Source organism: Coregonus lavaretus, assembly GCF_964263955.1.
Source record: "Coregonus lavaretus genome assembly, chromosome: 27".
In the NCBI taxonomy this organism is placed as follows: domain Eukaryota; kingdom Metazoa; phylum Chordata; class Actinopteri; order Salmoniformes; family Salmonidae; genus Coregonus; species Coregonus lavaretus.
In genome coordinates this window covers 10,826,517-10,898,605 of record NC_140014.1, presented here as the reverse complement: position 1 = coordinate 10,898,605, position 72,089 = coordinate 10,826,517, and positions in this window count along the sequence as shown.

Here is a 72,089-nt window from a genome sequence, read left to right as displayed (position 1 = left end):
GATCAATACCGCTCGTTAGGGAAGAGAGAAACTAAATGGAAGGCATATGGATTTGATTCTTCTGTTTTGCAAATTAAAGATGGATGGGCAGATAGGAATCTTTGGTTCAAGCAGTTACCTCATTCTGTAAGATCAATGAGGAATCTTGAGGGTAAATATCTGTTGAGAATTCCAGCACCAGGAACATGGGGTTGAATCTTAGAGAAGGTAGCTCAACCTCTATCAAGTACGTGTCAATCTTATGCTTTATCATGGCTGTTGTATCAGCAACAATCATTAACAGATACAATAGTGTCATTGTCGAAGCATTTGTTTAGGCCTAGGTTTAAGTGTTCTTGGTTAAGTGAATTACCCTATGTGAATTTGTTAGATGGGAAGGAAAATCAGTTAACAGCGATTCCTGAAGCATTGGAGGTGAAACCAGTGAGGGCTAAAAGCTGTTTTTGTTCTAATAAAACATATGATGGAAAGAGGATGTTTATGGGAATATCAGATTGTGATGATTATATGATGACTTTGGGTAAGCATGAACATAAGGTTAGTAATGAGAAATATAATGTAACTTTTTATGTTCCAGTTAGTAAGAAGAGCAGGACTTTGATGGTGAAAGATCAGCTTTTGCATGGTAATGTGACTATTGGGAATTTTAGAGATATTTAGGGGGTTTGTGGTGAGAAAGAATATATTCTTACCCTATGGATGGAAAGGATGTTGTTACATGTTGAAGTTGAAGCTTCCATATGAGGTTTTTACAATTAAAAGAGGGGAAGCACGGGACAAAGATAAATCTGATTCTGAAAGAGAGAAATGTCATAGTCTGGAAGCCTACCATTGGAGGATAAGTCTAGGAGAGAAGTGGGACTGGATGGAGTATTGATGGATAGATATCAATTTTGAAAATCCGATCATTTTTCACATGTTTTTACATATTTGTGTGATTTTAGTATTTTGTGATGAATCAAAGGGGGGAAATGGAATGTGATTCATTTCATATATAATTTTATATATAATTTTTAGTTGATATTGATGTTTTAATTTGAATGTGTTGTTTTGCAAAAGATACTGTTTGTCTTTTATTTTCTTCCAGAAGCATATCGGGGAATGTGTAGAGGGGATTCAAATACTCAAACATGGACAATATGAAGGGACAATATGAATGGACTGGAGGAAGTGGAACAAGGAAGGTGTGGAAATGTTCAGATTCCATCATCGACGTTGCATTGGAAGTCGACACTGCTGAGGAGATGAAGTGTAGTGGACTACATTCCAGTGTCTGCAATGATATATAGACATATTTGCATGTGTAATACATAATTTGTGTCATATTCTTTCTGTATAAATTTTTGAAGAATTATATTTGCTGTTATTGGGTACATGTGGGGATCTCAGGTGTTTTTGTTTATTTCGTGGATGCTTAGGGATATTGGGTCTAGGCAGGGATAGAGAGAATCCATAGGAGGGTCCGATGGGTCGACCAGCCTGAATGTGGACATTTTTGATTGTATTTTGTTTGCTGAGGCTTTCATGTGTATTCAAATTGCATCATATTTTAAAATGCATTGATAAAGATGTATGAATTGATCTGGAGTACTTAGGTGGTTGCCTGGGGCAGAGGGGCCGTGAGAGAATTTTACTGTCTTGATTGACTGATGGATATTTGGAAAGAAAGCTGCCAGACAGGTTTTTCGCTCTCACATTCCATAAAGATTTGTTCGTATTTCATAGAAATTTATTTACACTCCATAGAAAAATGTGTTTTTTGGTTTATTGTTAAAGATACACAATAAGAGAAATTGTTATTTGTCATAATCCTATTCTTTATGTTTTCGAGACTTAATTAGTCTCGAAGGGGGGAAATATGTAGTGTTTAAACAGTTTATGACTTTGTTGATGTTTGCAAATGGTGTGTTAGAGGAAGTCTCTTAGGTGGCCTCCTGGGATTGGTTTATGGGAAAACACCCATATTATGTTACATAGGGCATAGGATATAAATACCACGGTTAAAACAAAGGAGGACAGAACAACATATTATTTTGAGTCCGTTGTTCTCCAGATGCCTGCAGATGTCTGTAAACTTACGCTGAAATCCTTTGAAATAATAAACCTTTATAATCAAAGTACAGTGTAAGCGGACTCCTTGTTCTCACAGCATAATTAGCATCATTATTTAGATACCACAAATGTAAACAGAGTTACGTCACTCAGCCTGCCACATGTTCTAAGCAACTGCCAATAGGCCAGATAAATTCATATTAACAGGTCAATGGGGAGCCTTCATGCATGTTCATAGTACCACAGCCACACTAAAGAAAAATGAGCAGGCTCTGTCATACATGTCATGACAACATACTGTAGATGTTTTTTCCTTTGAGAGAGGTGTGCTGTACTTTATGGTCTCTATTTTAACAAACCTAACGCAATGGTAAATCTAAGCGCTGGCGGTAGCGCTATAGGTCCAGGGGTGTGTCCAAAATACTTTTGCTATTTTCACAGCCGGAATTATGAGCGTAATAGCTGGTGGTGGAGCAAAAGGGCTGGGTTGTGATGAATAAACAAGTTCTAGGTGTGACTAGGGCTTGGCCACTCACTGGCCAATCAACGAGTTCCATGGCTTAATACTGCATGCGTTTGTCTCAAGTTCTGTAGGTTATTGACGGTCTTTGCTTTGTCATCCACTCCAATTGGTCTGGGGCACAGAATATTCTCCTCCTGGTCCATTGTGGATTGATACTACAGTTTATTAAATAGTTTAGGCTACAATAATGAGTAACAGCAACAGTAAAAACAAATAATCAAATGTTTGCTCAATAGCCTATTTTTGGAGTGTTGTGTTTGGCTTCAATGAACCTAGCCTAGCCTACATGTCTTTACACATCGCACTTCTCCCACAATAAAAAATACTAGGCTCCTGTAAATTGTATTTGTCCTGCCCTGACCTTAGAGATCCCTTTTATTCTCTATTTTGGTTAGGTCAGGGTGTGATTTGGGTGGGCATTCTAGTTTGTCTATTTCTTTGTTGGCCGGGCCTACCGTTGATACTGCATTTTAGGACTGAATTATTTAAATACGTTTGGTGGAGCGAGTCATTGGTAACCGGATGAGAGGCGCTCTTTAAAGATGGGGATGGATACTGGAACAAGTGAAATGAAGTACGCAGGTAGGCATATGTGTGTATGTTTTAGGATGTGCAGTATATTTTCAATTCAAGGCACTCTGAGGCTACTTTGCCAGGATAAAAAGACAGGACGCATTGCTGTTGAACCAGCCTTCATTATAGTAGCCTAGGGTAAGGGTAGCCTATGGAGGGCTTGATTTTTAAACATATGAAATGGAAAACAAGCCATCTGTTTTTAAAAACAAGAACAATATACAGTATTTCTAAATAGGATGGGGTCGGAAGTAGGGCTGTGGCAGTCACTACATTTATTCAGCCCGTTATTGTCATGCAAAAGACTGCCGGTGTCACGGTAATTTACCTTTAATTAACATAAACAAGTTTAGCATCTCCAAGCCTCCACGGATACAAGCTGCATTCAAGCCCTGAAGTGAGCCTTTGGAAGATCTACATTTAAAAAGCCTAATAAATCAATTTAATATACACCATCACAATAAATCCATTATTTATTTTAGTCAGGTCTAAAAAAAAACATTATGATATGAATAAAATGTATTACAGAAGAACAGAATATGAGTTGGCCTACTGTATGTTATCTGGCTATGCTCCATGCCATAAGCGGTAGGCTTGTTCATTTAGCTGACAAGATTATATGATTTTATAGTAAGAATAATATAATTGAACTTAACTGAATAAAATAGAAAGGATATTTTTCCCATTCTGGAACAAGTGCGCATATGAAGTGGCTATGTTGAGCATAAAAGGGATAATTGGAAACAGGTCATACACACTAGATTTAGAGTTACTTGGCTCTCAAACGTTTAGTGAATATGTTTAGTTGCGAAAACATGTTACTATCGATGTTCCCGAAACAGATTTCACATGGTTTCCCAAATTAAGCACTGGGTAGCTGCAGGAACAGGGTTGGAGAGCCCGTGGCATATAGAGCTTGGGCAGAATATCTCCTGTTGCGCAGCAAGAGCATGCTCCTCAAACAGTACAGTGGTTGATGCGTGGAGTGAAATAATTGTTCTTACATTTATTTCTCAGCTGCTCATATTAAGCACAGCTCTGCTATAAAACCAAAGTAGCCTATCCAGCATCATTGAAAAACGGACTGGCAGGAAAGCACGGCCTCCATTCCCTATTCGAGTGCATATGGATGACGTATTTTTTCCCCTGCTCCTGTTCCTGCCCATTTGATAATGGGCCATTCTAAATCGAAACTAATTTGACATATTAGTAAAGACAAGATTAAATTGAGAATAGTCTGATGGGTGAAAATATGATCACTTAATGAGAGAACATCCACAAAGACCATGTTTTACACTCAGATTCAACCTGCTTTTGAACTTCTTTCTTCAAATTGATCATCACAGTGAGGTGACTTTTAAAAGCATGATACTGTTTTGATGATAAGTGTTTGATGTGATTTTTGATTGCATTTGCATTGATGTCAAAGTGGTTAGAGGGACAATAGAGCCCTGAGTACCATGCCATTAGCGACCTAATGGTCATTAGAGTACTACCAACGCATGTCCTGAGTGCATAAAAGGAGATTACCGTTACTCAACGGTCACTTCAAATGTTACTGCGGTCATGACTCATGACTGCCGGTGGCGGTAATATGGTCACCGCAACAGCCCTAGTCAGAAGAATTATATCATAATCCGCTTCTCTCGTTCCATGGCACTGTGTGCACACGTAGGCCTGAATGTCTCTACGTATTACATTCCCACGTCTATACAAAATACTAGGCCCCTGTCAATTGTATCGTTGCCTATGTGTAAGGCTGAATAGTTTGGTGGAGAGTGTATTTGGTAATCGGACGAGGGGTGCTCTTTGAAATGGGGATGGATAGCCTATTTGAACATTCAAAATGAAGTATGCAGGTATTTTAATTGTGTATAATGAAAACTCATGAGAGGAAAAAACTCAAAATATTTCTAAGCACTCTCAGTAGACCATTTAAAACCCTTTTATTCATAGGCTATGTGGCTGATGGCCAGGAGAAAAAGATGCACCTATGCGATGCTGCTAAACCAGCTTTCATTAAGGGGAAGGTAGGCTATGCATGGTTTTTAATCACATTAAACAAAATGGGGAGAAACCAATCGTTTTTTTACATTTCTAAATACAAGATTCACTGGCGCAAAAGGCACATCTCACCTTCCATGGACACTGTGCATCATGGCTGGATAGGCTGCGCTTCGCTCTCAAAATCCATGCCACTCTCAAAATCCATGCCACTATCAACTGCGTTACCCTTAAGACCTCCTTTTTGTGTGTCTTAAAACTTCCCATTAGCGCTGCATGAAATTGTCACTTTTGAGCTTGTTTTTAAAGGACACAACACTGATGTTAGACAGGTAAATTGCCGAACCTGTCGTTAAGGCTGTAAAATGCCAATGCGCCAGTTTTTAAATAAAAAAATGGTTAACTAATGTGAGTTTAACACTTGCGCCAGCCGAAATAGAACCAATTATGGTGTTAGATATCAGTGATAAGTGTCACGGATGAAGAAAAAAAATCAGCGTTTGACCTTTGATATTATACAATAATGACCTATGATTAAATAGCGAAATATTGATCTAGAGAAGTCGTAGTTCGCTGTCAGTGTACTGTCCAACAACAAACATCCACACAGACATACACTGATGTGTTGCCCTAAGTGTTGGTCCAATAACTGTCAGGGAATGACTTTAAAAGTGGAGCAAAGTTTTTTTGGTGGTGCAGAGCACACAAAATGTTTTATTTATATTCCATACATAAATAGTAGGCTGTTTGGTCCCGTTCCAGCAGTCTTCATATTTCTCGGTGACATTATCAGCCTTCACCATCATTTGCAGAGCTGGAAATAAATTGCATTTTTGCCAGTGGTTCTGTGGATGGAGACTGCAGAATGAGCATTATAATATAAAATATAAATAAACAAAATGGTTCATGAGCAAATGTGCAAGAGCATAGGGTAATCTTCTTTAGGCCTGGTCCTTGAAATTAACTCAAATAATCTGCACATAAAATGTGTTAAGAAGATTAATCAAATATTTCCCTCTGCCTCCAACGTTAAAAAAATGTTTGACAATATGGTAATTACTTATTATTGTGTTTAGGCCTCCAGGTGAGTCCAACGAAGGGGGGGAAATAATGCTGAATGTGAAATTGTCATATCATCTGTTTTCTTATATGATTTAGGCGAGCTTGAGTGTGCCAAATGTATGACATTTTATGTGCACACTGGAGTAGGTACTACACTGAACAAAAATATTAACACAACATGTAAAGTGTTGGTCCCATGTTTTATGAACTGAAATAAAAGACCCCGGAAATGTTCCTTACGCACAAAAATCTTGTGCACAAATTTGTTTACATCCCTGTCAATGAGCATTTCTCCTTTGCCAAGATAATCCATCCACCTGACAGGTGTGGCATATCAAGAAGCTGATTTAATAGCATGATCATTACACTTGTGTTGGGGACAATAAAAGGCCACTCTAAAATGTGCAGTTTTGTCACACAACACAATGCAACAGATGTCTCAAATTTTGAGGGAACGTGCAATTGGCATGCTGACTGCTGGAATGTCCACCAGAGCTGTTACCAGGTAATTGAATTTTCATGTCTTTACCATAAGCCACCTCCAACGTCCAACCGGCCTCACAACTGCAGACCATGTGTATCGCGTCGTGTGGGCGAGCGGTGTGCTGATGTCAACGTTGTGCAGAATGCCCCATGGTGGCGGTGAAGTTATGGTATGGGCAGGCATAAGCTACAGACAATAAACACAATTGCATTTTATTGATGGCAATTTGAATGCACAGAGATACCTTGACAAGGTCGGCAGGTAGCTTAGTGGTTAAGGGTGTTGTGCCAGTAACCAAAAGGTTGCTGGTTCTAATCCCAGAGCCGACTAGGTGAAAAAATCTGTCAATGTGCCCTTGATTAAGGCACTTAACCCTAATTGCTCCTGTACGTCGCTCTGGATAAGAGCGTCTGCTAAATGACAAAAAAATAAAATAATAAAATAAAAAAAAGATACTGAGGTCCATTGTCTTGCCATTCATCTGCCACCATCACCTCATGTTTCAGCATGATAATGCACAGCCCATGTCGCAAAGATCTGTACACAATTCCTGGAAGCTGAAAATGTCCCAGTTCTTTCATGGCCTGCATACTCACCAGACATGTCACCCATTGAGCATGTTTGGGATGTTCTGGATCGACATGTACTGCCAATATCCAGCAACTTCGCACAGCCATTGAAGGGGAGTGGGACAACATTCCACAGGCCACAATCAACAGCCTGATCAACTCTATGTGAAGGAGATGTGTCGCTCTGCATGAGGCAAATGGTGGTCACACCAGATACTGACTGGTTTCCTGATCCACACCCCTACCTTTTTTTAAAAAGGTATCTGTGACCAACAGATGCATATCTCTATCTCCAGTCAAGTGAAATCCATAGATTAGGGCCTAATTCATTTATTTCAATTGAATGACTTCCTCATTTGAAATGTAACTCAGTAAGTTCTTTGAAATTGTTGCATGTTGCGTTTCTATTTTTGTTCAGTAAATACACTGTATGGGGGTGTGTACGGGGGCGGTCGGCTTGAATAAGTCACACAACACATGAGCTTGGCTGATAATACTTTTCTACTTGCGGAAACTATAATTGGAAAATTTGAGAAATATACACAAGAGAGGGTAAGGAGTGGGTCAGAGAATATTGGGAGGGGGTCTTAAAATGGTCTACCCTTGTGGGTTTAGGTTAGGGTGCCAGAATCTTTTAAAATAAAACATTTGGTCAACAATTGATAGAAGTAAATTGCTTGGAAGTAAAAAGATAGGTGTGCCAGCGCTGCCGCATGCTTCCTCTCACATTTAAACATCATTTATTCGACATCACTTGAGTTTCCTTCAGGTGCTCTGTGAATACGGAATCAGATGCCACTCACATGTCCCTCATGCAAAACGACTGTCAGACAACACCTCAGGTAAATCACTCACATTTCCATATAATCATGCAAATTTACTTTATCCCTCATTCCCTCCACATTTTGTGTCATTTATTCATGTGTTTTCTTCTCACCTCATTGGGTACATTACATGTCAGTGCTATGGAACGAGTCAAATCTGCAATTGGTTATTTGTCTTTGGGAAAATAAAATACCATACTTAAAATTGCAGTGTGGGGCAATTCAATGTTTCATATGCAAATTATGTTTAAAGGCCCAAAGCAGCTGTTTTTAACTCAATATCAAATCATTTCTAGGTAACAATTAAGTACCTTACTGTGATTGCTTCTTTATTAAAATGGTCAAAAATAAATAAAAATAGCTTCTTAGCAAGAGCAATTTCTCAAGCAAGAAGTTTGCTAGGACTGTCTGGGAGTGGTTCGAGTTGGGAGGGGAAAACTAGCTGTTATTGGCAGAGTGGTTTGGAATTCTCTTTCTTATTGTTCTATAACTAATTTACCGCCTGGTTATGTAACCAGGCAGGCCAAAACTCAATCCCACCAAAACAGGCTGAAATTACAGTCAGTTTTTTCAAACAGCTCTTACACTAAAAGGGCATTATTATAATTTTCACAATTTCACAGGATTATTGCAACCTCATAATGTGGAAATATATATACGTTTGTTGACTGCACTGGGCCTTTAAACATCTGAGAGCATATAGATTTATAGCACAAAGTGGTTTTAGGTTGAAATGGTATTGTAATTCCTAATATTTTGTAGCTCATACTGGATATTAAGAATGGATATATACACTACATGACCAAAAGTATGTGGACACATGCTCATCGAACATCTCATTCCAAAATTATGGGCATTAATATGGAATTGGTCGCCCCTTTGCTGCTATAACAGCCTCCACTCTTCTGGGAAGGCTTTCCACTAGATGTTGGAACATTGCTGCAGGAACTTGCTTCCATTCAGCCACAAGAGCATTAGTGAGGTCGGGCACTGATGTTGGGCGATTAGGCCTGGCTCACAGTCGGCGTTCCAATTCATCCCAAAGGTGTTCGATGGGGTTGAGGTCAGGGCTCTGTGCAGGCCAGTCAAGTTCTTCCACCCCGATCTCGACAAACCATTTCTGTATGGACCTCGCTTTGTGCGCAGGGGCATTGTCATTCTGAAACAGGAAAGGGCCTTCCCCAAACTGTTGCCACAAATCTGGAAGCACAGAATCGTCTAGAATGTTATTTATGTTGCAGCTTTAAGATTTCCCTTCACTGGAACTAAGGGGCCTGAAGCATGAAAAACAGCCACAGACCATTATTACTCCTCCACCAAACTTTACAGTTGCCACTACGAATTGGGGCAGGTAGCGTTCTCCTGGCACCTGCCAAACCCAGATTCGTCCATCGGACTGCCAGATGGTGAAGCGTGATTCATCACTCCAGAGAACGCGTTTCCACTGCTCCAGAGTCCAATGGAGGCGAGCTTTACACAACTCCAGCCGACACTTGGCGTTGCACATGGTGATGTTAGGCTTGTGTGCGGCTGCTTGGCCATGGAAACCCATTTCATGAAGCTCACGACGAACAGTTTTTGTGCTGATGTTGCTTCTAGAGGCAGTTTTGAACTCGGTAGTGAGTGTTGCAACAGACGATTTTTACGCACTACACACTCGGCGGTCCCGTTCTGTGAGCTTGTGTGTCCTGCCACTTCGCGGCTGAGCTGTTGTTGCGCCTTGACGTTTCCACTTCACAATAACAGCACTTACAGTTGACCGGGGCAGCTCTAGCAGGGCCAAAATTTGACAAACTGACTTGTTGGAAAGGTGGCATCCTATGACGATGCCACGTTGAAAGTCACTGAGCTCTTCAGTAAGGCCCTTCTACTGCCAATGTTTGTCTATGGAGATTGCATAGCTGTCTGCTCGATTTTATACACCTGTCAGCAATGGGTGTGGCTGAAATAGCCGAATCCACTCCACTAATTTGAAGGGGTGTTCGAATACTTTTGTATATATAGTGTATACCTTCTACTCAGCATGTAACATTTTACACCATACCTACAGTTGAAGTCGGAAGTTTACATACACCTTAGACAAATACATTTAAACTCAGTTTTTCACAATTCCTGACATTTAATCCTAGTAAAAATTCCCTGTTTTAGGTCAGTTAGGATCACCACTTTATTTTAAGAATGTGAAATGTCAGAATAATAGTAGAGAGAATGATTTATTTCAGCTTTTATTTATTTCATCACATTCCCAGTGGGTCAGAAGTTTACAAACACTCAATTAGTATTTGGTAGCACTGCCTTTAAATTGTTTAACTTGGGTCAAACATTTCGGGTAGCCTTCCACAAGCTTCCCACAATAAGTTGGGTGAATTTTGGCCCATTCCTCCTGACAGAGCAGGTGTAACTGAATCAGGTTTGTAGGCCTCCTTGCTCACACATGCTTTTTCAGTTCTGCCCACACATTTTCTATAGGATTGAGGTCAGGGCTTTGTGATGGCCACTCCAATACCTTGACTTTGTTGTCCTTAAGCCATTTTGCCACAACTTTGGAAGTATGCTTGGGGTCATTGTCCATTTGGAAGACCCTTTTGCGACCAAGCTTTAACTTCCTGACTGATGTCTTGAGATGTTGCTTCAATATATCCACATCATTTTCCTTCCTCATGATGCCATCTATTTTGTGAAGTGCACCAGTCCCTCCTGCAGCAAAGCACCCAGCATGATGCTGCCACCCCTGTGCTTCACGGTTGGGATGGTGTTCTTCGGCTTGCAAGCTACCTCCTTTTTCCTCCAAACATAACGATGGTCATTATGGCCAAATAGTTGTATTTTTGTTTCATCAGACCAGAGGGCATTTCTCCAAATAGTACGATCTTTGTCCCCATGTGCAGTTGCAAACCGTAGTTTGGCTTTTTTATGGCGGTTTTGGAGCAGTGTCTTCTTCCTTGCTGAGTGGCCTTTCAGGTTATGTCGATATAGGACTAATTTTACTGTGGATATAGATACTTTTGTACCTGTTTCCTCCAGCATCTTCACAAGGTCCTTTGCTGTTGTTCTGGGATTGATTTGCACTTTTCGCACCAAAGTACGTTCATCTCTAGGAGACAGAACACGTCTCCTTCCTGAGTGGTATGACGGCTGCGTGGTCCCATGGTGTTTATACTTGCGTACTATTGTTTGTACAGATGAACGTGGTACCTTCAGGCATTTGGAAATTGCTCCCAATGATGAACCAGACTTGTGGAGGTCTACAATTTTTTTCGGAGGTCTTGGCTGATTTCTTTTGATTTCCCCATGATGTCAAGCAAAGAGGCACTGAGTTTGAAGGTAGGCCTTGAAATACATCCACAGGTACACCTCCAATTGACTCAAATGATGTCAATTAGCCTATCAGAAGCTTCTAAAGCCATTACATTATTTTCTGGAATTTTCCAAGCTGTTTAAAGGCACAGTCAACTTAGTGTATGTAAACTTCTGACCCACTGGAATTGTGATACAGTGAATTATAAGTGAAATAATCTGTCTGTAAACAATTGTTGGAAAAATTACTTGTGTCATGCACAAAGTAGATGTCCTAACCGACTTGCCAAAACTATAGTTTGTTAACAAGAAATTTGTGGAGTGGTTGAAAAACGAGTTTTAATGACTCCAACATAAGTGTATGTAAACTTCCGACTTCAACTGTATAAACATTTCCACATTCTTAGTATAAGAATATCAAATGGATAAATGGATTCATGCATCAACCATTGACGGCTTCAATTTCACACAATCATGTTGGTGTAATTGACTATCTTGAGAGGTAAATTAATTCTCAGGCCTTGGAATATGTTATAAGCTACATGTATTATGGTTTGGTTTCACAGAGGGTATAGTATGGGGCCAAAGTTGGTGGTTCTCCCCAGTGGCCAGCACTGTTGTGTGCATGGCTGATCAGTTCCTGGCCTGGTCCAAGATGAATGATGAGTTGGCTGTGGACCTTGAAGGTTTGGGTGATAGCCTTTCAGTGTGTGATTCACGGGGAGAGTTCCACACTGTGACATCTCCCACGCTGTGATTGAGTTCACAGTCCCCGCTCCATCCTCCCCTATGCTTCCCAAGTAAATGAATGGCAGAATCATGGGATCACACCTGAATATACTGTGGTGTGGTGGCCTAGGCTACCTACATTGCAGATGCGATTACCAGTCAAAGTATTTTTCCACTATGTCTATTCTTCTCATATGTGGGCAGAGTCAAGGACCACATGTTTGATGTGTGCTTAAAGCTATTTGGTTTTTCAATATGAAGGTAAGGCCTATCTATAAAAAGTTAAAAACGAGGTCACTTCCACTTCCTCTGTCTACTGACAGCTTTGAACTTTTCTGTTGGGTTTGTTTTCAACTGACCATTTGCCAATAATGTGCTTGTCAGATTGAGAAGCTTTAAGCCTCGCTGATGTCAGCAGGTTTGTTATCACCCCATTCTTCCTCCCTCCTCTATCATCCTGATCAGTGACTGGGACTCCTCTCTCTCTCTCTCTCTCTCTCTCTCTCTCTCTCTCTCTCTCTCTCTCTCTCTCTCTCTCTCTCTCTCTCTCTCTCTCTCTCTCTCTCTCTCTCTCTCTCTCTCTCTCTCTCTCTCTCTCTCTCTCTCTCTCTCTCTCGGAGATCATCAAGAGCTAACTGATTGTCTAGATCCCTTGTGCCCGGAGAATAATATTTCATAGAATGTAAATAGAGGTTTGCGAGAGTAATTCACTAATCTCCGCCGGGCCAGTTGAAGGATGACGTAATGGTTCCTATGAATAATGAGACAATATGGAGGTGACTCATCCTTGGAGCAAATGGCTGCTGCTCTGAAACACTTTAAGCAGATAAGCCTGTTTGGCCTAATGAACGGTAGGACTCTGGTATGTCATTGGGTTTTCCTCTATAAATCGCAACAGGGTGCATTGTTAAAGGGCAAACAACGATGCTTGCAAAAAGTCATTACAGTCAGCAAGATGAAAGTCATGAGATAGACTGTTACTCTGGAAATGAGATATTGCGATGGTAAAAACAGGGTTGATATTCTTATGAAATCATGGTGAGATGTTTTTCTGGGGTTTTCAGTTTTTTATGGTAATAGCTATTATACTCTCAGTAGCCTGTATGTTAAACATATTCTGCATAATTAAACATGGAGAAAAGTAATTGGTCTATGAGATGGACATAGAGGAGCTATAGATCTGTATCTTGTAAACCAAAGGCCTATTTTCACAGACATTAATCATGTTAAGTATCAGAAGCTTCGCTATCAATACGGCTCCATTTCATTTAGTCTGCTACAGCCGTTATTAGGATAAAATTTGATGTGTTTGAAATTAGCCAAATCAGAGTTCCGTGAAACGGCTAATGAACATGGCATTGTGGACAGAGATAGGGATCATTGGGAGTATGTCCGGATCAGAGGTTATGTTTCTATGAAATGTGTATAAATTGACGTTACTTTGCATGGAAATGCTAATTTCTCCTCTTTAATGACTCTATCAAGAGAAACATACAAACTACTTCAGTGGGTTCGTACTGTCTAGAGTTAGAGCACAATAAATAAATATTTGAAAATGCACACACTCTCTAATGTAAAGCAAATGCAAATGTCCCCTTTTTAAATGGAACATAGCTCATCCTTACGACGCTCCAGAGGTAATTATTGACTACACAGTGTACCTTCCCCGTACCCAGGTTTTCCCCAAGTGGATACAATATGGACATAAAGAGTGCCATCGTCACACTTTTCAAGGCATAGCGCCCACTTGAGATTCTGTTTGTTTGTGATAACTCCTGGGTTCATCATTCCATAGGCAGAGCTTTAGAATAATCCATTCTCCATACAGATTTCTCCCACAGAAGCTGCTTTATCCCATTATCGCAGGCATTATACAAACATATACTGCTGTAATCCACTCACTTAGAGCCTGATGCCACTGGAAACATCCTTATTCAGGGGACAAACAGCACTACAGAATACACGAGAGAATATAGGCTACAACGCAATACCCTTCAAGTTTGTTAATGTCTACATTGCCAAAAAAAAAGCACTTTTGTATATGCTTGGTTGGTACAGAACCAAAGAGGGCCAGTTCGAGTGTGTTCATTTGTACATTGCCGAAAAACCACTGTATGCACTTTTATGTGTGTATGTGTGTACTAGTTAGATGGGTCTTGAGGAGATATTTCATGCCTAAGACTGGGAAGGCTGGGGGTGTTTACCATATCCAAGGTCTCCAGCAGAGCCACACAGAGACCCAGGCGGCTCATGGGGGATGCAGATATCTCTGTGAACTCAGCAGGTGGTTGAGCGCGAGACGTGATAACTAGATGTTCTCGATGACAACATTCAGGGAGCTGGGCTGTCCCTAATGTACTGTATTTCCCTAATAACACAGCAGGTAGTCAGGGTGATCTGGGTGAGATGTGGAGGAACCCCCCCCCCCCCCCCCCCCCCCCCCCCCCATCATGTACACCAGGCCATAGGACCATGAAGGACAAAGATGTTTTTTTATATGACAATAACAGAAATCCTATGTATACTAGGCAGAAAGAAAGAAAGAAAGAAAGAAAGAAAGAAAGAAAGAAAGAAAGAAAGAAAGAAAGAAAGAAAGAAAGAAAGAAAGAAAGAAAGAAAGAAAGAAAGAAAGAAAGAAAGAAAGTCTACTTTTAAACTGTACAATTTTTTCTTGCACATTTAATTTAAAGGTGTGGTAATTGGCTCATACAAGGCTGGTAAGTGTTGCTATATCATGAAGCGTGGCAACTTATGGTTTGATTTATTAGACACTGGCTCAGAGCGCTGGCTCTTGGCGAAACATCATCCCCTGGCAGATTTGCACCGTTCGACATCCTGCCACTGAAATAACTGACATATGCATGCATGTAAAAGAATGGCAGTATCACCAATCTGTGCCATGTTACCGAGAAATAAGGCAGAGAAGAAGCAGAGCAGATCCAGGGAGGCTTGCATCAACTGTCTCCCTAGTGCCTGTGAGTGCTTTGGCATTAATGGAACATATTACTGCACAAATTATAGAATCACGTGCAGCAGCTGTTGGTCCAATTTTGCTTTGTGAAAAACAGGTCCCACCAGTGGCGATACTCAGGCTAATGGTTAATCTATAACAACTGTGATTTATTCGTCAATTGACATCCATTATTTATTTTACATCCACCAACAGTTTATATGGGAACAAGATGTTTGTCTGAGGAAGGAAGTGTTGGACAAACTACAATGGAGAGATCCATAGTACAATAACATCCACAGAGAGAGTTCTAGTCATTACATTCTAGCCTGGATCTATACATATGTATCCTTTTATAAGTCTTCGACGATATTGGATTCATTCATTTGAAACCAACTGCCAACTATTGGTTGTTAACTTAATATTCCTCCATTATTACAACAGTAACTTTTCTGGAGAGGCAAAAAAAATAAATGACAATGATCAATTTCTACCTCACATTTCCATTATTTGGAAAATAATTATAGTATGTTTATTTTACATGTACTAATTTTTCACATGACAACGCTTACCAGAACAACTGTTTTAGAACGGCTCGTTATCCCAAATCCTTATATTGAAAACACACTGAAAATATTGCTGGATATATTTAAGTATGCACCAGACAAAATTAAAGTTCTACCTTCAACAAGGATTAAATTGAGCACTGTAACTAATCAGATTTGCACGTGGGACTGAATCCATCTAGATTTACCATGGGCTCCCCACTATCTGGGGTTAATGAATGTCTTCCATTGCTTCTCCATAGTCATTTCATACCTCAGGGATTTGAATAATTCCCATTGATAGTCTGAAGTCTCCAATGAGACAGGATTAAAAGGATTAAAAGTAAGCGGATGAAGGTGAAGTGGCCAAATGAGGATGATGATGGACGGAGCAGGAGGAAGGTAAAATGACACCGGTTGGACAGTGCTTTTAGCCTACACCCTTGCCACTGTAAGCTTTATGGCCTGAAGCCATGAGGCTTCAAATATACATTTTGTGTATACTATTTGAAGACTTTGCCAAGGCCAGTGCTTTATGTTACATGTATTTGTATGACTTAGTTTATAAAAATCAAATCAAGCTTTATTTATACAGCACATTTCAGACATGGAATGCAACACAATGTGCTTCACAGGAAAAAAATTAAATAAATAAAATAAAAACAATGAAAATAAAAAATATTGACCATACAAGAGGATGAAAAAACAACAGAATAACAATAAAAACTGAACGACTAAAAAGCACCCTAAGGAAAAGCAAAGCTAAAAAGGTGTGTTTTAAGATCTCTTTTAAAAATGTCCACAGTTTCGTCCCCCCTCAGGTTCTCTGGCAGGCTATTCCAGAGGCTGGGGGCATAGTAAATAAAGGCTGCCTCTCCATCCCCCTTGGTCTTAGGCTTTGGGATAGTTAAAAGGCCAGTGCCAGAGGACCTGACATATATTGGGGTGCACAATCATGGATTGATTTTAAAATCAATAGAATAATCTTAAAATGTATTCTAAAAATCACAGGCAGCCAGTGCAGAGACCTTAAAACCGGTGTAATGTGTTCTCGCCGTCTGGTCTTGGTCAGTATCCGTGCTTCAGCATTCTGTATGTTTTGCAGTTGACCAATGGTTTTCCTGGGTAGACCAGACAGGAGAGCATTACAGTAGTCAAGCCTGCTTGTAATAAAAGCATGGATGGGTCTCTCTGTATCGGCCTGAGAGAGAAACGGCCGCACCTTGGCAATGTTCCTCAGGTGGTAAAAAGCTATTTTGGTCACATTCCTAATGTGTGATTCAAAATTGAGTTCAGAATCTAAAAAAACACCTAGGTTTTTTACTTGGTGTTTCATCATTATTGCCTGTGAATTAAAATGTGCGGCCAGATCCTCTCTCTGTGCTTTGGCTCCAACAATAAGTACCTCGGTCTTGTCTTGATTTAGCTGGAGTTGTGAGCCAATCAAGTATTTAAATCACTAATACAGTCTAATAATTTATCCGTGGAGCTAAAATCCTCTGGTGACACAGAAATGTATAGTTGTGTTTTGTCTGCGTAGCAGTGAAAATCAATGCTGTGCTTTCTGATAACGCTGCCAAGGGGTAACATATATAAACTGAACAGTACCGGGCCCAAAATCGAACCTGTTGGAACGAGTTATGTTCACCAAGGGTGACAAAAAACTCTTGACTGGTTAAATAGGTCCTAAACCAATTTAGAACTGGACCAGAGAGGCCAACCCACCTCTCAAGTCTGTCCAGAAGGGCAGCATGGTCAACAGTGTCGAATGCAGTACTTAAATCCAAGAGTATAAGGACAGAGAGCTGTTTGGCATCTGTGTTGGCTCTAAGATCATTTACCACTTTAACTAAGGCTGTCTCTGTGCTGTGGTGGGCCTGAAAACCAGATTGGAATTTTTCAGAAATACAGTTGGCACTTAAAAAATCATTTAGCTGTTTGAAAACCAATTTCTCCAGAATTTTGCTTAAGAATGGAAGGTTGGAGATAGGCTGAAAATTGCTAAGAGCTGAAGAATTTGGAGTACTTTTCTTCAGAAGGAGTTTCACCATAGCAGTTTGTAGTGCAGTGAGGAAAGTGCCTGTGAACAGGGAGTGATTAACAATAGCTTGCACTTCTTCAGATATGCAATTAAAAACTGTTTTGAAGAAGGTGGTAGCGATAGGATTGAGAAGGCAGGTAGAAGGCTGTGTCAACCAGGGAAGAAGAAAATCATCGTGCCTTTGCGTGGTAGGCTAGGGCATGTATCATCAAACTTCTCATCAGGTCTTGCTTGACTGATACCCAGCCTAATGTTTGTTATCTTATCTCTGAAATATGCCGCAAAATCATCACAATTAGATGTGGAGGAAAGTTCACACAAGTTTGTTGGGGTAGGATTTATCAGGCCATCAATGGTCGAGAAGAGCACTCCCAAATTATTCTGATTATTAGTGATCAAGTTACAAAAATGAGCCATCTGGCATTTCTAATTGCCTTGTTATATATGCCAAGTTGTTCGCTCAGAATATCATAATGGGCCTGCAACTTTGACTTTCTCCATTTCCGCTCTTTCTGCAATTTCTCTTTAATTTCCTCACTCATCCAAGGGGCTCTCCATTTGGATGTGGACTTTTTCAACTTTACTGGAGCTATGGCATCAATGGTTGCCTTTAATTTGCTATTAAAGTTATCAACTAAAGGCGATGGAATATTGTTCATACACTCAATAACATCTGTAGCAACTTCAGAGGTAATATAACGTTTCTTAATAATGCATTCAGTATTACCCTGTGCTATGGTTAACAAGGTAATAAAAAATACACAGTGGTGATCAGATAAAGCAACATCAACAATAAAGGATGTGTCAATAGAAAGCCCCTTGGTGATAATCAGGTCCAGAGTATGGCCGTGGTTATGGGTGGTCCCAGATAAAGTCCATAGAGCTCAAAAGATTCAGAAATTCAATGGCCTTGGAGTCAGTATCTTTGTCAACATGAACATTAAAATCAACTAACACAATGATTTTATCATAGTTCTCAAGGACAATAGACAATAGTTCAGAGAAATCGGTAAAAGAAAGTGGGGCAGTGCTTTAGTGGCCTATACAGGGTTATGGCCAGCACTGGTATCTGACATTTAAACAGTATAACATGATGTACAAAAGACCCAAAGTCGCCAAATGAAATGTCCTTACAGCTGAAAGCAATAGTACAAATAGAGGCTGTCCCCCCACCCTTTTTCCCTTTTCTGATAGAGTATGAAAAGCTGTAGTCCGGGGTGCGAGGCTTCAATAAGAGCAACACTACAGTCTGAAGACAGCCATGTTTCAGTGAAAAACGTGCAATCAACTTTGCGCTCAGTAATGAGGTGATTCACAAGAAAGGTTTTACCAGTGATTGCTCTCATTCAAAAGTGCCATTTTCAATGATATTCACTCTGCCCTTGGGCCATCTGCCAAGAGGTAACCAATGGAATAACAACCAAATTATTAACGTTACAACCACGTTTTCTGACAGTCTCCAATCTATCAGAATGGTAGGAGATGACAGTTTGTAAAAACTCACTAGAAGGCGGAGTTAAAATAACATAAATTAGGTTACTCACAATAACCATAGTGCCATTTCTATAAGAGTTGAGTCCTCTGTTGCTTGTTCTGACAGGGAGAACTGGAGCACTACCAGAACCTGTCCGTCAGTCTCTAAAACAGTTTGCGACGTTGCTGGAAATAATCCTGGAACCCCTGTGGTCAGGGTGAGTTTATAGTGCTGCTGATGTTCCACCTGTCCTGTAAAGGGTTAATTCTGTAATGGTAGTTGTAGGTATTATCTTCTCAGTAAACATGTTAACTTGACTCATATCTCTCTGCCTCTTCCGTATAACTATAAAGTACCACTGTGTGAGAAGTGGTAACCGAACTCATGCTTCACAAAGATCTTAAAAAACTCAAGAATCCACAAAGGCTTTTGATTGACTATCAATAGTGTCCTTTGTTTGTATCTGTTCATCCTTTCATTTATTTGATCAAAGATGGGAGCATTTTAAAAGTAGAGCAATCTTGGAACACTGGATGGTGGTGGTGACGGTGGTGGGGCAAGCTATTTAAGTTGCCTTGGATAAATAATTTACGTCACTTCAGTTACTGATGAGGCATGCATACATATGGCAAATTCTGTTTAGATGAGATTTATTTTAATTGTCACACTGGGACCAACTATTACACTGCACAGGAATGGGTCACTGCATTAGAAAATTAAAGCTGAGGCACTCATTTTAAATCGATTTGTAAATTCTGGCCTGTGGTTTAAAGATGTGCTGAGCTCATATAAATACCCCTAAAGGACCCAGAGCAGGCTAACTTTTCCTGCACTGGGAATCTGGGAATTGTCACCTGGGTGCATCGCCGCTCTGTCGTGCTCAGTGTGGGGGAACCCAAATTAAACTGCAGCACTAGCACACGTCTTACATGGCTGAGCAGGTGTGTTTGTGCGGGTATGAAGAGTGTGTGGTGCCAGGGGGTGCCTGTAGGGATTGTCTTGTGTTGTGTTGTGTGTGGATTCTTTCTTGCCTTTGCTTAATTGTTTTGAAATGTAGTAGGGCATTGTGTACTAGATGTAATATCTGTAGGTATTTGATACGCAAAGTTTGTTGGAGTGACCAGGTACAGTATTAACTATTCAATAAGAGAGGTGACAAAAAACACTGCAATGTCTTCTTTATAGCTTTACCTTTTAGTTTGTAGTAGCGCATCTGGTAAAATCAAATTGACAGACTTGTCATGAAGAGTAAATTGACAGAAAAGCTACTTTCATCAACTCGTAGAATAAGTGTGAGTTGGCAGGTACTAGGTATTGCGGTATATCAATTTATGTGTCATCCTTTGACCATTATGTGTGTGACTGTTCCCTGTGCTGGCATGTCAGCCACTGGCAGGAGTGGCATGATCCCAAAAATCACTGTGACAGTCTTTTATGTTTTCTCCCAGTTGATTAAATATTTTATGGGACCCAAAACTCTTCTTTGTCTTTTTCGTACCTATCTTGTCATGAAACTCATTGTTGTGTATGCAATATAGAACTCATGGTTTGGATCTATAAGGTATATAGTTAGCATAGTTAATATGGCTCTAATAAAGTGAAGGACCAAGAAAGTAGAACCACTCAAACAGGATGGACCCTTTAAATAAAAACCTACAGTGCAGAGAAATCTAAACACTAACGACTGTTAACGTTGTCAGTTCCCCAATGTAAAAATGCATGTTCTCTGTGTTGAAGATCCGCTGCTATTTGCAAAGTACATTCAATAATATCACTCAGCCTTAACTCATAAATCACAAATTATTTATAATGTGGGAAAATCAAACTTTTTCTCTTTTATTGTTGAGCTCTCTAATCTTCAGCAGGAACATTGAATTGATCTTGAATAATTTTGAAAAGGCCAGATAATTAGAGAAAATCGTTTAGGGGATTATATGTTCGTTCTCTTGGATAATATTCCTCTGAAAATGTTCTTATAAACCATTTATATTGAGTATACCACAGAAAGTGTCTACCATTGAAAAGTTCCACAAGTGTCAACAATAGTTTACCTCTTTAGTTCAGTTCATGTTTCTTATTTCCAACTTTTACCTTTTTCCAAACACATTACATAAACGTCCTCCTTACACTGAATCAAAGGAAAAGAGGGGAATACATAGCGAACTCTGTTGTGACAGATCCATAGAAACGTGTTTATCTTTTAGGTTTTACAAGTTAGCCTTTTCTCTTTTCTTATTTTCAATTCTCAAAGCATAATCACTTGCTTTCCAAAAGGCCTTTTTGGATAATGATCATTCATGACCAAAGCGAGCGGAGGTTCTGAAATAATGAGATTCCATTTCCCTTTCATGTTAAAGTCAAGTTTAAGTAGAGATAGTGGGATGATAGATGAGATGAGTTGTGTGGAAGAAAAGGCACAGGGACAGATGTTCCATCAGCTTGGATAAAAGTGCTGTGTAACGTCATGGCCTCCCTTCTTTGAAAAGTTATGCTAGTCTATATCCTGCGCTGACATCTCTGCAGTCAAGTATAAAAAGAAATACAAATGAGATCATGACAATTGGAGAAATTACCCGGAATGTCATTCAAATCTAAAAATAAAAAGGGAGTGATCCATTATCCCAGTTTGCACCCTACAAACAGACTGTATTAAAGTGGATAGACTTAAAGTGACCCAACATACAGTATGTCAGAGTTTCTGAGGCACATAAGAAGGTGATGGGCACTTTAATTCACATATTAATATTTGTGTGAATTGTTTTATTGACATTTCGCAATATGTGAGTGTTGTGTCTCTCGGAAGTAAACATCCTATAAACTTCAAACTCATGAAGATTTGCATATCAAGAAAACAGCTACTGTTGATGCCGTTGAAAAAAACTTAAATAACTCTCACAGCGCCCCCGACATCCCAGGACCAAAATACCCAAAAATCGAATAATGTATAAGCATATGCAAATATGGCATTTCAGCCTGTGGTAGCTCGCCATAATAACTTCACAAAATGTCCAAAAAAAGACTAAGCACAACAGAGGTAGTCTAGTGGCTTAAGAATGTGTGTACTCACTATCATGTTACATAATTAGGGGCCTGTGAATTGGCAATCATGTGACATGCCCAGATTTTAACCATTAGTGTGATTCCTCATGAAACCAGGACAAAAAAATTGTGATTCTTTAGATTTGATATAAAAATCTAATCCATAGAATGGTCCTTTAGAGGAAGGATTGCTTAAATATATTTGACATTTGTTTCTAAAAGCATAATTGAGAAATACTTAATTAAAATTGCCATGTTTGTGACATTTTGGCCTTACCCAGGCCTCCTTTACAGGAAAGATTCACCCATTTTGAATGTTATATTGTTTTTGTAAAACTATAACCGATGTTCTATTGATTCCTGGGGTCATTTCATGTTTTCATGTGTACAGTGCATTTGGAAAGTGTTCAGACCCCCTCACTTTTTCCACATTTTGTTACGTTACAGCCTTATTCTAAAATTGATGAAATCGTTTTTTTCTTCCCTCATCAATCTACACACAATACCCTATAATGACAAAGCAAAAACAGGTTAATTATTTTTTATGCAAAAAAAACTTATATCACATTTACATAGGTATTCAGACCCTTTACTCAGTACTTTGTTGAAGCACCTTTGGCAGCGATTACAGCCTCAGGTCTTCTTGGATATGACGCTACAAGCTTGGCACACCTGTATTTGGGGAGTTTCTCCCATTCTTCTCTGCAGCTCTGTCAGGTTGGATTGGGAGCGTTGCTGCACAGCTATTTTCAAGTCTCTCCAGAGATGTTCGATCGGGTTCAAGTCCGGGCTCTGGCTGGGCCACTCAAGGACATTCAGAGACTTGTCCCAAAGCCACTCCTGCGTTGTCTTGGCTGTGTGCTTAGGGTCGTTGTCCTGTTGGAAGGTGAACCTTCGCTCCAGTGTGAATTCCTGAGCTCTCTGGAGCAGGTTTTCATCAAGGATCTCTCTGTGCTTTGCTCCGTTCATCTTTCCCTCGATCCTGACTAGTCTCCCAGTCCCTGCCGCTGAAAAACATCCCCACAGCATGATGCTGCCACCACCATGCTTCACCGTTGTGATGGTATTGGCCAGGAGATGAGCTGTGCCTGGTTTCCTCCAGATGTGACACTTGGCATTCAGGCCAAAGAGTTCAATCTTGGTTTAATCAGACCAGAGAATCTTGTTTCTCATGGTCTGAGAGTCCTTTAGGTGCCTTTTAGCAAACTCCAAGCGGGCTGTCATGTGCCTTTTACTGAGTTGTGGCTTCCATCTGGCCTGATTGGTGGAGTGCTGTAGAGATGGTTGTCTTTCTGGAAGGTTCTCCCATCTCCACAGAGGAACTCTGGAGCTCTGTCAGAGTGACCATCGGGTTCTTGATCACCTCCTTGACCAAGGCCCTTCTCCCCCGATTGAGTCTTGGTGGTTCCAAACTTCTTCCATTTAAGAATGATGGAGGCCACTGTGTTCTTGGGGACCTTCAATGCTGCAGGAATTTTTTGGTACCCTTACCCAGATCTGTGCCTTGACACAATCCTGTCTCGGAGCTCTACGGACAATTCCTTCGACCTCATGGCTTGGTTTTTGCACTAACATGCACTGTCAACTGTGGGACCTTATATAGACAGGTGTTTGCCTTTCCAAATCATGTCCAATCAATTGAACTTACACAGGTGGACTCCAATCAAGTTGTAGAAACATCTCAAGGATGATCAATGGAAACAGGATGCACCTTAGCTCAATTTCGAGTCTCATAGCAAAGGGTAGGAATACTTACAGTATGTAAATAAGGTATTTCCGATTTTTCATAACTTTGCAAAAATTTCTAAAAACCAGTTTTTGCTTTGTCATTATGGGCTATTGTGTGTAGATTGATGAGGGAAAATTTTTATTTAATCAATTTTACTATAAGGCTGTAACGTAACAAAATGTGGAAAAAGTGAATGGGTCTGAATACTTTCCGAATGCACTGTGTCTGATCAGATAAAATCCCCCAAATCATGGTAATTTTTTGTCCTGGTTTCGTGAGGAATCACTCTTATATTTAAAGGGATGATCTGCAGTTGAAACAATAACAAAGTTGCTTCCCCACCCCTGTTTTAGTAAAACCCTGAGGGATGGGGCTGTAGAATCCATAAACAGAGCTATTTATGTAAGGATTGACCATCCATGATATCAAAATTATAGCTTTAACCATATTTTGAGGCTATATTGTGTTTGTTTACATGTACTTTGTTTAGAAACATTGGAGGAAAACAAGCTTATATTTTGGATGGATGTTGCAACTGCAGTTAAAGCTTTTTCATCAAACTGTCCCCTTTTCTCTTTACGTCAGATGGTCCAGCACTATCCTCATACAATTGCTTTCATTTTTGACGTAATTCTTATCTCTGGATAAATCTTAATTTACAGGATAAAATCTATAAAATGCACATGATTGCGCATAACACAGTGCCCTATACATAGTATGTTACACTGGTAGTTACTCAGTTAGAAGACCAATGTCAATTGTGGCCAAAAACCATTCACACATTTCCTCACTCATGAGAATATACTGTAGCTCCTGGGACAACTGCATCTATGTCAGTCACTGCTACCAGAATGACCTCAGACTACCAGGTCAAACCCCTCCTCTCCTCAACAAATCTAGTCAGAGTCAGAGCTGTACATTCCCATTTACTATTTGGATGGAATATTGTGATATAACACACATCCATGTGCTCAATATAGGTTTCTTCACTGTGAATATACTGTCTGTCTTAGTCTGTAACTCTCACATTTCCAGCCTTCTATCAGGTTGTCTGGCTGGAATACAGATGCAATATCTAGGTTGCAGATATCCCAACATGGGAGCCATGTCGCCTGTATGATAATCGCTAATTCACTCTCTTTGCCCCAGACTGGCCAGTGACCCTCACTGACCGCTCTGAAATTGATTTTGCGCTTGAACCCAAAGCAGGCACAAATGATGTCAAGATCAGCAGAAGAGAGGAGAAGTCAGACAGAAAAAGACCCAAAAGCAAAAGGAGCTTAGCTCTGAGACAGGAGGAAAAACAACATTTTTTGGAAAGAAGATATTTAGCCTGGGAAAGAGAAATGGCTACAATGACTTACTTTGATAGAACATCTGTAGGAAAGCAAGGGAGAATGACAAGGGCCCTGTGAAAAATTGTAATTTAATATCCTAATTTCCTGCCCGGCCCTGCAGAAATATCTGTCTGAGGCTGACAGCTTATGAAAATGCACCAGGATTTGATTTGCACCCAAGTGGAAGACAAGTTCAGGCCTATCTCTCCCCCAAGGTCCCCCAGGCAAACCTGTTCAGTCTCTCTCTCTCTCTCTCTCTCTCTCTCTCTCTCGCTCTCTCTCTGTGTGTATGTGTGTGTGTGTGTGTGTGTGTGTGTGTGTGTGTGTGTGTGTGTGTGTGCATATGCGTGAGAGTGTGTGATCCTGGACTGCTCAGTCCTCAGGCTGATAACAAATTGACTGATAATCTCTTGCTTTTAATTGATGTTTCCGCAACACTGACTCAAACCACCAGTGGATTACATCTTGAGTGATGAGTAATATGAGTTCACTTTGTTTCCTGTTTTTCACTCAGACTTCGTCAGTTCGGGCGATTTCCACAAAGAGCGACTGCCCCGAAAAAGCAACTTCTCGTTTTGAAAACGGCCTATGTGGCATCAATATGAGTTAAACATTTATTGTTGTGTCAAAATTTACTAGAAAGTGAAAATTGGATAATTTTGGTCGTAAAGTCAAGAGATATTTGCAAGATGATAGGAAAAAATTGTATGTCATGGAATGAAGGGTACCGTAACAGTTTTCCTTGGGTTGGGTTTATTTCAATCCTACCCACATGCCAACAGCTGGCAGCACCCAAGTAATCATCAATTCGGAGTGCAGCAACACGCGACCCGATTGCAAAGCCCATGGTCAATTTGGTTTGACATTCCATATCACTATGGGGCTAGTTAGGGACCATCAGTAAATTACACAATGTACTGTACATGGGACAATATTTTAAAAGGTCAATAGCTCCACATTTCAATGACTTAAAAACCTCAAACCACCAATACTGAAAGCATTTAATGAGACAACTAAAAGATGTGCAACATGAAAATATTGTCCCAATTACATTGTGTAATTTATTGACGGTCCCTAACTAGCCCCAGAGATAGGCAATCCAATGTCAAACGAACATTGCGAAGTCGCACACCAGGTGACTGAAGCTATTTGGCAAAAGAAGTTGGCCAGCACTAGCTAGCCTAGGCGACTTCAAGACACAAGACCTGGATAGGCTGTTTCAAGTTATCTAGAAGGGTGAGTGACTGTAACTGTGCACTGTTTTGGCAGAGTGAATGTACAAACGTTTGCTACGTGCAATTACACACACAAGAGACACCCACATTAAACCACCCCCCCCTTGGCTTCAGTTTTGGCCGCTGCATTTGTTATTGACCAAGCCAAAAAACGAGGCCAAATCAGGAAGTTCAGCCCCCCTTTAAGTGTACCATGACACACACTGTATGGAGTACATTTAAGTGCCACATACAGTTGAAGTCGGAAATTTACATACACTTAGGTTGGAGTCATTAAAACTCATTTTTCAACCACTCCATACATCTCTTGTTTACAAACTATAGTTTTGGCAAGTTGGTTAGGACATCTACTTTGTGCATGACACAAGTAATTTTTCCAACAATTGTTTACAGACAGATTATTTCACTTATAATTCACTGTATCACAATTCCAGTGGGTCAGAAGTTTACATACACTAAGTTAACTGTGACTTTAAACTGCTTGGAAAATTCCAGAAAATGATGTCATGGATTTAGAAGCTTCTGATAGGCTAATTGACATAATTTGAGTCAATTGGAGGTGTACCTGTTGATGTATTTCAAGGCCTACCTTCAAACTCAGTGCCTGTTTGCTTGACATCATGGGAAAATCAAAAGAAATCAGCCAAGACCTCAAAAAAAAATTGTAGACCTCCACAAGTCTGGTTCATCCTTGGGAACAATTTCCAAACACCTGAAGGTACCACGTTCATCTGTACAAACAATAGTACGCAAGTATAAACACCATGGGACCACGCAGCCGTCATACCGCTCAGGAAGGAGATGCGTTTTGTCTCCTAGAGATGAATGTACTTTGGTGGGCGAAAAGTGCAAATCAATTCCAGAACAACAGCAAAGGACCTTGTGAAGATGCTGGAGGAAACAGGTACAAAAGTATCTATATCCACAGTAAAATGAGTCCTATATCGACATAACCTGGAAGGCCGCTCAGCAAGGAAGAAGACACTGCTCCAAAACTGCCATAAAAAAGCCAGACTATGGTTTGCAACTGCACATGGGGACAAAGATCGTCCTTTTTGGAGAAATGTCCTCTGGTCTGATGAAGCAAAAATATAACTGTTTGGCCATAATTTCCATCGTTATGTTTGGAGGAAAAAGGGGGTCGCTTGCAATAGAAGAACACCATCCCAACCGTGAACCATGAGGGTGGCAACATCATGCTGTGGGGGTGCTTTGCTGCAGGAGGGACTGGTGCACTTCACAAAATATTATGTGGATATATTGAAGCAACATCTCAAGACATCAGTCAGGAAGTTAAAGCTTGGTCGCAAATGGGTCTTCCAAATGGACAATGACCCCAAGCATACTTCCAAAGTTGTGGCAAAATGGCTTAAGGACAACAAAGTCAAGGTATTGGAGTGGCCATCACAAAGCACTGACCTCAGTCCTATAGAAAATGTGTGGGCAGAACTGAAAAAGCGTGTGCGAGCAAGGAGGCCTACAAACCTGACTCAGTTACACGAGCTCTGTCAGGAGGAATGGGCCAAAATTCACCCAACTTATTGTGGAAAGTTTGTGGAAGGCTACCCGAAACGTTTGACCCAAGTTAAACAATTTAAAGGCAATGCTACCAAATACTAATTGAGTGTATGTAAACTTCTGACCCACTGGGAATGTGATGAAAGAAATAAAAGCTGAAATAAATCATTCTCTCTACTATTATTCTGACATTTCACATTCTTAAAATAAAGTGGTGATCCTAACTGAACTAAGACAGGGAATATTTACTAGGATTAAATGTCAGGAATTGTGAAAAACTGAGTTGAAATGTATTTGGCTAAGGTGTATGTAAACTTCCGACTTCAACTGTAAGTACAATGAGCTCAGTTTCTCAGTCTATCTTAAACAATCTATCAACAGTCACTGCATGAGGTAGCCAACTCGGTCGTATGCAGGCAGGCGGTAGTGAGTAGGTATGCTCGTTAATTGCCCGATGGCCCCCTGATGTGCTGCAGTATGAGAGGACTAATGCATTTATAACCCGTCTCATATGTGCAATGGGAAGAGATTAGGGACAATCGAGGCGGTACAGAATAAAAATATTCCAAAACATGCATCCTGTTTGCAATAAGGCACTAAAGTAATAGTGCAAAACATGTGGCAAAGCAATTAACTTTTTGTCCTGAACACAACGTGTTATGTTTGAGGCAAATCCAATGCAACCCATTACTCTCCATATTTTCAAGCATAGTGGTGGCTGCATCATGTTATGGGCATGCTTGCAATTGTTAAGGACTGGGGAGTTTTTCAGAATAAAAAAGAAACAGAATGGAGCTAAGCACAGGCAAATTCCTGCCTTCCACCACACTGGGAGATTAATTCATTTTTCAGGTCAAATCTAAACTGGAGTTGCTTACCAAGGAGAGTGAATGTTCCTGAGTGGCCGAGTTACAGTTTTGACTTAAATCTACTTGAAAATCTATGGCAAGACCTGAAAATGGTTGTATAGCAATGATCAACAACTGATTTGACAGCGCTTGAAGAATTTTGAAAAGAACAATGGGCAAATATTGCACAATCCAGGTGTGGAAAGCTCTTAGAGACTGAACTAGAAAGACTCACAGCTGTAATCAATGCCAAAGTTGCTTCTACAAAGTACTCAGGGGTATGAATACTTATGTAAATTCCTATTTATTTATTTAATTTTCAATACATTTGCAAATATTTCTAAAAACGTTTTCACTTTGTCATTAAGGGGTATTGTGTGTAGATGGGTGAGAAAAAAATATATTTAATCCATTTTGAATTCTGGCTGTAACACAACAAAAAGTCAAAGGGTATAAATACTTTCTGAAGGCACTGTAGTTTTGTGCCAGCAAAAAAAGGGGTAAAATATGTGTCCAAAAAACATACATATTTCCTGAGCTTACTTATATCTCCTAGATATAGGACAGACACTTCAAAACCTTATTTGTATTTTTTTTATACCTAAAGGGGTCCTAAAATTCAAACTCAAATAGCTAAATGACCATCTTAACACAATTCCATATGTGTTAGCTTAGTAGAACCCCCCTCCAACGGCTAAGACTATGTTTGTATGTTTGCATACATTATCATGCAACCCTTGAAGATAGATTCCCACACACTGTTGAAAGTGGGGGCTCGTCATCAAACAACCCTGATCATACTATCAAACATCCCATGTGCTTATTCTTGTACATACTAAAGCTCTTATGGGCTCTACTAAAGGTGAACAGGTCAACCAACGTTTCAGTCTAAGGGACCCTGATCATCTTTCTGTCTACACAAAATATAGGCCAGAGAACCGTCAAAACATTTTCACAGATTTACACAGCTCACTATTCTTTCCCAACGGGACACTCAAATAGTCGATACTGTTTGTGCTCTGTCAACCAACAGTACACTTATGTAAATCAAATCAATAGGATATCCATACAAATGTGGCCTACAGCTGTGTGTTGTTATCAAGCAGTTCACTTAATGTAATAATGGATATCAATAGTTGATTTTCAAACTTAGAGGTGCAAGGAAAAAACAAGTATCACTAGATTAGCACAGTTTGGCTCCAACTCCAAGCTCCATTTTATAAACACTTACAATTAACCAAATTTGTAATTACGGCAAAAATGAGATGAGTTTCCGAGGATAGATTAATAATTTCACGGTGTGATACAAACATTACACTATGAAGACATACACATATTTGCTTCCGAGAGTCAACACTCGCATTTGCAGAACATAATTAATAGAGATAAGCCTAACTACACATGACAGTGTTTTGTGTATGCAACAGTTGGTACTGTGTAATGGCTCACACATAAGCACCTCATCTTACAGGCAATTAGAATGTTGCACTTTGACAAGTAGGCAGCAATAGTGGCAGTTAAACTCCCCATAGGAATTCCATAACAGGTGGGAAAACATGGAAGTGTTAAAATACTTACTCCAACTCTTTATCTGGTTTACAAGCAAGTATTCTGTTACCTCAGTTCAAAAGTACTGTAAAGTCAAAGAACCCTTTACACTCGTGGGAGTTGTCCTATATGGATAGGGCTAAATTGAAATGTTTCTTACAGAATAATAATATGAAAAGCATACAGTGGGGAGAACAAGTATTTGATACACTGCCGATTTTGCAGGTTTTCCTACTTACAAAGCATGTAGAGGTCTGTAATTTTTATCATAGGTACACTTCAACTGTGAGAGATGGAATCTAAAACAGAATCCAGAAAATCACATTGTATGATTTTTAAGTAATTAATTTGCATTTTATTGCATGACATAAGTATTTGATACATCAGAAAAGCAGAACTTAATATTTGGTACAGAAACCTTTGTTTGCAATTACAGAGATCATACGTTTCCTGTAGGTCTTGACCAGGTTTGCACACACTTCAGCAGGGATTTTGGCCCACTCCTCCATACAGACCTTCTCCAGATCCTTCAGGTTTCGGGGCTGTCGCTGGGCAATACGGACTTTCAGCTCCCTCCAAAGATGTTCTATTGGGTTCAGGTCTGGAGACTGGCTAGGCCACTCCAGGACCTTGAGATGCTTCTTACGGAGCCACTCATTAGTTGCCCTGGCTGTGTGTTTTGGGTCGTTGTCAGGCTGGAAGACCCAGCCACGACCCAACTTCAATGCTCTTACTGAGGGAAGGAGGTTGTTGGCCAAGATCTCGCGATACATGGCCCCATCCATCCTCCCCTCAATACGGTGCAGTCGTCCTGTCCCCTTTGCAGAAAAGCATCCACAAAGAACGATGTTTCCACCTCCATGCTTCACGGTTGGGATGGTGTTCTTGGGGTTGTACTCATCCTTCTTCTTCCTCCAAACACGGCAAGTGGAGTTTAGACCAAAAAGCTCAATTTTTGTCTCATCAGACCACATGACCTTCTCCCATTCCTCCTCTGGATCATCCAGATGGTCATTGGCAAACTTCAGACGGGCCTGGACATGCGCTGGCTTGAGCAGGGGGACCTTGCGTGCGCTGCAGGATTTTAATCCATGACGGCGTAGTGTGTTACTAATGGTTTTCTTTGAAACTGTGGTCCCAGCTCTCTTCAGGTCATTGACCAGGTCCTGCTGTGTAGTTCTGGGCTGATCCCTCACCTTCCTCATGATCATTGATGCCCCACGAGGTGAGATCTTGCATGGAGCCCCAGACCGAGGGTGATTGACCGTCATCTTGAACTTCTTCCATTTTCTAATAATTGCGCCAACAGTTGTTGCCTTCTCACCAAGCTGCTTGCCTATTGTCCTGTAGCCCATCCCAGCCTTGTGCAGGTCTACATTTTTATCCCTGATGTCCTTACACATTTTTCTGGTCTTGGCCATTGTGGAGAGGTTGGAGTCTGTTTGATTGAGTGTGTGGACAGGTGTCTTTTATACAGGTAACAAGCTCAAGCAGGTGCAGTTAATACAGGTAATGAGAGGAGAACAGGAGGGCTTCTTAAAGAAAAACGAACAGGTCTGTGAGAGCCGGAATTCTTACTGGTTGGTAGGTGATCAAATACTTATGTCATGCAATAAAATGCAAATTAATTACTTAAAAATCATACAATGTGATTTTCTGGATTTTTGTACCTATGATAAAAATTACAGACCTCTACATGCTTTGTAAGTAGGAAAACCTGTAAAATCGGCAGTGTATCAAATACTTGTTCTCCCCACTGTATGTATAAACATGGTAGCAATTGAAAGGGAACAGTTTGGAGATAATGGGAAAATTATTCTACCAAACACAAGACTGAATCCAAACATTACACTGTTGATTTTACAGTTCATTCGGAAAGTATTCAGACCCATTGACTTTTTCCACATTTTGTTACGTTACAGCCTTATTCTTAAATGGATTAAATTGTTTATTTCCCTCATCAATCTACACACAATACCCCATAATGACAAAACAGGTTATTAGAAATATTTGCACATTTTTATTTAGAAAAATACTGAAATATAACATTTATATAACTATTAAGACCCTTTACTTAGAACTTTGTTGAAGTACCTTTGGCAGAGATTACAGCCTCAAGTCTTATTGGGTAGGACACTACAAGCTTGGCACACCTGTATTTGGGGAGTTTCTCCCATTCTATTCTGCAGATCCTCTCAAGCTCTGTCAGGTTGGACGGGGAGCGTCGCTGCACTGCTATTTTCAGGTCTCTCCAGAGATGTTAGATCGGGTTCAAGTCCGGGCTCTGGCTGGGCCACTCAAGGACATTCCGAAGCCACTCCTGCGTTGTCTTGGCTGTGTGCTTAGGGTCGTTGTCCTGTTGGAAGGTGAACCTTCGCCCCAGTCTGTGCTCTGGAGCAGGTTTTAATCAAGGATCTCTCTGTACTTTGCTCCGTTCACCTTTCCCTCGATCCTGACTAGTCTCCCAGTCCCTGCCCCTGAAAAACATCCCCACAGCATGACGCTGCCATCACCATGCTTCACCGTAGGGATGGTGCCAGGTTTCCTCCAGACGTGACGTTTGGCATTCAGGCCAAAGAGTTCAATCTTGGTTTCATCACACCAGAGAATCTAGTTTCTCATGATCTCAGAGTCCTTTAGGTGCCTTTTAGCAAACTCCAAGCAGGCTGTCATGTGCCTTTTACTGAGGAGTGTAACTGTGGGATCTTATATAGACAGGTGTGTGCCTTTCCAATCAATTGCATTTACCATAGGTGGACTCCAATCAAGTTGTAGAAACATTTCAATGATGATCAATGGAAAAAGGATGCACCTGAGCTCAATTTCGAGTCTCATAGCAAAGGGTCTGAATACTTACAGTTTAAGTCGGAAGTTTACATACACCTTAGCTAAATACATTTACACTCAGTTTTTCAAAATTCCTGACATTTAATCCTAGTAAAAATTCCATGTCTTAGGTCAGTTAGGATCACCACTTTATTTTAAGAATGTGAAATGTCAGAATAATAGTAGAGAGAATGATTTATTTCAGATTTGTATTTATTTCATCACATTCCCAGTGGGTCAGAAGTTTACATACACTCAATTAGTATTTGGTAGCATTGCCTTTAAATTGTTTAACTTGGGTCAAACATTTGGGATAGCCTTCCACGAGCTTCCCACAATAATTTTGGCCCTTTCCTCCCGGCAGAGCTGGTGTAACTGAGTCAGGTTTGTAGGCCTCCTTGCTCGCTCACGCTTTTTCAGTTCTGCCAACACATTTTCTATAGGATTGAGGTCAGGGCTTTGTGATGGCCACTCCAATACCTTGACTTTGTTGTCCTTAAGCCATTTTGCCACAACTTTGGAAGTATGCTTGGGGTCATTGTCCATTTGGAAGACCCATTTGCGACCAAGCTTTAACTTCCTGACTGATGTCTTGAGATGTGTCTTGAATATATCCACAAAATGTTCCTTCCTCATGATGCCATCTATTTTGTGAAGTGCATCAGTCAAATCAAATCAAATCAAATTGTATTGGCCACATGCTTCAAATACAACAGATGCAGACATTACAGTGAAATGCTTGGGGGGGGGGGGCAGTGCAAATAGTCCGGGTAGCCATGAATAGCTGTTCAGGAGTCTTATGGCTTGGGGGTAGAAGCTGTTGAGAAGTCTTTTGGACCTAGACTTGGCACTCCGGTATCGCTTGCCGTGCGGTAGCAGAGAGAACAGTCTATGACTAGGGTGGCTGGAGTCTTTGACAATTTTGAGGGCCTTCCTCTGACACCGCCTGGTATAGAGGTCCTGGATGGCAGGAAGCTTGGCCCCAGTGATGTACTGGGTCGTACGCACTACCCTCTGTAGTGCCTTGTGGTCGGAGGCCAAGCAGTTGCCATACCAGGCGGTGATGCAACCAGTAAGGATGCTCTCGATGGTGCAGCTGTAGAACTTTTTGAGGATCTGAGGACCCATGCCAAATCTTTTCAGTCTCCTGAGGGGGAATAGGCTTTGTCGTGCACGACTGTCTTGGTGTGTTTGGACCATGATAGTTCGTTGGTGATGTGGACACCAAGGAACTTGAAGCTCTCAACCTGTTCCACTATAGCCCCGTCGATGAGAATGGGGGCGTGCTCAGCCCTCTTTTTATTCCTGTAGTCCACAATCATCTCCTTTGTCTTGGTCACGTTGAGGGAGAGGTTGTTATCCTGGCACCACATGGCCAGGACTTTGACCTCCTCCCTATAGGCTGTCTCATCGTTGTCGGTGATCAGGCCTACCACTGTTGTGTTGTCGGCAAACTTAATGATGGTGTTGGAGTCGTGCCTGGCCATGCAGTTATGGGTGAACAGGGAGTACAGGAGGGGACTGAGCACGCACCCCTGAGGGGCCCCCGTGTTGAGGATCAGTGTGGCAGATGTGTTGTTACCTACCCTTACCACCTGGGGGCAGCCCGTCAGGAAGTCCAGGATCCAGTTGCAGAGGGAGGTGTTTAGTCCCAGGATCCTTAGCTTAGTGATGAGCTTTGAGGGCACTATGGTGTTGAATGCTGAGCTGTAGTCAATGAATAGCATTCTCACGTAGGTGTTCCTCTTGTCCAGGTGGGAAAGGGCAGTGTGGAGTGCAATAGAGATGGCATCATCTGTGGATCTGTTGGGGCGGTATGCAAATTGGAGTGGGTCTAGGGTTTCTGGGATAATGGTGTTGATGTGAGCCATGACCAGCCTTTCAAAGCACTTCATGGCTACAGACGTCAGTGCTACGGGTCGGTAGTCATTTAGGCAGGTTATCTTAGTGTCCTTAGGCACGGGGACTATGGTGGTCTGCTTGAAACATGTTGTTATTTCAGACTCAGTCAGGGACATGTTGAAAATGTCTGTGAAGACACTTGCCAGTTGGTCAGCACATGCTCGGAGTACACGTCCTGTTAATCCGTCTGGCCCTGCGGCCTTGTGAATGTTGACCTGCTTAAAAGTCTTACTCACATCGGCTACGGAGAGCGTGATCACATAGTCATCCGGAACAGCTGGTGCTCTCATGCGTGCTTCAGTGTTGCTTGCCTCGAAGCGAGCATAGAAGGGGTTTAGCTCGTCTGGAAGTCTTGTGTCACTGGGCAGCTCGCGGCTGTGCTTCCCTTTGTAGTCTGTAATAGTTTTCAAGCCCTGCCACATCCAACGAGCGTCAGAGCCGGTGTAGTACGATTAAATCTTAGTCCTGTATTGACTCTTTGCCTGTTTGATGGTTCGTCGGAGGGCATAGCAGGATTTCTTATAAGCGTCCGGGTTAGAGTCCCGCTCCTTGAAAGCGGCAGCTCTACCCTTTAGCTCAGTGCGGATGTTTCCTGTAATCCATGGCTTCTGGTTGGGGTATGTACGTACGGTCACTGTGGGGAAGACATCATCGATGCACTTATTGATGAAGCCAGTGACTGATGTGGTGTACTCCTCAATGCTATCTGAAGAATCCCGGAACATGTTCCAGTCTGTGCTAGCAAAACAGTCCTGTAGCTTAGCATCTGCGTCATCTGACCACTTTTTTATTAACCGAGTCACTGGTGCTTCCTGCTTTAGTTTTTGCTAAGCAGGAATCAGGAGGATAGAGTTATGGTCAGATTTGCCAAATGGAGGGTGAGGGAGAGCTTTGTATGCGTCTCTGTGTGTGGAGTAAAGGTGGTCTAGAGTTTTTTTTCCTCTGGTTGCACATTTTACATGCTGGTAGAAATTAGGTAGAACGGATTTAAGTTTCCCTGCATTAAAGTCCCCGGCCACTAGGAGCGCTGCCTCTAGATGAGCGTTTTCCTGTTGACTTATGGCCTTATACAGCTCATTCAGTGCAATCTTAATGCCAGCATTGGTTTGTGGTGGTAAATAGACAGCTATGAAAAATATAGATGAAAACTGTCTTGGTAAATAGTGTGGTCTACAGCTTATCATAAGATACTCTACCTCAGGCGAGCAAAACCTCGAGACTTCCTTAGTATTTGATTTTGTGCACCAGCTGTTGTTTACAAAAATACACTGACCGCCACCCCTTGTCTTACCGGAGTCAGCCGTTATATCCTGCCGATGCAGCTGTATGTTGTCCATGTCGTCGTTCAATTTATTATAGGTCATCCAATTTATTCTCAAATGATTGAAGATTGGCTAATAGGATTGATGGGAGAGGCAGTTTACTCGCCGTCGGATCCTTACAAGGCACCCCGACGTCCATGATATCTCTGTCTCGTTCTCATGCGAATGACAGGGATTTGGGCCTTGTTGGGTGTCTGTAGGATATCCTTCGCGGCCGCCTCGTTGAAGAAAAAATATTTTTCCAATACGAGGTGAGTAATCGCTGTCCTGATATCCAGAAGCTCTTTTTGGTTATAAGAGACGATGGCAGAATCATTATGTACAAAATAAATTACAAATAACGCGGAAAAACACACATAATAGTACAATTGTTTAGAGGGCTGTCAAAACGGCAGCCATCTTCTCCGGCGCCATTCTGTACATTTTGTCCCTCCTGCAGCAAAGCACCCCCACAGCATGATGCTGCCACACCGTGCTTCACGGTTGGGATGGTGTTCTTCGGCTAGCAAGCTACCACCTTTTTCCTCCAAACATACGATGGTCATTATGGCCAAACAGTTCTATTTTTGTTTCATCAGACCAGAGGACATTTCTCCAAAAAGTACGATCTTTGTCACCATGCGCAGTTGCAAACCGTAGTCTGGCTTTTTTATGGCTGTTTTGGAGCAGTGTCTTCTTCCTTGCTGAGCGGCCTTTCAGGTTATGTCGATATAGGACTTGTTTTATTGTGGATATAGATACTTTTGTACCTGTTTCCTTCAGCATCTTCACAAGGTCCTTTGCTGTTGTTCTGGGATTGATTTGCACTTTTCGCACCAAAGTACGTTCATCTCTAGGAGACAGAACGCGTCTCCTTCCTGAGAGGTATGACGGCTGCGTGGTCCCATGGTGTTTATACTTGCGTACTATTGTTTGTACAGATGAACGTGGTACCTTCAGGCGTTTGGAAATTGCTCCCAAGGATGAACCAGACTTGTGGAGGTCTACCATTTTTTTTCTGAGGTCTTGACTGATTTCTTTTGATTTTCCCATGATGTCAAGCAAAGAGGCACTGAGTTTGAAGGTAGGCCTTGAAATACATCCACAGGTACACCTGCAATTGACTCAAATGATGTCAATTAGCCTATCAGAAGCTTCTAAAGCCATGACATCATTTTCTGGAATTTTCCAAGATGTTTAAAGGTACAGTCAACTTAGTGTATGTAAACTTCTGACCCACTGGAATTGTGATACAGTGAATTATAATTTAATTATTCTGTCTGTAAACAATTGTTGGAAAGATTACTTGTGTCATGCACGAAGTAGATGTCCTAACCGACTTGCCAAAACTATAGTTTGTTAACAAGACATTTGTGGAGTGGATGAAAAACGAGTTTTAATGACTCCAACCTAAGTGTATGTAAACTTCCGACTTCAACTGCATACAAATAAGGTTTTTTTTGTTTGCAAAAATTTATAATAACCTATTTTTGCTTTGACATTATGGGGTATTGTGTGTAGTTTGATGAGGATGTATTTTTTATTTAATACATTTTTGAATGAGGCTGTAACGTAACAAAATGTGTAAAAAGTGAAGGGGTCTGAATACTTTCCTAATGCGCTGTGTGTGCATTTTACATTTTCTGTGCCTTTTGACGCGTTTGTTGATAACGAAATCTGAAAATACATTCAGTAACATGATAAGAACATTCATATATAGTATTCATTTGTTATATTTGTGTCCATGTTGTCAATTAGTTTCTAGTAGATAGACTATGTGGTTGACGATAAAATAGCGTAATTATTGAAAAAAGCACCTAATCAGCAATATTTTCTATTAACTCTGCAACTCTTCCAACTATTGACTTTTTTAACAATTGCCACCAGTTTGATGCCAAAACACTGACAACAAATCAGTGGCGATCGATGAGGGAGGAATTTTTTTCTTTCATGAGAATGGCCTTATTTCTATTAGAGCATATTGGATGACTGTCATTCATATTTCATACACCTAGGTCAATGTAACAGCGATAGGTTTAGGCTACTACTTGGTACTCAAATTTTCCCTACACCCATCATGAGGTTGTTATAACCTAGCCTATGAATGACAGTTTACAAAGTAGGTGCAAACAGGTCGAGAAAACATTTTGAGGTGACAGACAGCGACATATTCAATACTTCCCTGCACACTCTTGCCTGCATCTAGCCGATCTAGGGTTTAATCAATAGTCCAACAGTTGCAAACAAGAGTTTCTTATGGACAAATTCAGGTATGTTTATGCCTGTTTCGTTTAAAAAACGTTTTTCAACAGAATCGGTGGAACGAATGCACCCCTGATCACGCATAAACATTGTTCACTTTTATAGCAGCCACGTTGTATTCCTTCTCGCATCTACAGTGGGGAGAACAAGTATTTGATACACTGCCAATTTTGCAGGTTTTCCTACTTACAAAGCATGTAGAGGTCTGTAATTTTTATCATAGGTACACTTCAACTGTGAGAGACGGAATCTAAAACAGAATCCAGAAAATCACATTGTATGATTTTTAAGTAATTAATTTGCATTTTATTGCATGACATAAGTAGTTGATACATCAGAAAAGCAGAACTTAATATTTGGTACAGAAACCTTTGTTTGCAATTACAGAGATCATACGTTTCCTGTAGGTCTTGACCAGGTTTGCACACACTTCAGCAGGGATTTTGGCCCACTCCTCCATACAGACCTTCTCCAGATCCTTCAGGTTTCGGGGCTGTCGCTGGGCAATACGGACTTTCAGCTCCCTCCAAAGATTTTCTATTGGGTTCAGGTCTGGAGACTGGCTAGGCCACTCCAGGACCTTGAGATGCTTCTTACGGAGCCACTCCTTAGTTGCCCTGGCTGTGTGTTTTGGGTCGTTGTCAGGCTGGAAGACCCAGCCACGACCCAACTTCAATGCTCTTACTGAGGGAAGGAGGTTGTTGGCCAAGATCTCGCGATACATGGCCCCATCCATCCTCCCCTCAATACGGTGCAGTCGTCCTGTCCCCTTTGCAGAAAAGCATCCACAAAGAATGATGTTTCCACCTCCATGCTTCACGGTTGGGATGGTGTTCTTGGGGTTGTACTCATCCTTCTTCTTCCTCCAAACACGGCAAGTGGAGTTTAGACCAAAAAGCTCAATTTTTGTCTCATCAGACCACATGACCTTCTCCCATTCCTCCTCTGGATCATCCAGATGGTCATTGGCAAACTTCAGACGGGCCTGGACATGCGCTGGCTTGAGCAGGGGGACCTTGCGTGCGCTGCAGGATTTTAATCCATGACGGCGTAGTGTGTTACTAATGGTTTTCTTTGAAACTGTGGTCCCAGCTCTCTTCAGGTCATTGACCAGGTCCTGCTGTGTAGTTCTGGGCTGATCCCTCACCTTCCTCATGATCATTGATGCCCCACGAGGTGAGATCTTGCATGGAGCCCCAGACCGAGGGTGATTGACCGTCATCTTGAACTTCTTCCATTTTCTAATAATTGCGCCAACAGTTGTTGCCTTCTCACCAAGCTGCTTGCCTATTGTCCTGTAGCCCATCCCAGCCTTGTGCAGGTCTACATTTTTATCCCTGATGTCCTTACACATTTTTCTGGTCTTGGCCATTGTGGAGAGGTTGGAGTCTGTTTGATTGAGTGTGTGGACAGGTGTCTTTTATACAGGTAACAAGCTCAAGCAGGTGCAGTTAATACAGGTAATGAGAGGAGAACAGGAGGGCTTCTTAAAGAAAAACGAACAGGTCTGTGAGAGCCGGAATTCTTACTGGTTGGTAGGTGATCAAATACTTATGTCATGCAATAAAATGCAAATTAATTACTTAAAAATCATACAATGTGATTTTCTGGATTTTTGTACCTATGATAAAAATTACAGACCTCTACATGCTTTGTAAGTAGGAAAACCTGCAAAATCGGCAGTGTATCAAATACTTGTTCTCCCCACTGTATGTATAAACATGGTAGCAATTGAAAGGGAACAGTTTGGAGATAATGGGAAAATTATTCTACCAAACACAAGACTGAATCCAAACATTACACTGTTGATTTTACAGTTCATTCGGAAAGTATTCAGACCCATTGACGTTTTCCACATTTTGTTACGTTACAGCCTTATTCTTAAATGGATTAAATTGTTTATTTCCCTCATCAATCTACACACAATACCCCATAATGACAAAACAGGTTATTAGAAATATTTGCACATTTTTATTTAGAAAAATACTGAAATATAACATTTACATAACTATTAAGACCCTTTACTTAGAACTTTGTTGAAGTACCTTTGGCAGAGATTACAGCCTCAAGTCTTATTGGGTAGGACACTACAAGCTTGGCACACCTGTATTTGGGGAGTTTCTCCCATTCTATTCTGCAGATCCTCTCAAGCTCTGTCAGGTTGGACGGGGAGCGTCGCTGCACTGCTATTTTCAGGTCTCTCCAGAGATGTTAGATCGGGTTCAAGTCCGGGCTCTGGCTGGGCCACTCAAGGACATTCCGAAGCCACTCCTGCGTTGTCTTGGCTGTGTGCTTAGGGTCGTTGTCCTGTTGGAAGGTGAACCTTCACCCCAGTCTGTGCTCTGGAGCAGGTTTTAATCAAGGATCTCTCTGTACTTTGCTCCGTTCACCTTTCCCTCGATCCTGACTAGTCTCCCAGTCCCTGCCCCTGAAAAACATCCCCACAGCATGACGCTGCCACCACCATGCTTCACCGTAGGGATGGTGCCAGGTTTCCTCCAGACGTGACGTTTGGCATTCAGGCCAAAGAGTTCAATCTTGGTTTACACTGCCGATTTTGCAAGTTTTCCTACTTACAAAGCATGTAGAGGTCTGTAATTTTTATCATAGGTACACTTCAACTGTGAGAGACAGAATCTAAAACAAAAATCCAGAAAATCACATTGTATGATATTTAAGTAAATCATTTGCATTTTATTGCATGACATAAGTATTTGATCACCTACCAACCAGTAAGAATTCCGGCTCTCACAGACCTGTTCGTTTTTCTTTAAGAAGCCCTCCTGTTCTCCACTCATTACCTGTATTAACTGCACCTGTTTGAACTCGTTATCTGTATAAAAGACACCTGTCCACACACTCAATCAAACAGACTCCAACCTCTCCACAATGGCCAAGACCAGAGAGCTGTGTAAGGACATCAGGGATAAAATTTTAGACCTGCACAAGGCTGGGATGGGCTACAGGACAATAGGCAAGCAGCTTGGTGAGAAGGCAACAACTGTTGGCGCAATTATTAGAAAATGGAAGAAGTTCAAGATGACGGTCAATCACCCTCGGTCTGGGCCTCCATGCAAGATCTCCCCTCGTGGGGCATCAATGATCATGAGGAAGGTGAGGGATCAGCCCATTACTACACGGCAGGACCTGGTCAATGACCTGAAGAGAGCTGGGACCACAGTCTCAAAGAAAACCATTAGTAACACACTACGCCGTCATGGATTAAAATCCTGCAGCGCACGCAAGGTCCCCCTGCTCAAGCCAGCGCATGTCCAGGCCCGTCTGAAGTTTGCCAATGACCATCTGGATGATCCAGAGGAGGAATGGGAGAAGGTCATGTGGTCTGATGAGACAAAAATAGAGCTTTTTGGTCTAAACTCCACTCGCCGTGTTTGAAGGAAGAAGAAGGATGAGTACAACCCCAAGAACACCATCCCAACCGTGAAGCATGAAGGTGGAAACATCATTCTTTGGGGATGCTTTTCTGCAAAGGGGACAGGACGACTGCACCGTATTGAGGGGAGGATGGATGGGGCCATGTATCCCGAGATCTTGGCCAACAACCTCCTTCCCTCAGTAAGAGCATTGAAGATGAGTCGTGGCTGGGTCTTCCAGCATGACAATGACCCGAAACACACAGCCAGGGCAACTAAGGAGTGGCTCCGTAAGAAGCATGTCAAGGTCCTGGAGTGGCCTAGCCAGTCTCCAGACCTGAACCCAATAGAAAATCTTTGGAGGGAGCTGAAAGTCCGTATTTGCCCAGCGACAGCCCCAAAACCTGAAGGATCTGGAGAAGGTCTGTATGGAGGAGTGGGCCAAAATCCCTGCTGCAGTGTGTGCAAACCTGGTCAAGACCTACAGGAAACATATGATCTCTGTAATTGCAAACAAAGGTTTCTGTACCAAATATTAAGTTCTGCTTTTCTGATGTATCAAATACTTATGTCATGCAGTAAAATGCAAATTAATTACTTAAAAATAATACAATGTGATTTTCTGGATTTTTGTTTTAGATTCCGTCTCTCACAGTTGAAGTGTACCTATGATACAAATTACAGACCTCTACATGCTTTGTAAGTAGGAAAACCTGCAAAATCGGCAGTGTATCAAATACTTGTTCTCCCCACTGTATATCATAACCGCTACACACAGCCTACATTGTTGTCACCATATTAGCTAAAGTAACGTCATAGTCAACATAACTAATAGAACTAACGCGTTGTTAAACCCACTACAATCATGCAGTAACGTTACAGTGTATATTCAGTAAGCAGTTTAGCATTTACACTGGCGGGCCCCGGTGGCAATAAATCTGTAAAATCAAAAGCTTACCTTGACTTGGAAGAGTTCCAAGCTGTGTTCGAATACTCATACTAACCGCACTTATCGTACTATTTGTGACGTAAATTGAGTATATAGTGTGCTTATTGGTCATAGTATGGATATAGTTAGTATGCCAAAAGGTCCCGGATGTCGTACTACATTCACCAAAGTACGAAGTATACAAGCAGTGGACACTATTTCCGTGCTTTTAGGGCCCATAATGCAATTCTTCAGGAAATGGGCGTGGCATCACATCATTATCAGATATGAAGAAATGGGCGGAAAATATGCAGCCGAAGTCCAACGAGAGTGGATACAAATTCCTTGCTTTAACTAATTATTACAAATGTTAAGAAAATGTTGAGCAATGTAGTAAAGTAATGACTTTTCAAATAAGTTACCTTACACGTTATGTTGGCTGACAATTTGTTAGCTACGCTATCCTTACAAACCACATAGCATATAATTACAGCAGTATGCACCGGTATGTTAGCTAGCTACCTAACGTTAGTTGGCTACTAACACATCAAACTTGCCAGTATATTAACTATATGCTATCTAACTAACTATACAACGTTTATTGACTTGATTATTCCCTTCATTCTTCGCTTACCTAAGTGGTATAGTCACTGTGCATTCTCAATGGACATTCGGGTGCTTTCGTAAATTCGCTATGGCCATCTGCTCCGATTTTAGAGCACTCTCGTCTGAGTGTACCAGAGTGCAGAATAACTGATGAATTTACGAACGATCAACACCCGTTGAATTTGGCCGGTGTCAGTAAACAACAGCAAAAAAGCGTCATTAAATCGTTGCTAGCAGCACAGTTACAGTCACCAAAGCTCTGGATAACATGAAAACTGCCTAACCAACTCTGCTAGGGCGACTAAAATGGTCAGAGTGTTCTCTAATTTGTGTCTGGAAGTAGCTAGCAAGCTAGCCAACATTAGCCAGTTAGCTTGGGTGCTTGACTGCCGTTGTAAGGTCAGAACGCTCAAATCAACCCTACTCCTCGGCCAGAGTGTCCAGTGTGCGTTCTGAATGCTTTGAATTTACAAATGGACAATCTGACAGCGCTCTGAATTTACGAACGCCCAGAGCGCACTCTGGCACTCCAGATTGAATATAAGAACACACCCAAAGAAGTAATTTGTTATGCTAACAAGCTAGCAAGAGGTTGCATAGCAACAGCATCAACTTCCAGTAGACAGGCGAAGCGCTAGTACGCTCAACTGAAAGGATACCGTTCGTTTACAGTATACTAAAATTAACTAATAGTATATAGTATGTAGTATATAGTCAGTACGTTTGTAGTATACAGTATGTTAGTATGGTTATTCGAACACAGCTCCAGTGTTGTGTTGAATAGTCAGAGCCAGCTAGCTAACAGGGTGTTTGAGTAGGCTAAACTAGCTAGCTGCATTTGCAGAAAGTAGGGGGGGAAATGATGAAATCTCTCTCTCTCTCTTTCTTGCTTCTCCTTCATTTTGGAAGAAATTAATTTGTTCAAAACTGTTCAACTATTGTCTTTCTCTCTCTTTGAGTCAACTACTCACCACATGTTATGCACTTCAGTGCTAGCTAGCTGTAGCTTATGCTTTCAGTACTAGATTCATTCTCTGATCCTTTGATTGGTTGAAACACATGTCAGTTTATGCTGCAAGAGCTCTGATAGTTTGGAGGACGTCCTCCGTAAGTAGTCATAATTACTGTGTGTGTCTATGGAAGATTGGGAGAACCATGAGCCTCCTAGGTTTTGTATTGAAGTCAATGTACCCAGAGGAGGACGGAAGCTAGCTGTCCTCTGGCTACACCATGGTGCTACCCTACAGAGTGCTGTTGAGGCTACTATAGACCTTCATTGCAAAACAGTGTATTTTAATCAATTATTTAGTGACATGAATATATTTAGTATAGCTTTATCTAAAAAGAATCACTTTTTTAATGTTTTACAATTTTATTTTTTATGAAATTCACTGAGGAGGATGGTCCTCCCCTTCCTCCTCTGAAGAGCCGCCACTGCAACAAATACATATTGAGAGGAAAATAAAGGTTTTAAAAAATATATATGTATAAAGGATATTTTATGCAGAAACCTTGATATTAAACACCAATGATAATCACTAAGTTGATGGTTTATATTTAGGATAATGTTTTACAGCTTTGTCATTAAATTTTAAGTTTTTAAATCATCTTATTTAATTATTTCATATATTTTACATGTGATAAAGCCACACAGAGGGCCAGAGCTTGTTACAGACACATGTGAAAATCAGAAGTTCCCAAAAGGGCCACTAGATGTTTTGTGTTCGATTACATATAATCCTTGAAATATAACACAATTCTGGTAGTTTACTGGTAAACTTTGAACGTTTCCAGTAATAAAATTAAAGGGAAGCACAGCCGCGAGCTGCCCAGTGACACGAGCCTACCAGACGAGCTAAATTACCTCAATGCTCGCTTCGAGGCAAGCAACACTGAAGCATGCATGAGAGCATCAGCTGTTCCGGATGACTGTGTGATCACGACAGATTGCCCTTTTCCACCTGGACAAAAGGAACACCTACATGTGAATGCTATTCATTGACTACAGCTCAGCGTTCAACACCATAGTGCCCTCAAAGCTCATCCCTATGCTAAGGACCCTGGGACTAAACACCTCCCTCTGCAACTGGATCCCATCTCATCGACGGGGCTGTAGTGGAGCAGGTTGAGAGCTTCAAGTTTCTTGGTGTCCACATCACTAACAAAATATCATGGTTCAAACACACCAAGACAGTCGTGAAGAGGGCACAACAAAGCCTATTCCCCCTCAGAAGACTGAAAAGATTTGGCATGGGTCCTCAGATCCTCAAAAAGTATACAGCTGCACCATCGAGAGCATCCTGACTGGTTGCATCACTGCCTGGTATGACAACTGCTCGGCCTCCGACCACAAGGCACTACAGAGGGTAGTGCGTACGGCCCAGTAGATCACTAGGGCCAAGCTTCCTGCCATCCAGGACCTCTATACCAGGCGGTGTCAGAGGAAGGCCCTAAAAATTGTCCACCTAATTTACAGCATTTTCCTCACTCAGAGAACGAAAAATTTGCAAAAGTTGGTCAATTAGCGAGAGGGATGGGGCCAACTTCTTGTCGCGTCCGGTGCCCAAGCTCAGAACGGCTCAGTCAAAACCCATACAGCACTGTGAAGTGCAGAGCCTAAGCTTGACGTCATTTACAGTGCCTTCGGAAAGTATTTAGACCCTTGACTTTTTCTAATAACCTGTTTTTGGTTTGTCATTATGGTGTATTGTGTGTAGACTGATGAGGAAAAAAACAATGTAATCAATTTTAGAATAAGGCTGTAACGTAACAAAATGTGGAAAAAGTCAAGGGGTCTGAATACTTTCCGAATGCATTGCATCAGTGCCCAAATCTGGTATTTTACACGGGTACGAGTGTAAAGGGCTACGAATCTGGTGAAACTCCTGTCCCATGCTTATACCCCATGAAACTAGTAAGCTGTGTTGCCTGTAGGTAGGAGACGTGAACTCCCTGTTTACACTTCGACACAATAGCGGAACAAGCTTGTAAAGTGTGAAATCGCTCTGCCTCATTCCCCTAATCATGTCTCACTTTCTCACCCTACTCCCAACTCTCCCACACTCCTAACAAAGAGAGGAACCACAGACTGCCCTGTAGTCCCCCTTTTCTGCACAGCCAGGGGCTATGTAGTCGGGATTTTACTGAGGGCCGCCAGCCTGCAAAGAGGAAACAGCCGAAGCCCTAAACACAACACCAAACACACTCAGCTTTAGTCACTGGCATTAGATTAGCACACCCAGGGTGAATCACCAGGAGTCACTGACACAGTCATGCTAGTGGCTCTCACTCACACACCAGGTGAAGCAATAAGGGCTATTGTATGGTAGTCCAGGGCAGTCACAATACAATTAATCTGCAAACAGCATGAGCATGTATAAAGCATGTATAAACAAAATGCCTCAGGAACATTTCTTATTTTTCTCCTCCTCGCCCCATCCCTCCTTCCCAGCCATAGATTGGAAATTACTCTTCAGAAGAAGACACTTGTTTTATATGACAGAGAGAATGGCCCCAATAGTCGAAACGGCATCAACGTCATTTAAAAGTAAATATGTGTTTACAGGGCCGTGCGTTAGCGTACCCTTCCGAGATTATGGAAGCATTGTCTGCTCTAATTGTGTTTGTTAATGTCTTTTCTGAAACACTGTTATTGGTATTCATGGTATTCATGCAGGAATAAATGCCTCTTCCTGTTCATGGACACATAATTGAGGAGGCTGGGGAAGATTACCACAGCAAGCGAGAGAGAGCGAGATAAGGGGAGAGAGAGGGAGAGACAGAGAGAGAGAGAGTGAGAGATAGAGAGAGAAAGAGAAGAGGGTCTTCATTAGTTACCACAGCCACAAAGTCAAAATGTGCTATATCGTAAAAATTCATGGGGAAAAAATAGATTTTTGGTCTTCATTTAAGGTTAGGGATAAGCATAAGGTTAGAATTGTGGTTAAGCTTAGGGTTAAGTTTAAATTCAAATTTTAAGAAGATAAATTGTAGAAATATGCAGGGTTTATGACTTTGTGACTGTGGTCACTAGTGACGAACGAGGAAGAGAGAGAGAGAGAAACCACGTTGGAAAGTGTTCCGCCACATGTCTAGGCTTCATAATTAACCTCTCAGAACCTTCGCAAGGCCAGGATTGTGGGGCTCATGCCAGTGAGCTGTTCCTTCTTTTCACTGGCAGATGTGACTCGGACCGTGCTTTCATGTGTTTATTTACTAGTTTCCCTCTCAGTGCCGCCTTTCCCTTTCATGAGCGTGACTCTAGGTGACAGAAATGCACATGGTGCCAACAGGCATCCCTGTCGAGTGCCTCAACGAACTTCCTCACCAACATCAATAAACCCACTCCTTGTTAGGAAGAGAAATAGCTGTGCTCTCAAGCTTCCAGAAGGATGGATGGCATGGATCTCTGGGGGTGACCTCATTCTGCATCTGCAAGGGCATCTGTGTTGGGCGTCTGTGTGTGTGTGTGTGTGTGTGTGTGTGTCAGATAACGCAGACACACACACACACGCCTGTTACTATGACATGAAAACATCAACTGAATGGGCTTAAATGCTGCTTTGTGATCCAATACAAACAATATGTGACTAATGTTTGCCTCTGGTGTCAATTATAGAAGACTCCACATAATTATAACAAGGCCTTGCCTTTCAAAACAATGTTCCTCTGTCTTTCTTTTGCAACCACCATTTTAGCCTTCAGGTAAACCAGGTGTTTGACTAATCATAGAACAATCCCGCCATAGAATAATTCCGCAAATTAGATGTTTCAGCACATGTAGTCATCACCAAGGGTATCAAGGATTAATGTTAGTGTTTGCTCAGTAGTGGCATACAGTACGTAGTTACAGCAGGACCAGGATGGAGTGACTGTAGCTCATTTCCCCTCAACATTGTAGGCTGGCTGGTTGTTGTTTATGTTTTGTAGGACTGAGGGAGAGGGTCTTTGCAAGTACAAAATCAAAGGGGAACAGGCAACCTAATTGTTGTGCATCCACAAAGTAAAGAAAAGTACAGTGTGTGCCTTTAAAATGAATCCTTCCTCCTCTGCCTCAAATCAATCACACATCAGACATGACTGGAAAGGGTGAAAGCAAATGTTCCACTCTATTGCTTTCACTGGTCAAAGCATTTCAAATCAGTGATAACGTCAAAGTAGGGAGGAGAGAAAGAAATAGGCATCAATCTATTGGAACTGAGCTAGACGTCTCTTGCAGAGCAGAAGCATGACGACTGTCTGTCCTGAGGGGCCATGCCTAATCACTGACCAGCAGGATGTGGAGCGCATAGAGAGAGGAGAGCGGTTAATCCTTCCCTTCGCCACAATAAATTATGCATCAAGAAAAAGCTTTTTCCCTCTCAATGGACGTGTCCCTTAATCCTTAGCTCCTGAAACCAGTTTAATCTGAACCAAAAGTCATTAAAACAGTAAAGGGATATCACAAAAGACTTTCAAGCCAATTGGCTTAATGCTAACGTGATTAGATCATTGATCTCCGAGCAAAGCCGCGGGCCTCCAGGTGCGAAATGACTATTTAATGAAATCAGGGAAATCTTGTTACTAGAAAATGACTGATCAAAGTTAAGGCCAGGTGACTGGGGTGGCATTTGGATCCATGTAGCTGGGCAAAGGTATTTATTCTCATCTTTCCCCTCTTGACATTAGGGAGAAGGTAAAGGGGCTGAAATGGGAGATCGTATTCTAATCCTGTATTAGATACTGTCTACGTCTGTATGCATCTTTAAGAGGGATGGATGGCCATCGAAGGTCTTATCAGCTCCGATAGCGATACCTATAGAATAATACGCCGTCAGACAAAGAACATGTAATAGCATTATTGCTTTGATTAAATGCAAGGACAAGCACCATTTTCATTGTGTTAGTAAAAACGACCCTAAGCAATTTTTTTCTTTACCAAAGTGCCACCTATTCAGAAGGCTGGCTTACTCCCGCTACACCTTGAATTACGTTTCTTTCGATGATATCATAATACCCAAAATGCACCGGGGCCATCACCTCCTACCCTGAACTCCTTTAATCCTTGAGAAGATTACAATTGTCCTCTCCTATTTCCCAGAAATAAATGATTATTTTATCAGTCCTCTTTCCTAATTAATGAGACCAGATGAAATATCACTTAATTTAAAATGTAATTACAGGCCATAATATTTCCTTCATTAGACTGCCTGCTAATGCTATGCAATTTCAATCACTGATGAATGTTCTGTGTATAAAAACAGGAACATTTATGGCTGGGACCTCCCAAAGAGCGGTTTCAGATCAGATTTGATTTCCTGTACTGGAAATATATATAGGCAAAATGCTAGAATTGCCCACATTTACAGTACATGTAACAAACCGCACTTCGCAATTATACAAGATAAAAGGTTAATATACACTTGATAATGAACATTAATGATACAAATCACACACAGTCTTTGACACTCTTGCCCATTTAATTGCTATGGGCAGAGGCCCTGTCACGCTCTGGCTCCGGGACTGTGTATTTTGAGCCAGGGTGTGTTCATTTGGTTGTGTTTGGTATTGGTTGTGTTGTATTTGGTTGTGTTTCCTTGTTTGGTCGTGTGACTCCCAATCAGTGGTAACGAGTGTCAGCTGTCGGCTCGTTATCTCTGATTGGGAGCCATATTTAAACTGTCAGTGTTCACCTTAGTGTTGTGGGTTTTTGTTCCGTATCAGTCATTGTAACTGAGGACTTCACGATTCGTCATTGTTTGTTGTTTTGTATTGAGTACTTTAATTAATAAAGTCATGTTCGTATCGCACGCTGCGCCTTGGTCCACTCACTTAGTAGACGTTCGTGACAGAAAAACCCACCGTACCAGGACCAAGCAGCGTGTCCAGGAGCCAAGGGTCTGGACATGGGAGGAGATTTTGGATGGTAAAGGGTCTTGGACTTGGGAGGAAATCCTGGATGGGATGGATCGCCGGCCATGGAGTAAAACAGTGGAGAGGCGACTGAGAGAGGAGCAACGGCGTCAGCAGGGCCATCGTCGGAAGGACGAGAGGCAACCCCAAAACGTTTTTTGGGGGGGGCACATGGCTTGGGCGGCTGGGCAGCAGGAGGCTGCCACAGGGAGACGTGGAGAGAAGGCTACCGGATTACGGGAGCCATTGGCGAGTAGAGGGAGGGAAGTAGTTGAGGCACGGCGTGAGAGACTGAGGTGTGTTACCAGTCCGGTCCGGCCCGTTCCTGATCCCCGGTTAAGGCCAGTGGTGTGTGTTCCCAGTACGGACCGGCCTGTTCCTACTCCACGCACCAAGCCCACGGTGTGCGTCGCCAGCCCAGCCCGGCCTGTTCCTGCTCCACGCACAAAGCCTACGGTGTGCGTCGCCAGCCCAGCCCGGCCTGTCCCTGCTCCACGCACAAAGCCTACGGTGTGCGTCGCCAGCCCGGCCTGTTCCTGCTCCACGCACAAAGCCTACGGTGTGCGTCGCCAGTCCAGCCCGGCCTGTCCCTGCTCTACGCACAAAGCCTACGGTGTGCGTCGTCGGCCTGGTCCAGCCCGTTCCTGCTACTCGCACCAAGCCAAGGGTGCGAGTCGTCAGCCTGGTCCAGCCCGTTCCTGCTACTCGCACCAAGCCAGGGGTACGAGTCGTCAGCCTGGTTCAGCTCGTCCCTGCTACTCGCACCAAGCCAAGGGTGCGAGCCGTCAGCCTGATCCAGCCCATTCCTGCTACTCGCACCAAGCCAGGGATGCGAGTCGTCAGCCTGGTGAGGCCCGTTCCGGCTCCACGCATCAAGCCTAGGGTGCGTATCGTCAGCCAGGTCCGGTCCGTTCCTGCCTCACGCGCCAAGCCAGGGGTGCGCGTCGTCAGTCCAGATCCTACCAGCTGGGTCAGATCGGACCGGGGGCGCTACGGGGGGATTGAAGAAGGGTGGTGGTCAAGCCCGGAGCCGGAGCCGCCTCCGAGGAGCAACACCCACCCAGCCCTCCCCTATTTGGGGTGTAGGCGCGGTCGGAGTCCGCGCCTTTAGGGGGGGGTACTGTCACGCTCTGGCTCCGGGACTGTGTATTTTGAGCCAGGGTGTGTTCATTTGGTTGTGTTTGGTATTGGTTGTGTTGTATTTGGTTGTGTTTCCTTGTTTGGTCGTGTGACTCCCAATCAGTGGTAACGAGTGTCAGCTGTCGGCTCGTTATCTCTGATTGGGAGCCATATTTAAACTGTCAGTGTTCACCTTAGTGTTGTGGGTTTTTGTTCCGTATCAGTCATTGTAACTGAGGACTTCACGATTCGTCATTGTTTGTTGTTTTGTATTGAGTACTTTAATTAATAAAGTCATGTTCGTATCGCACGCTGCGCCTTGGTCCACTCACTTAGTAGACGTTCGTGACAGGCCCCCTCGTTTCAATTACTTTTATTGTTGCTAACACTGATGTTCTTCCATTTGGAGTAGCAAAGTTCTGCATTAGCATACTGCATTAAATTAGTATTTAAAACCATTATTATAACCATGACCAAAGTAGTAACTTCTACCCTTAACCTCTTAAGGATCTGACCCATTTTTTTTCAATTTTCACCAAAAATTACATACCCAAATCTAACTGCCTGTCACGATCGTTGAATGACGGATCAGACCAAGGCGCAGCGTGATATACGTACATGTTTATTAAACCAAATAAACACAACGACAAAACAACAAACGAAACGTGAAGTCCAAGGTAGCACACACAACATATCTTACACGGAACAAGATCCCACAACTAGACAGTGCCAATAGGCTGCCTGAGTATGGTCCCCAATCAGAGACAACGAGCGACAGCTGGCTCTGATTGGGAACCACACCGGCCAACATAGAACTATACATACTAGATCACCAACATAGAAAATACAACATAGAACATTCACACCCTGACTCAACATATAAGAGTCCCCTGAGTCAGGGCGTGACAGTACCCCCCCAAAGGTGCAGACTCCGACCGCACAACATAAACATAACAGGGTAGGGGACGGGTGGGCATTCCGCCTTGGAGGCGGATCCGGCTCCGGGCGTGACGACCTCTTACTCTCCGCCTCCCTGTTGCGGCCCTGGTCTGGTCTGGAGCCGCTGACCGGAGCTGGACCAGGCACCTGTGGAGCGGACTGCTCTGGCTCCGGAGTGGAGCAGCTTACCGGAGCTGGACCCCGGTGGAGTGGACTGCTCTGACTCCAGAGTGCAGGAACGGGCCGGGCCAGACTGGCGACGCGCACCACTGGCTTGATGCGAAGAGCAGGAATGGGCCGGGCCGGACTGGCGACGCGCACCACTGGTCTGGTGTGAGGAGCAGGCACGGGCCGGACCGGACTAGGAACACGCACCACTGGCTTGGTGCAGGAACGGGCCGGGCCAGACTGGCGACGCACACCACTGGCTTGGTGCGAGGAGCAGGAACGGGCCGGGCCGGACTGGCGACGTGCACCACTGGCTTGGAGCGAGGAGCAGGAACGGGCCGGGCTGGCGACATGCACCACTGGCTTGGTACGAGGAGCAGGAACGGGCCGGACTGGCGACGCGCACCACTGGCTTGGTGCAAGGAGCAGGAACAGGCCGGGCCAGACTGGCGACGCGCACCACCGCCTCTCTCTGTCCGAATAACTCCTGCTCCCTCTGAGCCAACAGCCCCCGTAACATGGTGGCCTCCTCTCCTAACCTGCAGATCCGCCCTTTCACGGCCTCCTGCTGCCTCGTCGTCCACACCGTGTGCCCCCCCAAAAATGTTATTGGGGTTGCCTCTCGGGTCTCCGTTGTCGGCACTGTTGGTGCCGTTTCTCCTCTCCTACCCGGGCTTCCTCCTTCATCTCCTTCCGATAACGGACGGCCTCCTCCTCTGTAATTCTTCCCCAACCGAGGAGGACATCTACTAATGTTACCTCCTGTTGAGTCCCAGGCGTTTGCTCCTTCTCGGCACGCTGCTTGGTCCTTGTTTGGTGGGATCTTCTGTCACGTTCATTGAATGATGGGTCAGACCAAGGCGCAGCGTGATATACGTACATGTTTATTAAACCAAATAAACACAACGACAAAACAACAAACGAAACAAAACGTGAAGTCCAAGGTAGCACACACAACATACCTTACACGGAACAAGATCCCACAACTAGACAGTGCCAATAGGCTGCCTAAGTATGGTACCCAATCAGAGACAACGAGCGACAGCTGCCTCTGATTGGCAACCACACCGGCCAACATAGAACTATACATACTAGATCACCAACATAGAAAATACAACATAGAACATTCACACCCTGACTCAACATATAAGAGTCCCCTGAGTCAGGGCGTGACACTGCCTGTAGCTCAGGACCTGAAGCAAGGATATGAATATTCTTGATACCATTTGAAAGGAAACACTTTGAAGTTTGTGGAAAAGTGAAATTAATGTAGGAGAATATAACACATTAGGGAAAAGATAATACAAACAAAAAAACATGTGTTTTCTATTATTTTATTTGTTCCATCATCTTTGAAATGCAAGAGAAAGGCCACAATATAATTTTGCAGTTTAGGCGCAATTTGGATTTCGGCCACTAGATTGCAGCAGTGTGTGTGCAAAGTTTCAGATTGATCCAGTGAAGTATTGCAATACTGGACTATTTTTCAAGTACATAACTATAGAGAACATACAAAAATGATATGGTAATACAAAATGTAAGTTTACACACTCCCAGGAATGTCATACATGATGGATCATTAGCTTATACACTAACTTTCACACATCTAGATGGCCGGGCGGGGTGGGTGTGGAGCCAGAGACAGTAGGGGTTCAAACTGTAGAACCCAGTTTCTACATTTGAATATAAAAATTGACTTTATCAAACCAAACTATGCTACATTTGATCTCTGAGACCCTTAGGATGACAAATCAGAGCAAGATTACTGAATGTAAGTACATTATTTACCTCCAGAGGTGAATGTATCAAACCAGTTGCCGTGATACGTTTTTTGTTGTTGTGCACTCTCCTCAAACAATAGCATGGTATTATTTCACTGTAATAATGGACAGTGCAGTTAGATTAACAATAATTTAAGCTTTCTGCCCATATAAGACATGTCTATGTCCTGGAAAGTTTGCTGTTACTTACAACAGTCATGCTAATCACATTAGCGTACGTTAGCTCAACCGTCCCGTATACGGGACACCGATCCCGTAGAGGTTAAATGGATTTTGCTTATGCAATGGAATGGTCATTAATTGGGGTAGTGATGCTTACAGACCATTTCACTTTTTGGTCTCAATCGTGTGGTTATGGTTTTGCACTGTGCAGACTGGCTTTAGTCCAGGCCAGGGTCGTTAGTAATGTATATCATTATTTATACCATTTGTACACGTCACTTAAAGGAAAGATTCACCCATTTCGAATGTTATATTGTTTTTGTGATATTCTATTCATTTAGTTTTCATGTGTATCGGAGCTATTGTTGTTCAAGCATGCAGGAATTTGGCCGGTATGATATAGCATTGCGATAAAACCGATCTCACTACATTGGAAGTTAATAGGAATACGACTTTTAGATCAAGAAAATGTGTATCATACATGTCAGATTTCAATACTGGCCAATGTCATAACGCGGGAGGTTGTCCTCTCTAGAATGAGCCATTGATCATATTTTTACAATATTCCTACCTCGAGAGGGTCCACCACATTTCTTCTATTTGTCTGCCTCTTCAGTCCAGAGTGCATTGCAAGTTGTCGTTGCATGGCCGTTGCGAATGTCAGACTCCACTCTGCGAGACACATTGATCTGTAGGTTGAACATGGTGAGATTGTTGATTCCTAAATTGATAGTGCAGTTTGTTTAGGTGATTTTACAGCTAACTAGCTACTTCACAAGCTGATATTGAATGTGGTATTATTGTGTGTAGCTACGTATGCTAGCTACCTAGCCAGCGACCTGAGCTGCAATAGATTTTCACATGTTGCTACCAAAGTTATTATAACAAAAAAATGAAAAATAAATATTGTTCTCACATATTAGTGTTATTTAACACTGTCAATTATAGGAATTGTGGGTTTCTGGGTGGATCTTTCCTTTAAGTGCTTATCTTACACTGCTAGATGTATCTTAGTAGATGTTTTTTAATCTAAAACTCATTAAGTCCCTAAGAATTTGAATTAATTGGATAATAATCAATGTTTTAAAATGGTTTGATGAAAACAGGTTTAGTGTTTTTTACAACCATTTCCTCACTATTTCCCATTGAAGTTGGACTACATTTGTGAAAACTTTTGATTTTCAACTCAATATCTATAAGCTTCAGCAAAGAGGTTCATTGTTTACCAATGTTTGGAATCATCGGTGGGGCGGTTGAAAACACACTCACTGAAACATGCTGATTTGGCAGTTTGTTGCAAAAAATCCTGCTGCTGGCTACGTTTTGATGATGGATTTTGAATAATGCAAATATGATAAATTGGATGGCAAATAGCATTTTGCTAATTAATTATAATTAATCATGTTGAAGTCTTCTGAGGTGTAGTCCCTGATAATACTGTCGGTTTGATGCATTGCCTATATGAGGAACAATGCTTGGATCAACCGCTGTCTTCAGGCAGAACTGAGCTCAGATTGTTCCTCAGTTCCAATTTTTTTATTTATTGAATGTGTCCTCCTCGTTCTACTCCACAGATGGGATTTCATTTTAATTGACAGTTACCCAGATCCATTCGTCAACTCGACACATGTGGGGGGTGTCTTCTGCTGAGGTGGGCTCCTGAAGTAGACAGTGCGGATAGATGTGGGGAGTCCTTTGTGTGTGTTTGTGTCTATGGCTGTGTCTGTCTCAAACACTCCAAGAGCAGGACCCTGTATAGGTCAATCTAGGCATCACACTGGAACCTTTGTATTGTTGTGTTTGCAGTGTGTGTCTCGGTCCGCCTCGTGTGCAGAGTGCGTAGCCTGCCGATGCACTGATCTAAAGCGCTCACTGTGAAGTCTTTGCCTCCTAACCTTACCTTTCTTGCCATCGTTCTCTCTACTGTTATTCCAGTGGCATGGTTCTGACAAATCCTGTGTGCAGTATCGGTGGGAAAAGAAAACATTCTGTATCTCTGATCTCCTGAACTTTATCTTCTCCATACCCCCAGAGAAAGAGAGCTTTAGCTGCTCACGGCTCCTTAAATGTCTGCCAAGGGTCTGCTGGGCTATTAAGAGGAGAGAGGGGGGAAGTGAGAGATGTTAAGACGGGTATAGCCAGTGTCAGGTATGGTATCGGGGCAAAACAGTTGAGGATTTATTGTGTGCACGGTTCATGTATTGTGCATGTACTAATGAACAGCACAGTGAGAGAGAAGGTATGTTCTTTGTTTTTGCCCTAGTACTACACATCTGATTCAAATAATCAAAGCTTGATGATGAGTTGGTTATATCAGCTGTGTAATGCTAGGGCATAATCCAAAACGTGCACCTGGGGATGGTTTGGGAAACCATGCTGTACAAAACTGAGATGTTTTTTTACGGACTGCTGCATCTAGTGTTTATCCAGCCCGGAATCCATGGCAAATTGCCATCTGGAACACCTAAATGTATGGGAAAGGACAAGGAATTGTCTTGGATGGAAACATTTTGTTCTCTAGTGAAAGAGCCACAGATGATGCACTGTCAAATACACACATCAAGCATCTAAACTTAAAGGGCAACTCAATATTCTGCTCACAGTATGTGACAAAGCCATAAACACAGCGCATCCAGACGGTACAGAGCCATGGGGAGAACAGCAGCCAGCAGCCTCCTTTGAGTGATCGCATAATGTTGTCTTTGGATCGGTCTGTGGAAGCTATGTCACAGATCATTCATGTTACTGGTGTTGTATACATTAAAAACAAGGGACAGCGATTGGTGGAGGCTCTCCTCGGCAACAGAGGAGAGCCTATTGAAAATGCTTGTGCGACTTAGACAAGACGGTGATGTCATCAGGCTGGATGGAACATGCATTTCTTCATGCTGTCTGCCTGCTGTGTGTGTGTTGACTCAGTGTGCAGGATGCAAACATATCCTATATGCTGCTGCCTCACCCTTACTGTGCCCTCCAAACTAGACTGGATGGACCACTGACTAGACAGCTAAACAAGCCCATAATCACTGGTGCTGTTTCTATCACAGGTGTAATAAATCCTTGTAATAATTGATATTGATAACTGAGCAGGATTACAACGAGGTTGAAAATGTGTTTATGCATTCATTAATTTATAGTTATAATTATTCTGTCATTATTGTTATTATCAGATTATCTATTCATGTGTTAATGTTTAAAAGGCCTGTAGGATGGTGGGTTGTTGCCCCAATGCCCAACGTTATATTCTGGGATTAGGTGCTATATACTGTGTGCTATACATGTAAATACGTTTTTTGCATGTGTTCAGCCTGTGCTGTTTCTCCGCACTCCCTGCCACTAATCCTTGTTGGGAACATAATGGCATTTAGAGCACTATGTCCACAATACCTCAGGCTGAGAGGGACACTCTAAAGCGTGGCCCCACACTCTGAGCACTGATTTCATGCACAGGACAAGAGAGTGTGTGTGCCGCACAATATCAAAAGGACAGGCCAGTCAGCCCACATTACTTAAATACAGTCTTCTGCTGCTCCCTTTACAAAACCAACCTCTCAAAAAAAATGGCCGCAACCTGCGTCAATGTACTCAAAGCAGTGGTGACGCGTTAGTCTGGTTAGGGGCTACTTTTGTACGGCAACATGCGTGACGAGTTTTCTTTAACAATGTACCTCTTTAAGTACCCGGGCCCTGTGTTGTTTCAGCTGCTAGCACTTGGCATGGGACTTCTTGACAAAAGGGACAGCAGGCATCACAGAATGGTCAGTGAGGCCAGTAAAACCTTTTGCTTTTCATCCTAGGGCCCGCCACAAGCTGTCATGGCTGCAAAAAAAAAAATGTATAAGCCTTAGTAGAAATGTTGAGAAATGTTACTGGTGTTGTTGCTATCATTATGTATACATACCTAGCATTTATGCTAGCGCTTCATCTTGACATAGGCATCATAAAAGACCATTCATAGAAACACAAGCCGTGACACGGACAGTGACAGTTCTTCTGGCTGTAGTGAGCCACAGATCAGTGGGACGTGTTGATTTGTGGCGCCACATTCCGGTGATAGATCTGCTGATTGTTGAAAAACAGCTCGACACAATGCAAGTGCTGTTGTCCCCATCCAGTCCCATCCGACGGCCATGTCTGGTGATTTGCAGGAACCAGTTAGACAGTGATGCTTCATCCTTCACTTTCATTGTATCATAAAAGCACTCTGGTGCTGGTGCTAGTGGTGCTAGTGGTTAGGCTTTGTCATCATTATGGTGTCAGTGGGACCAGGGGGAGTTAGGTGAAACCGGAGCTAGTCACCCATGTCTCAGCCTGGTGGAATTAGATCATCTGGCCATACGTCTTCATATGATGTTCCCCAAAGACACCCTGGACACGTGGACACGTAGCAAGGGCAGTCGAAACTGTCTAGTGCCCACAGCTAGCAATAAGCTTCTAATATTAACTGACATCAACCTATGATGCCATGTGAGATCTCTGCAAGCTAAGCGCTATGTCTGGATCTATGTTTATTTCTGGGCTAAAGGCAAACAAAAATACTGTTCTAGGCTATAAATGTTCTGCGACTTACATGGGCTCTTTTATTTATGCAATGTGTTTACACTGGGGTTTCTGGGTCTGTTTGCCAGTGCCAGATTTGGTCAGCTGACTACTCAAATAGAAGCTGCTTCACCTGAGAATGAACCTGATATGAGCCGTGCTTGGGCTGCAAAAAGCGAACAGCGTCTCTCAGATTTCTCAGAGGGGGGGTGAAGGTGTGTTAAGGTACTGCAGACTGCAGCCTATGTCTCTGCCTGTGAGCTGGTGGGAGCTACGTACATTACACACTGATCTCAGCTCAGTTTGCCGGGAAGGCGGGCGGCTGGGCGATGATGTAATGTCGTGCACTGACTGCGCTCGCTCAGATCTTATCAGATTCCCTCGGAGACGGAGACAGAACAGTCTGCATCATGAAGCACCTTCATCACCATCATCATCATCATCTGCATGGTTATTCATAGGACTGTGTATTCTTATTATAGTATATGTATTATTGGTGTTTGAATTGTGTCATTTTGATCTGATTAAGTCTCATGCAGTGCGCTACAGAGGGTGAACTATAGTTCACAGAAGGAGGGTACTGCTAAATGTACTTAGCATATAGCCCACTTCTTCTAGTATGATTGAAGGAATCACCATCTACTACCATATTAATCACTTCTCGTGCTTTCATTGGATTATAACTAGATAAGAGAGAGGATATAAGTTAAGAAAGATACGTTGGACAGTTTAACGGCACATCGCATATTCCTATCCATTCACCTTGTATAATGTATAAATTACTAAATTAATGAATTGCTTTTTACGACATCTGCAATGGGAACCATCAATTTACACTACGCTCTCCCTCCCCTCCTCTAGTGCCATGCAGTCATCTCAGAGAAATCATACGATCCCAGTCCTTTTGTAATAGAGGGGTGACCACATTATACTGTGGGTTTTATGCCATGTAATTAAAGAGATCACTGGTTTATGTCCTGGGCAGGGGTGGACCCCTCTGATTCACAGCCCTATAGGCAGTAAAGTCTTGGTCATACTTTTTACAACTCTAATACTTTCATTGTCCTTATACTCTGTTTTAATGGCTAAATGAGGTACAAACCGTACTGAATCTACTTAAGGTGTAACGACAGAGCATTGTTTTGCGGAAGGGAAACCTTGTAGGTAGGGTACTTTCCCTGACTGGATGACTTAGCCAGGGAAAGAATGCCAGGCCCTATAGTTATAGGCTTTAAATAGGGCCGAGGGCTTTTCCTGGTCAGATCATGTGGTCAGGAAAACCCTCTTGGTCCGACTCATGGTCATGGTCCCATGGTCTGTGCCCTTTGAAGTGCAAAGTACTACAATAGTGATACACCTGACTCACAGCCTGGTTATTTCACAGGCCTAGCCTAGCCTAGCCTAGCCCAGAACACTGTCACTGAACCCACTGGCCCTGTGGTCAAGTGTGTGTCAGAGAGAGAAAGCCAGAGTCACAGAGAGTGAGGGAGGGAGATGAGTCAGTGGAACACTTGTCAGGTGATGTCATCTCCAGTGAGCGCTGATGACTGGTCCCAGCTGTTTCAGTGCAGTGAGACACATGCTAGTGCACCTGTCTGAGGATCAACTCATAGTACACTACAGTACAGTACCTCTAGTGAGACAACCTTCATAAGACCCACTGACAAGACAGGAGAGTTCAAATGGGCACAGTGTGGCTTTAACAGAACATTAAGAACATGGTAACTGGACAAAAAGCATGCAATCGTAACGGGGCCAAAAAGCAGCCCACTAGTTTCACGAAATTGTCTCAACTGAACAGACCTCTTTTCAGAGTACGGCATGTTCAGATTTGTGTCCTTTAACAGAGCATTATTTCCTGAAAGACAGATCCTTATTTTGATACTAAAGTGAGGAAGGTGTAACACGTTCGAAAGAAGCCGCAGGCTCTGACTGTTGGATAATACCATGACTGCATTTGTATGACTACATTAGTGACACAGACAGCTAGGTCATTAGGATTATGCCCAGATGCAGTCACCCACTATGGCATCACCATCATAATGTCACTCAGATAAGTCACTATACACTAGCAAACAGTCCAGGTTGATGTTATGCATTGCTTTATTGTAATAGAGTTGTGGATGGGGGATTGAAAAAATAAGAAATCCTGCAGAGTTGGAAATTCATTTCAGAACATTGAGTAAAGATAAGGTCCGCTTGTACAGCTCGTACACTCAGTTCCTTCTCAGTGGTCACATACATACAGTACAACAAGGCAAAAGCTTTTCACATATTAAATCAAGAGCCATTTCACTGTAATAGCAATACTTTGTAATGGCCATCGCAGCAGAATAACTCTGATTTATTCTGGCCAGCAATCAATATCTTTGAGGGCTAAGATTAATGAGCATTAAGTAGCACTATTAACTGAAGGGAGAAAAGTGTCCAAATCTGAATCCCACCACCGGCTACACACTCAATGTAATCATGTGAAAAGGGAAAAATTTGACAGCCCAATTCACAAATACTGTTTTCTTAATGAATATGTGAATGACTCGGTGCATTGATTTCTATTGTGTGGGGAAAATGGGAAATGTGCTAGCAGAACTGTCTGGGAGTCTGGTGTTCAGTCTTCATTGATGTTTCATTTGTGAAAATATTGCATATGCTGAAACCAGCAGATTGTATATATAATAATGTAAAGCCTCTAGCGAATCAAAGTTGACGATGGTGACCCTTTTAGAAGTGGCCTATCGTACTTTTTAGTAGGGGGATCATTTCAAACTGTCCTTCATCATATTAGCACATACCTTTAATTGACTACCAAAATGGCTTCTACTGAGTTAGCGAAAAATCCAGATTTTAATCTAATCATGGCAATATTCCCTGATTGGTTCTCGACATCACTTTGACATATTAAAACATTTGCATTTGAGATGAAGGGTCTGATTTACAGAACTAGAGAGGTGGAAGAGTGAGTCCCCTATAGATTGCATATAGCCATCTTAGTGACATACAGTATATACTATAGACTCTCTTTATGAAATGTTATTGGAGTGTAACAGTATGCTGTGGTGTCTTGCTTTTTCATTGTACTTTGGCTGTTTGCCTCTTTCACTTCAGGGCTAATTGTACAGGCTTGAGCCAACAAAAGTGGGAGTCTTTCTTGTAATACATGCATACTTTGAAGTTAATAAAGTGTAAGCTAAATAGCGTCCCAAAATATTTCTAAAGACAGCTACAAAAGCTCTGCACAACATTTGCCTCCAGGTCTGAATCACCTTTATACCACTAAAAAAATAGCAGTAGTTTATCACCGGACTGCATCATTAAGAAGTGGCTCCAGTTCTAAACTACGCAGACTCTAACTCCTGCGATGCACCTTAAGGCCGTGGAGACTGACATTCCTGTGCACAAAGGTACATTATGGCAGTGAATGACAGGCCTAAGTCCTCTCTGAGGGTTTTAAGACAGAGAATGAGAATGTTGATAAATTGCATGGTGAGTGGGGCTGAGTGCATGGTCGGAAGGGCCTCTCCTACCAAAGAGCACCATCTGCTGTCAGCTTGGGCAATTCATTCTAGCACACTGCTGACATGCTCACATGTTAAAGTGCCATGCTGGGAATAGATCACACTGTTGTTATGGCCTCACTGATGGAAGAGAGAAAGCACTGGACTGAGATGTATAGTGTGTAGGTAACCTGGAGAAGAAAAAAAAACGGTTTTCTTTTTTAAATACTCTCTCTGTTACGTTGATTAAAATGTTTGTGAAAATGTTTTTAGCATGTTTTCTGAATAGTGCTATTGTTGTAATGATTTTTTCCTTAAGTAATAAATTGGGTGGTTTGTGACACTGCTCTCTAAAATAATAAGTCGTCAGGGATTAGACTATTTATGTGGTGGGGAGATGGGTAGACCAAACACATGTTCTTCAATAATGGTCACTTCTGATTTAAAGTAATAGTAGCATTGCAAGATTAAAGGCAGTAACTTGTCAAGGTGAGATTTCAGTGTGAGCTCTCTCCCTCCCTCAATGTAAAAGAGTGGTCTCCCTGCAGTAAGTGATTGCCTTGTAGCTGGCAATATTAAATCCTCTGAACTACGTGTGCTACAAGAGTGAAAAAACAGGATAGCTAGGGGGCGAGAAGCCCCGCCTAGTGCCGGTATCAAATGGCCATGTCTGGCCTCTTAAAACAATGAGCTGTTTATGGTCAATTTTAGCAAGCTAAGGTACCTCTGAGGGCTGCCTTCTCCTGAAACCCCATACCGCTTGGAGAAACAGAGAACAGAAAGTACAAGGCAGACCAGACTCATTACAACAACAAATATGCATTCTACCGTGTCCATCTGGGTCCATTGGCACACAACCACATAAAACACAAGACTATCTTGGCCGCAATCATCTGCGGCTGGACACAACAGTACGGTGCAGAGAGGTGAAATGATACCCATATTTCCTTCATTCCCCCTTCTAGTAAACTAGGTTCATCCAAAGACTGATAGACATTCTGTGGTTTTTAAGCCAATAGATGTCTTCTGACTAGACCATTAGTGAATCCCCTGGGGTCAGAGGAATTACATATTTCATGAGGTTTTGGGTCAATATCAAAGCCAAGACCTCTGTCATCTCCTATTGCATTCTGGGTGCCCCAAAGCAGCCTTATTGTCAATAAGGAGAGGTGGTATTGACACCTGTGACACCCTGCTGGTTGGTCTATAGACTCAGACCTTTTGGTCTGCTGCAGAGGGCCAGCACCTGTCTCAGAGAGTGACTGGCCATGCCAATAATAAAAAAGGTTGCAATTTATGAAAGGCCAGAACCGTCAAAGCACTGATCAATGGTATCCATAGTTCCTCCCATACAGCTTTGTGGGAATTGATTCCCATGGCCAATATTTTTATCCAAAGGTCCGAGGATTTCTGGGAAGAGGTGAATGCATGAAAGGGAATCAGTGTTCAAGGGGTGTCCAGTTAGAGACACATTTTCAATAGGATTTGTTTCAATCATATTGGATGCCTGGAACGTGATGAGACCTCGTTGACCCAACACGATTGTGTGTCAATCAATGGAAGATAGGCCAGGAGACGAGTGTCGATGAAGGCGAAACCCCAAGGTGGATGTTGGTCAGCTGAGCAACATTTCAGCACAAGTCATTTTATTACCAACAGTCAGGCGATGTACAGTACATAGGATGGATATAAGATAGCAAGGTATAGGAGGAGGAGTATTGAAAATATGATCTATTCTAGACAGCTCTTGCCCTGAGGGAGCAACCTGAAGTAGGCTGCATTAATGCACATCAATGCCAGAGTATAAGGCCTTAGACTGGTGGATGAGTGTTATGTAAAGATACACCCTCTGGTGACTCAGAATCACTTTAGAAGGTTATACTCCTCTCCAAGAAAACAACCATTCCCATTATATATTGAGAAGACAAATAATATCAAAATAAGTAGTGTGTCATAGCTGCATTATGTATGCTTTACAGCTTGACCTGGATAACAAATGCAAAAAGGCTGTTCATGGTTTCTCCGGAGGTCCATTATATGGATTTCCAGGCTAGGCAACCTGACACAATACATCCACGGTGAGACCTGACTTCCACCTCATGCTGACACTGTAGTTACCAGCTTCACTGTCTTTATGAAAATACAGGCAGAAACAGTGACAGTAACACAGAAATCGTCTCTGGAATGGGGGAGAACACTTGGGGGCATGATAAATAAGTAACGGCATTTCCAAAAGTGAGCATTGCATTGTGTTGCATTTGTTGACACGGCGACGGGGAGAGGACAAATACATAAATAAAGCTTGGTGGAAAAGTGCAAGCTGTTGTTCCGTGTGTAAGTGGTGTTCGCTCCCTGTTAGAATGCTGTTCAATGTACACTTAACTACTCACAGCTCAAATATATACTTTAGCCTGAAAGTGTCCAGTAGGCAGTATATATACTACTTCTGCTTTATGTGCCATCATTTGAACTACTGCCTGCATATGTGATGTGTTGACTCAAACCAAACCTCCCACAAACTGTTCCAAATGTTTAGCTATTTCCTAACCTACACTGAGTATAGCGAATATTAGGAACACCTTGTGTTTGGTTATAGGTGTGGTTATAAATAGATAATTAAGAGTGATGAATAAATCCAATTCACCATGCGGAAAGTAATCAATGAATTAACCTGAGATTCAATGCTAAACCATCTTTTGGTCGACGGTGAGCACTTGTTTGGTTTAATTGCAACAGTGTTGGGTGTACAAGCTGCAGGCAGACAATTGATAGTAGCCATTAGCGAATGATTAGGTGGACAGAGATAAACTATATTCCATTGATTTGACCAGCTTACATTTCCAACTTTTGCCAGGGAATGAATACATTTTGTTGGAGATCTATAATGCATGACTTATATTCATAATTTCCATGAGTGAAGCTCCTGGCTCTCTGCATTCTGTCATGTATAGAGAGAGCTGGCAGCTTGTCGATGTCAAACATTCTACAGTGTATATGTTGTGTGCCAAATCATAAATAGCTGTTTATTCATCCAAACACAGCATTATAAAAATGTTTGGTGTGGGGATTTATAATGAGTGAGATTTTAAAAGGCGAGATTTCAAACCCTTCATACGGCATTTGAGACATGTTGAAGCCTTCATCATATCAAAGCGGTTCTTTATCATTTCCAATTATTGGAGAATATTGTCACTTGAGCCATCTGAACCAAGTCTAATTTGTTTACTTGAAGTGTGTTGGAGAGGCTCTTTCATGTTTGATAGGAGATCCATGCCCTCTGGGTTAGCTACAGTGGGGAAAAAAAGTATTTAGTCAGCCACCAATTGTGCAAGTTCTCCCACTTAAAAAGATGAGAGAGGCCTGTAATTTTCATCATAGGTACACGTCAACTATGACAGACAAATTGAGAAAAAAATATCCAGAAAATCACATTGTAGGATTTTTAATGAATTTATTTGCAAATTATGGTGGAAAATAAGTATTTGGTCACCTACAAACAAGCAAGATTTCTGGCTCTCACAGACCTGTAACTTCTTCTTTAAGAGGCTCCTCTGTCCTCCACTCGTTACCTGTATTAATGGCACCTGTTTGAACTTGTTATCAGTATAAAAGACACCTGTCCACAACCTCAAACAGTCACACTCCAAACTCCACTATGGCCAAGACCAAAGAGCTGTCAAAGGACACCAGAAACAAAATTGTAGACCTGCACCAGGCTGGGAAGACTGAATCTGCAATAGGTAAGCAGCTTGGTTTGAAGAAATCAACTGTGGGAGCAATTATTAGGAAATGGAAGACATACAAGACCACTGATAATCTCCCTCGATCTGGGGCTCCACGCAAAATCTCACCCCATGGGGTCAAAATGATCACAAGAACGGTGAGCAAAAATCCCAGAACCACATGGGGGGACCTAGTGAATGACCTGCAGAGAGCTGGGACCAAAAGTAACAAAGCCTACCATCAGTAACACACTACGCCCAGGGACTCAAATCCTGCAGTGCCAGACGTGTCCCCCTGCTTAAGCCAGTACATGTCAAATCAAATCAAATCAAATCAAATCAAATCAAATCAAATGTTATTGGTCACATGCGCCGAATACAACAGGTGCAGACATTACAGTGAAATGCTTACTTACAGCCCTTAACCAACAGTGCATTTATTTTAAACAAAAAAGTTAGAATAAAACAACAACAAAAAAGTGTTGAGAAAAAAAGAGCAGAAGTGAAATAAAGTGACAGTAGGGAGGCTATATATACAGTAAAATAAAGTGACAGTAGGGAGGCTATATATACAGGGGGGTACCGTTGCAGAGTCAATGTGCGGGGGCACCGGCTAGTTGAGGTAGTTGAGGTAATATGTACATGTGGGTAGAGTTAAAGTGACTATGCATAAATACTTAACAGAGTAGCAGCAGCGTAAAAAGGATGGGGTGGGGGGGCAGTGCAAATAGTCCGGGTAGCCATGATTAGCTGTTCAGGAGTCTTATGGCTTGGGGGTAGAAGCTGTTGAGAAGTCTTTTGGACCTAGACTTGGCACTCCGGTACCGCTTGCCGTGCGGTAGCAGAGAGAACAGTCTATGACTAGGGTGGCTGGAGTCTTTGACAATTTTGAGGGCCTTCCTCTGACACCGCCTGGTATAGAGGTCTTGGATGGCAGGGAGCTTTGCCCCAGTGATGTACTGGGCCGTACGCACTACCCTCTGTAGTGCCTTGAGGTCAGAGGCCAAGCAGTTGCCATACCAGGCGGTGATGCAACCAGTCAGGATGCTCTCGATGGTGCAGCTGTAGAATTTTTTGAGGATCTGAGGCCCGTCTGAAGTTTGCTAGAGTGCATTTGGATGATCCAGAAGAGGATTGGGAGAATGTCATATGGTCAGATGAAACCAAAATAGAACTTTTTGGTAAAAACCCAACTCGTGGTTTTGGATGACAAAGAATGCTGAGTTGCATCCAAAGAACACCATACCTACTGTGAAGCATGGGGGTAGAAACATCATGCTTTGGGGCTGTTTTTCTGCAAAGGGACCAGGACGACTGATCTGTGTAAAGGAAAGAATGAATGGGGCCATGTATCGTGAGATTTTGAGTGAAAATCTCCTTCCATCAGCAAGGGCATTTAAGATGAAACGTGGCTGGGTCTTTCAGCATGACAATGATCCCAAACACACTGCCCGGGCAACGAAGGAGTGGCTTCGTAAGAAGCATTTCAAGGTCCTAGAGTGGCCTCTCTAGTCTCCAGATCTCAACCCCATAGAAAATCTTTGGAGGGAGTTGAAAGTCCGTGTTGCCCAGCGACAGCCCCAAAACATCACTGCTCTAGAGGAGATCTGCATGGAGGAATGGGCCAAAATACCAGCAACAGTGTGTGAAAACCTTGTGAAGACTTACAGAAAACGTTTGACCTGTGTCATTGCCAACAAAGGGTATATAACAAAGTATTGAGAAACGTTTGTTATTGACCAAATACTTATTTTCCACCATAATTTGCAAATAAATTCATTAAAAATCCTACAATGTGATTTTCTGGATTTTTTTCTTCTCATTTTGTCTGTCATAGTTGACATGTACCTATGATGAAAATTACAGGCCTCTCTCATCTTTTTAAGTGGGAGAACTTGCACAATTGGTGGCTGACTAAATACTTTTTTTCCCCACTGTATACATTGAGAAGCAATGATAGACTGTGGAAAAAACTAAACTTTTCTAGAATAGACTTTCCATGGATGCAATTTAACACTTAGGCAACTGTCTGTTTTGAGGCTTGAGATACGTCAACAATTCAATTTCAGAATATATTTTCAGGACATATTTTGCACCATGCTTCGTCAAATGCATTGTATAATCACTTTCTATATCTAACGCTAATCTATTTTGAACTAGGCCCTAATTCCCATGTTCTTGAGGACACAGAACCCTGTAATCAAATTGAGGAGAACAGAGGCGCTTGGTGTCTTGAGATAGAAGCTGTTTTTCAGTCTCTCGGTCCCAGCTATGATGCACCTGTACTGGCCTTGCCTTCTGGATGATATAACGGGGTGAACAGGCAGTGGCTCGGGTGGTAGTTGTCCTTGATTATCTTTTTGGACTTCCTGTGACATCACCATGTGACATAAGTCAGAAGAGGGGATTTTGCCCATAAGGAAAGAATCCATGGAACGTTCAACACAAATAAAAGCAAAATTCTTGTTGGCATTCGCCTTTTATATCGCAATTGCTTTAGCCAGCAAGGAGCAAGAGACATTCAAATTTGACCCTGTTGTTGTGATAGTTGTCATGGTAACCTGACATGACCGCAACAAGTTGTTTTAAATTCCTCAGACAGATTTCCCTTTTCATTTTTCACATTCACAACAGTAAGTTAGCAGCAGTAATTATATGAGCTGGCTAGACAGCTAGTTTAAGTTAGATAACAAGCTAGCAACAATTTGCTATTTGGACCAGGCTTCTGCATGCAGACTGCCATTTTGTTTGTACTTGTTCATAATGACAAGGACAAGTTTGATGTTGGACAACAATAATAGAATGTTCGTGCCAAAGCTGGTAAGATGAAAGGGGACATTTATACTGAGTGGTTGGAGGGACTTTTAATCATATTACTGCAATCATGACTAGGTCAGTTGGGGGAAATAAAAGTACAGACTTTGTTGCCGGCAACACCTGTATGCCGGCAAAAAGTTGCCGGCATGCTAAAGTTGGTGGCAAAACGTCTTGGTTTGAAAGGTGTAATAAATTCCAAGTCAATTAAATCAATGCATTTGCAGTAAAGTCAGAAAGCATGGTTTTACTGGAAGGAAGCCCATCCTGTTAGGGTGTCCATGCAATATGTTCTATTCCACATATAACAAGATCATGTGGGGTTAGAGACGAAAAGGATAAGGGCCGAACCTGAATGACGCTTTATTACAATCCTAATGACAAAAGCAGAGAGCAGAGCACTCTTTACTTGGCTCTTTTCCTTATCTGCCTTTCTGCCAATCTCAGGAGGGTTACGCAATTGAGGCTTGACACATATCAGTTTCCAGGGAAAACCTGTGTAGCTACCCTTCTTTATATAAACACTCAAGGCTCAAGACACAAGTGTTTGAACTTAACCATACTTCTGTACGAGTTTACAAGTTTATCGTTTTAAATGCACCCGTTCCCTCACTTTCTGCACAACACGACCTTTGTACTCGTGTTGACTCTCGAACTGCCGCTACATCCACGTGTTGTTCAACCACTAGCAGGACCCCTTAACTCCCTCCCTCCCATTCCAAAAACAGAACCCTTTGCTGGGCCTCCAAAATGTTTGCCGTTTCCTATCCTATGCACTCCTCTAAGGAGGTTACAGCTGTCCATTGCCTGCCAACAGTTTCCATTGCTCATCACTGTTTAACTCTCCGTCTCTCCTAGAGTCCATTACCAGGTCTAACTTCCACAGCTTTATTAGCCCTCTGACCTCAAGCAACGTTCTGTCTGAATGCTGAATGGGCTCTTCTGCACTCTGCAGCCGGTCGTTCTGCAGCAGTTCTTTCTTGTATCTCTGAAAGGTTCAATGTCAGATATGTCAGATTCACAGAGAGGATAGAAGATTAATTCTTTGTTTACAAGTCAATTGTATATGGACTGTCTAGACAGTGTTAACTCAGATATGTCCAGACAGTGGTGGAAAAATAATAAGTGTGCAGAATATGAGTATTGGCTTTAGAGTTCTCAAGGCAATGCTCACAGAGAAAAGTTTGTTCGAGGTGGCTTGAAGAGTTGTTTTTGTCAATTCAATTCCCTCTACAGCAAAACGTTCAACTGTATCAACAATTTATAATTGTGGACTCTGCAGTGTCAATTATTACCATACAGCTATCTCAGCCTGGTCTCAAAGTCTAGACGTAATACAGTAAATGTAAATCCGGGACACTCAAATTAGTATGATATGTTCTGTTTGGTATGCTTACGTAAGACTGAAGGTTACTTATGGCAAAAATTAAAGTAGGTTGGTTGGGTGGGCATATAATACAAATGTCTAGTAACCTAAAGGTTGCGTGTTCGAATCTCATCATGGACAACTTTTGCATTTTAGCTAATTAGCAACTACTTACGACTTTTTAGCTACTTTGTAACTACTTAGCATGTTAGCTAACCCTCCTCCAACCCTAACCCTAACCTTAACCCCTAACCCTAACCCCTAGCTTAGCTAACGTTAGCCACCTAGCTAACGTTAACATTCGCCACCTAGTAACCTAGCTAACGTTAGCCACAACAAATTGGAATTCGTAACATATCATACGTTTTGCAAATTTTATACATATTGTACGATGGCAATTCCTAACATATTGTACAAATTGCAATTCTAACTGTACTATCTGTACAGTCGATACTCAAAGGATGTGAACAAAAAGAAGGACACAGAGTTATTTTCTGTGGCTATAGGAAAGGATGACTTCACAACCATGTTTTGCCAGCCAGGGAACTATCTCAGCAAGGACTGGCAGCTAGGGAGAGGCACTAGACTGCTACTATCTAGGGACACTGCAAGGCTAGATCCCATTGGATTCTCCAGGAACTGCTGGGAGATGAATCCGAGTGGTAACGGAGGGGAGAGGGGTATAGTGTGAGGGGTTGGAGGAATGGGATAAGTGGGGCTACTGACATGTCCCCTGAAGCTAAGAGATGCCACAGGTAGAAGGTGATATCATGGCAGTCACTCTGTTGACAGAATTGAGAGAGGGACACAGCACTGTATACCACATAAAAATGGCAGGTAAAGAGTCAGATATAGTATGCCCCTACTAGAATTAACTATGTGTAAGCATACTGTCAACATCTCAATGTGTTAGCATATTGACACTGTATCTGTTTTGTGTCTCAAATAACATTTAACATTCCAGACCAGAAGAGCAGCCTGCTATGACTAATATATTCTCAATGAGAGATTGTGTAGGCCTAGTTGTGCTGTTAAAATCACTCCAGTCGCTGGTCAATAGCTTTGCCACTCGACCTCCGGAGTTGTTCTGCTTGTTTCCATTACAAGGTAATTATTATCATGCATAATGCATTTGGTTATAATCTTCCCTGTCATTAATTAATCACACAGAGAGATCTGCATTATGCAGTCTGGATTATGCATCTTAAAGAGCTTATGGAGAGACGAGGGCTGCGGCGGCGGGCTACAGTATTTTTTGTTTCACATGATAGGCTTATTAATCACAGTAATGAATCATGAGACAGTTAGCAGAACATTTGAATCAGAAGGAAACAAACATAATGCCTTCCTTCTCGGTCTAGCAATGGCAGCCGGTGTGTTAATGTCACACGTTGAAGCGTTTACCTTTCAATTTTCGCTCACTCATTCATTTGTTTGTTTGTTTCTTTATCTTTACCCTGATTGTTTGTTTGTTTGTTTGTTTGTTTGTTTGATGACTCTCTTTATAATATGAT